The 58503-nt window shown below is 36.2% G+C and overlaps 4 protein-coding genes, 1 non-coding gene and 1 pseudogene across 5 annotated transcripts; 2 read left to right on the top strand and 4 right to left on the bottom strand.

Moving 5' to 3' along the window:
* Positions 1–14288: 14288 nt before the first annotated feature.
* Positions 14289–14395, top strand: LOC146945732 (small nucleolar RNA R71). The gene has a single exon (XR_015029519.1). It is a non-coding gene; the product is annotated as a small nucleolar RNA R71 (small nucleolar RNA).
* Positions 14396–16481: 2086 nt separating this feature from the next.
* On the top strand, positions 16482–19124 carry LOC146945731 (uncharacterized; annotated as a pseudogene).
* Positions 19125–20380: 1256 nt separating this feature from the next.
* Positions 20381–20865, bottom strand: LOC146945730 (uncharacterized). The gene is made up of 2 exons (XM_085748850.1): positions 20814–20865; positions 20381–20721 (listed from the first exon to the last, which is right to left on the bottom strand). The coding sequence occupies exons 1-2, from the start codon at positions 20860–20862 to the stop codon at positions 20381–20383; spliced, it is 390 nt and encodes a 129-aa protein (XP_085604976.1). The 5' UTR covers positions 20863–20865.
* An 8303-nt stretch (positions 20866–29168) lies between these two features.
* Positions 29169–29737, bottom strand: LOC146945729 (defensin-like protein 182). Its single transcript, XM_085748849.1, has 2 exons — positions 29633–29737; positions 29169–29538 (listed from the first exon to the last, which is right to left on the bottom strand). Exons 1-2 carry the CDS (start codon positions 29691–29693, stop codon positions 29207–29209), a joined length of 393 nt encoding a protein of 130 aa, XP_085604975.1. The 5' UTR covers positions 29694–29737; the 3' UTR covers positions 29169–29206.
* Positions 29738–36747: 7010 nt separating this feature from the next.
* Positions 36748–38118, bottom strand: LOC146945728 (uncharacterized). Its single transcript, XM_085748093.1, has 3 exons — positions 37933–38118; positions 37510–37830; positions 36748–37050 (listed from the first exon to the last, which is right to left on the bottom strand). Exons 1-3 carry the CDS (start codon positions 38116–38118, stop codon positions 36748–36750), a joined length of 810 nt encoding a protein of 269 aa, XP_085604219.1.
* Positions 38119–40178: 2060 nt separating this feature from the next.
* LOC146945727 (uncharacterized) lies at positions 40179–40664 on the bottom strand. Its single transcript, XM_085748092.1, has 2 exons — positions 40604–40664; positions 40179–40510 (listed from the first exon to the last, which is right to left on the bottom strand). The coding sequence occupies exons 1-2, from the start codon at positions 40662–40664 to the stop codon at positions 40179–40181; spliced, it is 393 nt and encodes a 130-aa protein (XP_085604218.1).
* Between the last annotated feature and the right edge of the window lie 17839 nt (positions 40665–58503).

Here is a 58503-nt window from a genome sequence, read left to right as displayed (position 1 = left end):
TAAAAGAGTTTTAGACAAATTGGAGCCCTTGTAAACATTACTATACAACAATTAACATAAACGGGAAACAAACAACCAACATATAGTTTTACAAGACGATTCCCTTTGAAATGCTGAGCCAAGGGATAGACTTTGAAATGTAAAACGACATAAACAAATGGAATTAACAACAGGAAATGGAGATCCTCAAGCATAGGAAGTAGAAGCATCATCCTCAGACTCAGACTCATAGCTGCAGTATCGTGCATAAAAGTCACGGGCCCCCTAGCCCTCTTGGAGTCTCTCATAAGCAACCTATCTTTTTCTTCAATCTCTCTCCTAGCCTTAGCTAACTCCTTCTTCAGTGTCATCACCTCATGAGTCTGCTGTTCATCTTTTCCATCCAAAGTCATAATCAAGTTCTCAGCCTCATAATATCTAGTCCTCCACTGATGCTTCTCCCGACTTTCCATAGCTAGATGCTCCTGATACATCTCTTGGGTAGGTGGGAGTAGAGGCAAAGGCATGATAGGAATAGATGCAGACACATATCTCATAGAGGGGTAAGGCATACCAATCTCCTCAGCTTGGTTTATCACCCACTGTGTATAAGCCTCATGAGCAATACCAGACCTTACACCCATATGCTTCACCTCTTTCTTCCGAAGCTTGGACCAAGCTTCCATGAAATCCTCTCTTATTCCCGTGGGTGCATTGGAGTAGTGGAAGAAGTAAGGAGATGTAGCAAGATTAATGGGCTTTTCTTTCATCGGGAAACCAAATTGTCGCAAGGCGAGCTCCGGGTTATAGTTGATTCCACCCCGGGTACCAAGAAGAGGTACATTAAGAAACTTCCCACCACCAAAGATAATTTCCTTAACTCTAGAAGCTAGAGTAAGCCAAAACACTTCATTAGGAGCGAGAGCCATAATCCTCTGTGAAATAGACCAATTCTCCGGGTTATCGTGGAAAGACTTCGGAAGGTGCGAAATAAACCACCTATAGAGGAGAGGCACACAACAAAGAATGTATCCACGCCCCTTGCCGGATCGATCATGAATAGCATGATATGTGTCAGCTAGCAAAGTAGGAACCGGATTCTTGGAGTGGAAGATCATAATAGCATTCATGTCCACGAAGTCATCAAGATTTGGAAAGAGAATAAGCCCATAGATGAGAAGTGAAAGAATAGCTTCAAGAGTGTCTTGACAAGTGGTCTTGATGTGAGCTTTCTCAAGTAGATACTTTGAAGTGAACCCTCGGATACGAGCCTTAGTGACAAGATTCTTGGAGACATCGGTGGTCTTGAGATAGAGATCTTTAGCAATAACCAATGGAGTAGGAGGATTCTCAAGTCCCGCGAAGGGTAACCCCTTAGCAATAGATAAACCTGTCAAGGAAGAATAAGCCTCTAGAGTAGGCACCAACTGAAAGTCGGGAAAAGTAAAGCACCGATACTCCCGATCATAGAATTGCACTAGAGTGTGCACAAGCTTCTCATCCACATTAGTCTGGAGAATAGTAAGTAAAGCCCCGTAACGATGTCGGAAACTAGTCGGATCCTCGATCTTGAGTGCCAAATCTCTCAAACTAGCCAAATCCACTTCCTTGAACTTGTAGGACTTAGTCTTCCCCATTCCTACAATGTTTACAAACTCAATTTGTCTAAGCCCTTCGATAACAATGCATGGAAAAAGTTTATGCATGTATGCATGTATGCATGAATGCAAGATTATGTTCAAGTTCAGAGAAAACATGGTGGGTTAAAGTTCAAAGTCGAGGAGTCATGGGTGGACACGGTGTCCGGTGAAACTAGGGCTTTAGGATAATAGTAACCGGGTTCTAAAAAGGTTCCCAAGTTGCAACCTCTCCGACGTATATCACGGTGTCACGAGACAACACTCGCTCCATGATTATCCGTAAGAAGGTCTAACTTGAGTGTAGTATCGCGTGACGACTAAAACTCGAGACAACACTCGGTTTAGCCTTCGCACTACGTCCTAGAAAATGGCCATGGATGGGTTTGGTTATCTACGGTTCATAGCGTCATAGAATAATTAGAAGTAAAGTGCCTAAACGCGACAACACGCGCCGACATCATCACCCCCAAAATGCCTCAACTATGTGGGATTGATCGCATAATCCAAAACACGAGGAAACCCCCAGAATGAATTGTCGATTATATCCCTCCTAAATCATAAGTTCACTCAGCCCGGGTGCAGGACTTTTGATATTCTCACCCCAAACGTTTGCAAGAATTTAAACATTTATTCACATAGGAAAGCAAGTAAAAGAAACAAGTAAAAAGAGCGCAAGCGTGGAAATAAAGACTAGGCGTAACTCTCGAAGTCCCCAGTGAAGTCGCCAGCTGTTTTATCTTGGTTTTTGGGTGCCAAACATTGATTACGTTTGAACCTTTTACACCGGTGATATCTCATTTTTTCTTGGGAAGGGAAAAAAGTAAGCAAAACCCTTGAGAATCGAGGTCCGGGAGTTGTTTTCGCTACGGGAAGGTGTTAGGCACCCATAACGACTATAGTATCCTATAGGAACCGTCTTTACTTTCTACGTGCGCGCTATATTTTTAAGTGCTATTTGAAAGTGATATTTAAACCTAAGAGTCTCTAAGTGAAGAATTGGAGGGAGAAGAATGCATTTGGATTTTCATTTTATTTGAATTGAAGGAATTTTGATTCCATGCCTACGTACCCGTTTAAGGGATCAAATCCACCGTAGTTCTCTTCAAAAAATGTTTTTTTTTTGTTGGTTGATTTTAAGTTTGAAAATTGGAATTTTGAAGAATGGAGATTGAGAGGCCTTAAAGGCATGAGAGTTAAGAAAAAGGTGGGGTTTGATTAGTGATTTTGGAAAAGAAAGTCAAAGTATGATTAAAATTCATTGAAATTTTGATTAAGAAAATAAAAGAGGAAATCAATGGGGTTTTGGACCCCAAGGTTTATTAAGAAAATGGTTTGGGTGATATTGTTCATATTTTTTTGGAAAATGATTTTTCTAAGTGTAAATCCTAAGCATTCATCTAAACATTCATATCCTAGCCATACATCTAAAAATATCTATGTGATGTGTGTGCATGTGTCGGTGCTTGTGTCGGTGTACATTATTAGAGTCCATTGTCCTTTACATCATTGGCCTAGATACATGCTATGGTCTTGCAAGAATTTAAAAGCATAGGAAAAAAAAATATTACAAAATTCCTAAGTTTTACATTCTAATTTTTGGTAAAACTTAAAGTGCAAGAAATAAGATGAAGGAGGAGATGAAGTATGGAATGCTTATGAATGAATGAAACATGAAATGAAATAGTTAGTGGCATAAGGAATAATAGGAATTGAAAATTATAAGCAAAAGAAATGCTAAAAAACTTGGCAAAAGTTAATGAAATTTTTAACCTAAAAGTAACTAAAATCACCTAACATTTACCATAATATCAAGACAAGTATATGACCTATAATCCTCACATCATGACAAGGTTTCAAAGGCTTTATTGTAATTAATAAGGTGAGAATTATGAGGACACATTCAAGTCAAGAATTATGATGTATCTAGGCATATTGGCACCATTTATTCACAAACATAACTTGCAAACCAAGCAATCAAACCTAATTCACACACATGCAACAAAAAACACATACAAATAGTAGCTAAAACTTCACAAAATCATATGGTATAGGTCACAAATTTTCATCAAAAAAAATGGAATTAAAATCAAGCAATTGTCAAAAAAAATTTAATACTAAATATCACAAAATAACAAGAAAATTATCACATTATCTTTTATCAATTTTTTTAATATGCGAAAATCATCACAAGAATACCACAAAATTATCAAGACATGTGTGTGAAATTTTTAAGAAGTTTTAAGAATTTTTAGACACAAAAACATAGGAAACTTCACAAATTTTAACAAATATAGTAAAGAATTAAAGAGAAAATACTACATATTTTTTAATCCAGTTTCAACACATAACATCATCACAAAAACATCAAGAAAGTGGTCAACAACTCATAGAAAATTTTTAGTAATTTTTAAAAGATTTTTAGTAAAAGCAGTGGTGTAAACAGCATTAAACAGTGGTGTAGTTAGCAAGAAAAATGCAAGGAAACCTGATCTGCGCAGAAAATAGGCCCAGGCCCAAGGGTGAATGGATCCTGGATCATCCAAACGCATCAGGGGCGTTGGATTGATCCAGATCGTACTAAACCTAAATCAAACGGTGGAAAGAGGACCAAAGGTGAACCAGAATTGAACCGGTCCGGTTCAACAGCCTTTATAAAGGCTGGAAGACCGGTCCAGCTCATTCTGCAACTCTCCTTCTCTCTCTATGTTGTTCTAGTGAGAGAAACTCTCACTTCTCTCTTTCTTTCCGTCGTCTTCTCCAACGAACACCATGGCGGAGGTGCGGTGGCTTGCCGGTGGCGCCGCCGCACCTGAACCACTTTCTGGAAATTTTTACATCAACGTGTTCGTCTGAGACTCCTCTCTATGATTTTGGAACTAGTTTTTTGAATCGAAGCTTAGGTTTGAGCATATCTACACTCGAAACCTTCGGCTTCTAGGTTTTCAAACTTTTTCAAAATTTCTTGAAACGAACCCTAAACTACTCTATTTTCAAGCTTTTTGATCTGTTTTCAAACCTTTCGAACGAACAAGTCTTAGGACTTGTTAATCCACTTTGTTTCACCGTTTATTTTCGATTGTGAACCTTCGATGAAGATTAGAACGAAAAAATGAGAAGGTTTCTTGAGTTATACCTGGATTTGAACGGAGATTCGAACAAAGATCCTCAAGAGAGCCTTTGATTCTTCTGGTGAACGCTTCGTTGTTGTTCGTCTTCCTCTTCTCTGGTTCACTTCGAACTCAATCTCTCTTCTTCTCTCTTTCACCAAATCCTTCGTGATCGCAAGGAATTCGTCCTTGCAATTGACGAATACTTGCTTGAATTGCGAAGGTGAGGGTTCGATGATGATGATTTTCACAGAAAATCACTGAGAATCCTCTACAAATTCGAACTAGGTTTCCTGAATTGAACACATTTTGCTTTGATCTTCTGAAAGTTCGTACTGATTTTTGTATGTTTTATGATGAATCTGATGGATAATTGGTATGAATTTTAGAGTTTGTGGTGGTTTATGATTCTGTTACGGTGGAGGAAGTGGTGGTGGAAGGTTTGTTACGGTTGTTAGGGTTTGGAGAAGAGAGAGAAAGTTTGTTAGACTTTCTGTGATGATGTGTCACTGAGTGAATGGTATCTTTTTTGTGCATTGATGAGTTGGCCTCTATTTATAGGCCATGTGTGATGTTCTGGACCAATGTGGGACTGCCACGTAATCTTGGACTTGTTTTGGACTGAACTTGGCTCAAGGACTTTTCTGCAATTCTGGAAGTTTAAAAGGACCAACCTGCAAAATAAAAAAACTAAATATAAAATTGGACAAAATATGGACTATTCTGCAATTGACTTAAAAAAAACTAAAAAAAAACAAAAAGTTTGACTTAAGGACTAAAATGTAAATTTGAAGATTTTGAGGACTTAAAAAAAAATTAACTAAAATTGGCTTAAAAAACGTAAATTGAAAATAACGTAAAGTGAGACGATTAAAAATGACAAAACGGACTAAAATGAACCAATTACTTAAATGAGGTACTTTAAAGTAACCTCTCTCTGTCAAAATTTCGTGTGAAATGACCAAAATGCCCCTAGGGACTAAAACGACTCAAAATGACTCAGATGCAATTTTAAAATGGATTTTTAACAGGGAATTGAAGCAAGAGCTTTATACAAGCAAATTAAAAGACTCAGGGACAAATTTTAGAATTTAAACAGAATTTTAACACATGAAAAGACTAAAATGCCCCTAAGGGCTAAACTGACTCAAAATGACTTCAAACGCAATCTTTGAAATGGATTTTGACATAGAATTGAAATAAGGACTTATTCAAACTATTTGAAAAGACTCAAACAATTTTCAAGGACTAAAATGAGTTTGGGTACAGGAAATGACTAAAATACCCTTTTTCATGAATTTTGCAAGTAATATTGAAATAAAATGCAGAGAAAGATGTAATTGATCAGAGACAGTTCAAATGACTTGGGATGCAAGAAAAGAAGAATGGAGCTAGTATTTTTAGGTCCAAAATTAGGGTATAACAATAAGTAGAGGTTTTGGTTGTCAAGCTTTCACCTGGACATGTGTCCTCAAAAGAAACTTGTAATGATATGAGCGTATTTCCAACATTGGATTCAAAATGCACGATTTAGATCATTGGTCTAGACTACTATCTTGTGGGATTTAGGTATGTCCATGATATGGGTTCCCTCTATATTAGGTCTTGATTTAACTTGGGTCCTAACTTGGATTAGGCCTTGGCCCAGTCCTAAATAGTTACTCTAAAAGCTATAAGATGAGGGAGTCAGGTTGTAGCTTGATAGAAAGTTTCATGAGTATGACTTGTGGAAGATAGGGGACATTTATCAAGCTCTAACAATTTATCTTTTCGTAGTTTGTGATTTTGACAACCCTTTGGAGATTTTCGGCTCTATGATTTGGGTGTGTTGAGGCGTGTGGTATGGGTTTGTTGAAGGCGCGAGACTCTTCCTAAGGTATTAAAAAAAACCCATTTACAACCTATTGGACTCACCATCAAGAAGCAAACCCTCATATAACACATTATAAGAGCATCTAACTGGAAAAAAAAACACCATCCTTATTTGGAATCCACCACTAAGCATCCTCATCCACCCCTCCTCTAAACCCTTGAAGAGTGACCAACAACTCATTAAGTAAGTACTCTTCCCAATTGAAAGGTAATATCCCCTAAGCAAATAACGATCCCCCCGCAGCCAAAAGGCTCCCCACTATAGCCTCTTTTTGAGTAGAAAGAGAGAAAATGAGAGGGAATGCCTCACAAATGGACGGAGTTTCCAACCCATATGTCCTTCCAAAAACTCGTAAAACGACCATTAGCATGCCTTCATTACTTCTAGGTTGGTGATGTCAGAGCATCATATGTTATTTTATGCTATGTTTTAGTTGTTTTCTGTCCATTTGCAGAAAAATAAGAGGTCATTTAGAGGAGTTTAAGGTGAGAAAAACACAAGAAGGTTGTGTTGGTTTTTTTTAATTCTGAAAATCTTTTAGGAGTTTAAACAAAAGAGAAAGAGATCAACGTAAGATAGAGAGACAACACAAACAAATTTATCATGGTTCACTCCACTATCTAATGTTAGTCCAATCCTTTTGTACTTCTATAATTTTCACTATAATCACACAAGATTATAGTTGCTACAATATGCAAGTCATAGACTTCCTTGCCTCACACAAGAGGACTTATACAGTAAGAGTTTACAAAAATCTTTGTATGTGTTTACACTTTAGAACTCGAAAAGTAGTAAACTAACTTTAAGCTTAAGAAACTTCTGACACTAAGAAATTCTAAGATATTAAGTTTGTAAGAATTTTCAAAGTGTTTGAGCACTTTTAAATTTGACAAAGTTTTGACACTTGTAAAAAATATGTAATCTCTTAATTTCTTCAAACTAGTCAGGTACTTATACAGGAGATAAAAGTGAGAGCCGTTATTTGAAGATTACTGATAGATCTCTGGCAAGTGCACCAAATACTATCGAAGTAGTAAAAATATCGTTCCCACGAGGACTGTTTTTAACTTCAATAATTCAATTTCGTTATATAATTAGGATGTATAAAATTTATTTTGTTTTGCCACTAGGCGGTAGATTTGGTTTGATTTTAATTAAATCAAGAAACAGAAAAGATTTGATTAAGAAAATAGGAGAGAAAGATGAGATCAGATCCGTCGAATCCTCTAAGTTCCCCTAATTGGTCTACTGCACCTATTTGTTATGAACCCTCTTCTAATTTACGATGATTAACAAATTAGCCCTAATCAATCCCTTGAGTTAGGACCCTCTTCTTAAACTACAGCCCCTAATTCCTTAGGTGGTCTAATAATTCTTGAAGGTTTTACCGAACGTTAACCTATTATCACTAACAAACGATTATCTATTCCTAGACTAACCCTGTTTATTAGAACAATTCAATTAGGTCTAAGTTGAAAGCCATGGTCAGTGGTCATTCGTTCTCACAAAATCAAGTTATATGTGATCAAGATATAAAAAGCATTAAGAACAATTGAATTGAATAAACTAGAGTTGAATTCATAAACAAAATAGAGTTTCACAGCAACATGTGTCAATTAGGGTTACAAAGATTCATCTCGGATCTAATCTCTAAGAGATTTAGCTACTCATAATCGAGTTTACAAATAGCATAATCAATGAAATAATTAAAACATACATGAATTGGTAAAAGGATGAAGAAATCGCCCTTCTAGCCGTCTCCGATGTCTCAAAATCGCACTTTGCTCTCCAAAATCGTAACCCCTGTTCTTCAGCTTGAGTGCAGTATTTATAGAAGTCATGGGCCTGACCCATCAAAATCGCGCCGCGCCTTGTTAATTGGCGTGCCGCGATTTCCCCTTTACAGGAAGTGTGTATTTTTGCTTCAAAAATCGCAGCACGGCTTGAAATTGGCGTGGCGCGATTTCCTTCGAACAGACTTCAAATTTTAAGCTTTTTGCACTCCAGAACAGTATAAATTGCATGAGAACTCTATCAAAATGTCACAATAAGTCCCTAATATTACGTAATGACAGAATGTCATCACAACCCCAAACTTAAACCATTCCTTGTCCTCAAGGAATTTGCTTGCAACAGTGACAAACGACAGTAAAATAACAGTTACCTGACAAAACGATAGTACCCAAAAGTTCATTCTCCTTCTAGCTAAAGATGAGCTAGTTTGACTTGTTCGCATCCACCAATTCACAACTCCTCGCATCAAATTGAAACAGGGTTCTACCAGTCGACATGCAGGTCTACATATTACCATACGCTTGAAAAGTTTCTAAATATCAATCAAAGTCAATATCATTACACACTTTTGAGGTCTTTAGGGTTATAACGGGGCTTAGGTGAAAGGTGGGATATATTTGGATAAGTAGGCTACACAAAATTTGAGTTAGGCATTCCTACGGAAGTTATAGCACAAAATTCATTCCTTCATTCACCTTGTGGAAATACAATCAATGCAAAGGTACTAGAGAATATTTTTAACATTTAGGGACAATCGAGTTTGAAGTTACTCGGATTTTAAATGTTTTGTCCCTTTTTCATCATTCAATTTCTTTTTGTTTTTTTTTTTTTTTTTGATACACCATTTTTGTGTATATTTTGCATGACAATCTCATATTTCTTTCATTTTTGTTCTCTTATTCTCTAGTACCCCCACCCCAAACTTAGTTGGTTGCAAATTCCAATAGCAACCCCAAACTTAATCTTTAGCAACATTCTACAATGCCTTAACTCAGAAATTCATTAAGGGATAAGTCCTAAAAAGTCTCTAGGCTTGTAATGTAGTTTGTCACCGAACAAAAAGTTCTAATCCTACCGGCTCACAATTGGTTAAGAAAGGATAAATTCAACAAATTAAAACAGGGTAGGCTTCAAAAAAGGCTCACAGGACCAAGCACTTTTGCCTCAGTGTGTAATTGACAAAGACCAATCAATAATAGAGAAACAATGCAAGTTCTAGAAATGCAGTTGCATGGAAAACTAATCTAAATATAAGTAAATTGAAAAACAAGATTTGGCAATGAACCTTATGGCTGAGATTTCTGGGAGTATGTGACTACCTAGCAACGCCATACACTTCGCCTTTGAATCAAGTCACCCCTCCTTTAGAACTTTTGGAATACCGTTTCATCAAACAACTGTTACTAAACTGGAATAGGTCACATGAAACAAAACAAATTCATTAATAATAAACAAGTGCAGGAGTAATTACAATAGGGAAATAAGTTCAATGGACTTCGACATTAACAAGAAAATAAAGAAAATACATCAAAAGAAAAATGACTGAAAAATAAAATACAAAGCAGAAAATGCTAATCCATCAGTAGATCAGCCCATGTCTTGATCATCATCCGAGTGTCCAGCCCCCGGTGTCCTCAATCCTTCGAAGATGCCATCCCCTTGATCTTGCTCGGTGGTGTTGAAATCATCAGTGATTTCCCTCCTCATGCGCAGCCCATACTCTTCTTGATGTGTAAAATATTGCTCCATGTGCTCACGGGAGCCTCCAAACCTCTCATAAGACCCACGAATCGGACCCATATGCAATTGAGCCTCCGCAGCAAACGCAGCTGAGAACCTAGGACGGTTCACCCACAGCTGGTCCGAAGTCTCATTCATCCAATTAGCTTGCACATGCATGAATTCCTCAAGCTTTGGATGAAGAGGAGCATAACCCCCTTGGCTACTACTCCCTCCTTGCTCCATTTGTTGTTGCCTTGCTGCTTCCCTCTCTCTCTCCTTGATGTAGCCTTCATATTTCTTGACAAACCCATCCATGACCGAGTCGGTGATCGGCTTCATATTGCTTGTGTTGAGATCACTATCATAAGCCGGCACCAACTGTTGCTCACACAACCAATTAATTAAGCTTCCATGTCCCAACTGTGTGGTGTTCCCGGTTGCTAGATCATGAAGACTATTGGCCAAGAGGCGGCCAATATCTATAGGGTGCCCCTTGATGATGGCATAGGCAGCAAGCACCCTCTTGAGAGGAATTTCAGAAGTGCAAGATGCACTCTCAAGAGTCTGGACCACATATGATACCCACGCCTTGGGTACCGGCAGCATCTCCGCATAGGTAAGCATCCGGGACTTTTTCCAAGTCGACCCAGGCCTACACATGGTGGTGATGATCTCATTAAAAGTATCCTCCGTAATAGCAAATCTCTCCCTCCTCAGTTTTTCAACCCAACACTCTTCCGGTGCTTGAACATTCAGCCATGCGTTGAGAGCATCCGGGCTGAAATCAATGTACTTTCCTCGAACAAAAGATTGAAAGGGTGTATCGGACACCCTTGCATTTGCAAAGAATTTGACGATCACCGTTTTGTTGTTTGCCTCGTCGATCATCTCATTCAATCTCGTCCACCCCCTCCTTCGTAATTCAGACTCAAAGAAAGGATATTTCACAAGCTTTGTGAAATCAAACTTCCTCTCCCCTATAACTTCGAAACTTTTCATAGATTGATGGAACTCTTGGGCTAGGTCATTGATGAAATGGATGGCGTTTTCTGGTGGTTCGGATGCGGCACGAGGACGTTTGGATTTGCTTGAGGATGGCTTGGGGTTGGTGGCTTTCTTGGAGCGGGTGTTTCTTTGGTTTGAGGCCATTTGTGAGTGAAAGGAAGATGGTGAATGGAAAATTTGTGGAGTTTTGGAAAATTGGTGAATTGTGGAGGTTTAGGTTGATGAATGGATGATGAATTTGTGGTTTGATGATGGTTAGGAAGTGAAAATTGAGATGAAGATGAAGAGAATTCGTGAATGGAAGTTTAGGGAAGTTTTGGTAGAGAAAGGTAGGAAGAATGGAATGAAAATGATGATGAACAGTTAAGATTTTATAGGGCTGTTTGGGCAAAATCGCGGCACGCCAAAATGCAAGGTGCGGCGCGATTTTGCGTTGTAACGGCTAGTAACGGCTAGTTTTGCAACGGTTGGGAGATAAACGGTTTGTAACGGCTAGTTTTTGCAACGGTTGGGAGGCTTCCAAGCAAAATCGCGCTGCGGCCAATTACAAGGCGCGGCGCGATTTCTTAAAAACAGGGAAAGTGTTATCCTGTTCTCAAAATCGCGGCACGCCAATTTGCACAGAGCGGCGCGATTTTGAGCAACAGGGAGTGTGTTTTTGCTTTCTCAGGCAAAAAAAAGTTTTTGTTTCCTTGAAAAATGCCTGAGTTCCTTTAAGTTCTGAAAATTTTTGAGGAGAGAATCATGCAAGACATCAGTACCTTGCATGATTTTCTTGGCAAGAGGTATATTTGAACAAATTTATAAAACTTTCCTGCCTTGTATTAAAAGAAAAGAAAAATATTTTTGTGTTTTTGTTTTTGAAAGCAATAAAATCATACCTGAAAATTAAATAGTGGGTTGCCTCCCACTCAGCGCTTCTTTACCGTCACTAGCTTGACTGATGACTATTTCTAAGGATCATATGATGTGGCTCCCTCTTCATTGTTTGGGAGTCCTCCTTTACGGTACCGTTTCAGCTTTTGTTCCTTACCCTTGAAAGTTCCTTGTGCACCAGACTTCTTTAGGTCTACAGCTTCATCAACAGGCTTGTTTCTTGCCAACCCTTCGTCACAGTACCTCCTAATTCTTTCCAAAGTATCAGAGAGAGTTGAATGCATACACCATCGAAAAGCAGCCAGCCCATTACGCATCCCACAGGGAATCCTTCTATAAGCCAATTTACCACCTGGACCAGTGGTAGTAGTCTTTATTTCATTTTTACCAGTTGTCAATCCCCCATACTTGTTGTCACGGATGTCTCCTAATGATTGCTGTTGCATCTGTTCTTTGCTTACTTCCAGTTGCTTAACACCCTCTATCTTTCCAAGATCTTCAATCACTTCTTGTCTATCTATAGATTCCACACTTTCCACCTCCGTAGATTGAATAGATTGAGATTCAAGTGTTTTATCTTCGACAGTTTCTTCCACAACATCAATCCGGTAACACTTGGGATTCTCATCTTGGTGTTTCATTGCCTCAAAGATATTGAAGACTACCTGCTCCTTATGGAATCTCAACATTAGCTCTCCACTCTCAACATCAATCAAAGCACGACCAGTTGCAAGGAAAGGTCTCCCTAGAATGAGTGGCATGTCTTCATCTTCAGCCATATCTAGGACCACAAAATCTGCTGGGAACACCAAGTCATTAACCTTGACTAGCACATCTTCAAGTATACCGAAAGGGTAAGAGATTGACCGATCAGCTAAAGTGATGGTCATTCTTGTTGGTTTTGGTTCCCCACATTTAAGCTTCTTCATCATTGAAAGTGGCATCAGATTTATACTTGCTCCCAAATCACATAAAGCTCTTCCAATGTCTACCGGTCCAATTGAACAAGGGATAGTAAAAGCACCAGGATCCTTCAGCTTAGGTGGCAACTTCTTTTGAAGAATAGCACTACAATTCTCAGAAAGTGCTATGTTCTCATCATCCTTAGGCTTCCTTCGTTTAGTCAACAAGTCTTTCATGAACTTAGCATACAACGGCATTTGATCAAGGGCTTCACCGAAAGGAATATTCACCTGAAGTTGTGAGAAAAGTTGCATGAACTTCTTGAATTGGCCTTCATCCTTTTCTTTCTTCTTCGAAAGGTGAGGGTATGGAAGCTTCACATATGATGGAATAACCTGTGGTTTGTCTCCATCTTTCAAAATTTGACTCTTCGACTTCCTCAAGATTGAATCTTCATCAATTAATTTCTCACTTTTTTCTCCCTCTATTTTTTTCTTCCTTTCGTTTTCAACTACTCCATTATCATTTTCTTTTTCAACTACACCCTCATCATTCTTTTCAACTACATCATTCTCCTCCACCTCAACTACTTCATCAACCTTCTTTGGAGCTTTTGGAACTAAAGGTGTCAAAACCTTTTTGCTCCTCAGTTCAATAGCATTACAAGACTCATTCTTAGGGTTATCTTTAGTGTTACCTGAGAATCCGCCTTTGTTTTGTTCAGCCAACTGCTTAGCTAATTGCCCCAGTTGAGTTTCAAGCATCTTCCTAGAAGCTTCATTGTTCTTTCTTTCAGCTTCTTGACTCTTCTTCATCTCTTCAAAGTTGCCTTGAGTCATCTTCATGAAGTTCATCATAGTTTCCTCAAGAGCTGATGGCTTCCTTTGTTGTTGTTGAGGAGGAGTTAGCATCTGAGAGTTCAAAGCATTGTTGTTTGAGTAGCTTAGATTTGGATGCTTATTAATGCCTGAATTGTAGTATTGATTCTGCCTTTGATATCCTCCCATGAAGTTAGCTTCTTCACTTGATCCTTCCGGAACACATTCACCGTTGGGATGTTCTTCACCACATAAGTCACATTTGATTGCAGCCACTTGTTGTTGCTTATGAGCCAAAGTGAAGCCTTGAAACTCCTTAGTTAGAGCTTCGATCTGTTTGTTCATTGTTGCTTGGTTGGCAAGGATAGCAGTTTGTTCACTTACCCCAAACACTCCTCTTTCTTTCTTTTTAGCTTGATCACGATACTCATTGCCAGCCATGTTTTCAATTAGAGCTTGAACTTCATGATCAGTTTTACTTTTGAGACTACCTCCCGCGGAAGCATCTAAGAACATTCGAGTGTTTGGTGTTACCCCCTCAGTGAAGATTTGGAGGTATTGCTTCTCGGTGAACTCATGATTAGGGCATCTCTTGAGAAGCAAATTGAATCGCTCCCAAGCATCATACAATGATTCACCTTCTCCTTGCTTGAAGTTAGAGATCTCCATCTTCTTGTCCCAATACTTAGACATAGGGAAGTATTTCTCCAAGAACTTCAGCTCTAACTCTTCCCATGTTTGGACAGTCCCGTTTGGAATTGTTAGCAACCAATCTTTTGCTCTTCCCGTCAAGGTGAAAGGAAATAGCCTTAGCTTCTTTTGTGCTTCAGTCACGGTGGCTGGTTGCACACAAAACTCACAGGTTTCAGCAAAACGGCTCAAGTGTTCATGAGGACTCATAGCTTCAGTCCCATCGAATTGCTTGTCCCTCAAACCATTGAGGACAGTTGTCTTGATGTCGAACGCTACGGGGTTAGCTGGTTGAAAAGTGTGGGTCAGTTGACCGCGATGAGTGGCTAACCCGTAGTCTCCAAGCTTAGGTCTTGGTGGTACAACTCCTTCTCCTTCCATAGTTGCAGATTTAGGAGAAGAGATTGTTTCAGATTCACTTGAGAGTTGCTCCGGTACTTGTTCTCGAACACCCGGTGGAACGGATTGAGCTAACCTTTGCGATCGGACAGCTTTCCGAAGTGCTCTAGCAGTTCTTTCAATCTCCGGATCGTACTCTAAGTCGTCAGAGCTCTGTTTACCTCGCATAAACAGCAAAATACCTTAGTAGCACTGCACAACGCAAAGTAATCAAGTGAATATGAAAACAGAAAAATAAAAATTAAAAACAGAAAATTAAATTGCAAAAACCCTAAACTATAACGTAATTGCCTTGTTGAAATAATTCAACAGTCCCCGGCAACGGCGCCAAAAACTTGATAGATCTCTGGCAAGTGCACCAAATACTATCGAAGTAGTAAAAATATCGTTCCCACGAGGACTGTTTTTAACTTCAATAATTCAATTTCGTTATATAATTAGGATGTATAAAATTTATTTTGTTTTGCCACTAGGCGGTAGATTTGGTTTGATTTTAATTAAATCAAGAAACAGAAAAGATTTGATTAAGAAAATAGGAGAGAAAGATGAGATCAGATCCGTCGAATCCTCTAAGTTCCCCTAATTGGTCTACTGCACCTATTTGTTATGAACCCTCTTCTAATTTACGATGATTAACAAATTAGCCCTAATCAATCCCTTGAGTTAGGACCCTCTTCTTAAACTACAGCCCCTAATTCCTTAGGTGGTCTAATAATTCTTGAAGGTTTTACCGAACGTTAACCTATTATCACTAACAAACGATTATCTATTCCTAGACTAACCCTGTTTATTAGAACAATTCAATTAGGTCTAAGTTGAAAGCCATGGTCAGTGGTCATTCGTTCTCACAAAATCAAGTTATATGTGATCAAGATATAAAAAGCATTAAGAACAATTGAATTGAATAAACTAGAGTTGAATTCATAAACAAAATAGAGTTTCACAGCAACATGTGTCAATTAGGGTTACAAAGATTCATCTCGGATCTAATCTCTAAGAGATTTAGCTACTCATAATCGAGTTTACAAATAGCATAATCAATGAAATAATTAAAACATACATGAATTGGTAAAAGGATGAAGAAATCGCCCTTCTAGCCGTCTCCGATGTCTCAAAATCGCACTTTGCTCTCCAAAATCGTAACCCCTGTTCTTCAGCTTGAGTGCAGTATTTATAGAAGTCATGGGCCTGACCCATCAAAATCGCGCCGCGCCTTGTTAATTGGCGTGCCGCGATTTCCCCTTTACAGGAAGTGTGTATTTTTGCTTCAAAAATCGCAGCACGGCTTGAAATTGGCGTGGCGCGATTTCCTTCGAACAGACTTCAAATTTTAAGCTTTTTGCACTCCAGAACAGTATAAATTGCATGAGAACTCTATCAAAATGTCACAATAAGTCCCTAATATTACGTAATGACAGAATGTCATCAATTACCAACTTATCAAAATCATCCTTGAGTAGCTTTGATTCAGATTTGAAAATTTCGCCTTAAATGGATAATGTCGTCGAATTGTACTATGAGAGTCATTTGCTTCTTAGGGATTTAAAGAACGAAGATTAATGTTTCTTAGAATGTTTTTGAAGAGAATACAAGATGTAGAAAATTCATCTCAAATATTAAGGCATTTGTAAACAAAAGAACGCTAAAAAAAGGACGAAAAGTGCATAATTCCCCCATGAGGAGCTCTCAAATGTGCCCTTGTGCATTGGAAAAGCAACACTCCGCTTTGGGGCTGTGTAATGCACCCATGCGCATTGCACCATGTGCCATGCGTTGTTGCTACAGGAAGAAACCACAGTTTGCTTGTTTTTTAAGCTTGATTGGTGGAAAAGCCCAAAAATCATATCTTAACCTAGAAGCAAACAAGCCTATAAATAAAGACTCTTGCACACACTTTATTCATTCAGAAAGTTGGCGGTACAAGGCAACAGTCAGGCATCCAGATCTTCAAGGTAAGGCTTTCTCCTCTTCTTGTTGTATATGGCATGTTCTTCAGTTTCGTAATGATCTCGGTTACCACGAGTAACTGAATTTCTCTTGATTAGGGTTCCATGATGAGCCTCTACTTATTTGTTGGAATGAATTATTAAAGTTTTTATTCAGTTTATCATTCAATTGAATGAGTTAATTTGTATATGTTCCATTCCTAATGCTTTTTAACTAGCGATTGACCTAATCCATATGTTAAGATATATGACTGACTATCATGTCGGTTCCCGAACAATAACGTAGTAAATTTCTTATTTCTAAATTAATCTATTTTACTTGAATATGAGTGTGATTGTTAGGGTTGTGGTTCATCTTTATGAGAAGTTGCAAGTATATCCCTTATCGAGACACAAATACTCGAACTTCCCACAATTACATCACTAGGTCATATCAGAACTTTAGTTTATCAAGGAAAACTCATGAATAATAATAATAAATCAAGTTAATTCAAACAAATAAAGTAGAAGGGATTCAAGAATACCCTAATCACCATTAATAATATGAATCAAACAACCTAATATCGCATTCTGCAAGACAATTTAAACCTTGCAAACCCATAAACACTTTAATTGCTTTTATAAACAGCTAAAATTAGTTGTTTCGATTTGGTGCATTTGTCACTTCGTTCCATCAAGTTTTTGGTGTCGTTCTCTGGGATTATTGATATTTCTGGGATTATTGATATTTCGACAAGACAATCCACATAATTTATTATCTAAATATTTAGTTTTTTATTTTCTGTTTTACTTTATCTTCTTTTTTTAGTATCAGTATTAGTTACTAGATTTTAGGGTTAATCCATATTTTCTAGTAAGGATTATTTTTTGGATTAGTATAGTTTTATTTTCTTTTTATTTAGGGATGTTTCTTTTTTCTATTTATTAGGTGAGATTTGTTTTATTTTTAATTAGATTAGGTTAGTGTTTCTATTCTTAATTTATTTTCAAGAATTACACAAATATATAGTTTGTTTTTATTGTTTCTGGTTTATAGGAGGAGTATCTTTTAGTTAGATTATATTTCGTCTGTTTTAATAATTGGTTTTAGTGTGTTTTATTTACTTTTCTGCAAGCTATAGTCTAATCTTCTTTCGTATGCTCTTATTATAATCCTTCTGAATTGTTTTATGCATGGTGCAGATTTTGATACCTTTCTGTTCAGCTCCAACATCGATAAAATCGAAAGAGCAGTCTTGAAATCTATCCGTGAAGCAAGAGAAGTACAAATAGAAACAACTGTTCCACTACCTGAATTCAGTTATTTCTCATACGACGAGGAGATGGGATACGTGGAATACATCACACATGGAGATTACGGGAGACCTGAGAACCCCGACGAAGTTTCCTAGGAGTTCCAACCGGCGAAACCCGTTCTCTCTGACATCAAAACCATTGTTCTTGCCACTCTCAGGGAGAACCAATTGTCAGGTAAGGAATCAGAAGACCGTAATGCTCATATGACACACTTTTTAGAAGTATGAAGGGACGGATACACATATAGACTATGTGTGGCTAAAGCCACACATGCAATTTTCCTGTTATTTTTTTAACAAATAAAACACATGTTAAAAATAAGATCTTTTGAATGCTTTGTCACTTGTCAATGATACCAAAAACAATTACAGGAAATAAGGAATGAGCGATGGGAAGAACTTATATAAAGTTATTAAAATGTGCAATCAATATGATATTGATGTGCCTGATAGGGATACACCGTATGCACAAAGGAAGAAACCTAGACAACACTCTTCAACTTTTAGTGTTTCTAACTTGCATCATTGAATGATTGTTTGTTTAGTGTTTTAGATTTACAGTTGTGAGAGCTCAATGCTAGGTTTGGTGAAGAGAATGTTGAACTTTTACAACGTGTTTCATGTTTGAGTCCCGCAAAGTCATTTGCAACTTTTGATGTGAACAAATTCTTGATGATGACTGAGTTTTATCCAAATGATTTTATAGATGTGCCGGAAGTGGCGTTACGCCATCAAATTAAGAATTATGTTATAAATGTTCAATCTGACCCAAAATTTGCTACGTTGAAAGGATTTTCAGATTTGTGTGCTATACTCATGAAATCAAATAAGTGCAGCACATTTGCTATGATTTATAAGCTTTTGAATTTGGCTTTGCTCTTGCCGGTAGCAACTGCAAGTGTTGAACGTGTTTTTTCAGCTATGAAAGTTGTGAAGAGTCCAATATGTAACAAAATGGATGATCAATGCCTAAATGAACGTCTTGTAACAAAATGGGTCAACGAGCTTCCATGTGGCTCCATAGCTACTTGGGATCGATTGAAGAGGACGTTTTTTAGTCACTTTTCCCAACAATAAAATTACTTGGAGAAGAGGAACATATTTATAGTTTCAACGAGTAAACAATGAAAGCTTGTACAATGCATGGGAAAGATGCACGATGCTACTCAAACGAATCTCATTCATTTCCCCGATCATTCTTTGCATTTTACCTCTTTGTGTAGATGTTCTAAGAAAATAAGGTCTTTGATGCATATTGTTTTGTTAGCTACACTTTAGGTGATTTGGCGTGAGAGAAATTAACGCTTTTATCGGCAAAAAGCAAAAAAAAAAAAAAAAAAACTGGCTTTATTGATATTAACCATTGGTGGGTTAACCCTTTACTATATATCGGATATCTATCATGTGTTGCTTTTTTCGTGTTAGTGTTTCTCGAGTATTACAATATACATTTAATTCTGAGTTATTCTCATGCACTTCTTGTGCTGAGGAGAGCCTTTTGACTGGTAAATATATATGTTCATTTTGACTTGTTAAAATAATTTTTTTTTTAAGGGAAAAAAAGGAAAAAAAAACAATTTTATGAACAACATTATTACTCGTTATTATTAATTATTATTATTGTTTTGGACTAGCCAAAAGCCAAGCCCACCACAAATTAGGTCCAATTACTTAGAGTCCCAACAAGAGAAAACCTACCCTCAGGTATCAGATCCTCTTCTCCTGGATGAAGACACATAACAACTTCCCGCCATTACTACATAACGGCCTCCTCGATCCTATATAATGGGCCACATGCTCTCTATAAGTCACCTCACTCTTACTCATATACTAAGTTGGGTGTTGAAACACCTGCAAGTACAACACCCCACATTCTCCTCAACGGGGTTGCAACCACAACATCCTCGGAGCACCACGACCAATGATCGGAGCATCTCTTCTTCGGTCCACCACCATTGTGAGTATCTTTACCATCTTTGGGTAAAATCTTTTGTTTATTATGAACAATTACTATCATCGTTATTTATTATTCATTACATAATTTCATTTGTAATAAAATGATGTGTTTAAAGGTGAATAAAATCATAAGAATACATTTGACATGGGAATACATATTATTTAGGGTCATGTTAACTTGTGTCCTTTGAAGGGCACATGTTAAACATTCCATTAATGGTAAGAATTTATTGAAAAAAATTAATATTCCACATTTTAAGCAATAAATTAACACAATTTCTAAGAATAATTTCTATCAGCGGGATTCTTAACATGTACCCTTAGGGCACAAGTTAGAATTTCCTTAATTATTGTATTTATTTCAATCAAGAATAAACTCAACGCCTTCTATAGGTACAAGAGCAATAGTCAAGACCATAGTCTTGCACACAATCCCCAACACCCGACTTAGGATATTTGCTTTCACACCTTTTATAACAACAATCATTCCTACAATCCTTAGTGCATAGTCCCATCCCGATATCGCATTGATTAACTCCAAATTGTCCTGTTACTGGATGTTCATAAGTACAAGTGCATAAGTTGTAGAAGTCACAATTCGATCCTATAGGTTTAGCGCCTCTTCCAAAGGCTTCACATTGCGATGGACAGTGTACATGTTCATCAGCACAATTAGCCACAATGTTTGTGCAAACACCTTCAACCTCTATTAATTGCACTGTTCTCAGACAAAATAAAAAAAAAATGAAACAGAAATTAGTGAAAGATTTATTATTTAAAAAAGCATGGTGAAAATGGTAGACTTATTACCTGCAACAACTAAAGCCAATATGGCAAAGAAACCGAAATATTTTGACATTTGGTTTGCTGTTAAGAAATGATCTTTGCAAGTTTATTTTGATTTGTTACTCCATTTTTTTTTTTGTTAAGGATGTTACTCCAATGTTAAATCTGTGTATTTATAAGTCATTGAAATTAGGTTTTTTTGACAAAAAGATATTTGTTTTTTGACCAAATCAAAAAGTTTTTTGTCTTTTGACTAAACCAATAATTGTTTTGGTAAAAAAATAATATTCCCTCCGTCCAAAAATAGAAGTAAAATTTGGTCAACTAAAGTTAATGTATTTGACTCAAAATTTGCTTACATTTTGGGACGGAGAGAGTACTCCCTCCGTCCCATATTAAATGACATGGTTGACTCTGTCATAGTCACCAATGCATATCTTTTTATCATTAATATTTTTAATTATTTATTAAAAAAAATTATGAAAATTTAATATTTTGTAAATATTCATCGAAACGATTCCAAAAACATTTTATATAATATTATTTATCTTTGTATATTAATAGAAAAATAGGGTCAAAGTGTGTCACGTGAATGATACACATTTTCAAATAGGTCATCTAATATAAGACAGAAATAATAATAGTTATTATGTGTATGTCATTGGGATAAAATTAAATATATTTTTATGAACAAATAAAAATACAGAAGAGGAATTTACATACATATAAGCAGTGACGGAGCCACATATATCACTTTGTGGGCTTCTGCCCCCACTAAGTTTTCATAGCATCATGGATTCATGCATATTACATTACATATATACACTAATACAAATATTATTTACTTTTTATTTGTTTATTTATTATATTTACTCAATAAAAAAATTATCAACCTTCTATGTAGAGACTTATTTTTATCCTTTTGGATTGATTTTGGTTGTTGAATTTATTTTAGGATTTGTTTTATGAGTGGGATATTTTAACTCCAAGAGTAAGTGTGTTAACTTACTTTAAATCATGACCTTTAATTTCAATATTGATTAATGGCTTAGATTAAGTGATATGGTAGGCTTTAAGTTCATTCTCTATTGGAGTCAACACTCATCACCACAAAATAAAAAAATAATTAATGTCTTTTAATTGATTGATTTTTTTTATTCTTTCACTTTTTTTTTTTATTCTTCTCCCTTCACTTTTTTTTTTCTCACACCAAAAAAAAATTGCACATGGCCACAAATTGCGTATACCATTACGATGTTGGAATTTATTTATTTGTTCACACTTCACAGTATGCCATATGAAGGAGTAGTTATGTTACATTGATCATTTGCTATGATCTCAACACGATCATGTTGCCAAGCACCAACACATGAATAAGTTGTTCCCAAATCCATTCCAATTGCAGATCCTTCACCTTTTCCAGCCATAATGTAACATCCCGCCTGTCAGTATCCGAACTGTATCAGTCGATCGTCCCAGAGAACTTATTTGGAAGAAAGTTTAATGGAGAATATTCATTACGTAATATCAGCTTATTACAGGTTAAGTATCAGAGGCGTATATAACACGCTTAAGTCAAGGGCAGTTTGGTAATTGCACGAGAGGAAGATATTTATTTGGTGGAGGACCAAAAATATCTCATTTCCTCTTCTCTATTCTCTCTCCTAAGATGTTGGCAAGGCTTTTCTCTTCCTTCCCTCTTCTCCATCGGTTCCCTCTCTTCTCTCCCTACCACACCATGTTATCAAATCTTCTCCCCCATGGATCAAACATCATAGTTTCCTTCTCCTCCTCTCTCAAGAACAACAAGAAGCTTTGGATTGATATCTCTATTTCCTCACATAGAGATTCCTTTGAGACTAGGGTTTTGGTTAGAAAGCTTTGGGTTGGAGTAAAGGTGATCAAGCAAAGATCAAGATGCTATGGATTGCAAGAAAATAATAAGATTGGTTTGGTTTGAACAAAGAAAGCAAAAAGGGGCAAAAAGCTAGGGTTTGGTCATGTGAAGTGAAGATGATGCTTGAAGCTTGGTAATCATGTGTGAATCATGTTAGGTGAGTTCCTTAGATAGCTTTCCTACCTTGAGTTTATGTTATTGACTTGTAAGATAAGAAATGAAGTTTTTAGGGTTTGCATATAGTATGTAAGCACCCCTTTTCATGTTATGCTTGCTATACTTGCCAATGCTTGCCATTTAAATGTTTCATAAGTTTCCTATGACCTCTAGAATCATACTATGCATAAAGATATTTGGTTTTGAGGCTTTTGGGTCAAGAACACCTATTATGCAGGGCTGGACTGTCACAGCTCGCCTCGCGAGCAAGTGAGCTCGCCATGGCGAGCAGGACAGCCGAACCAGGGGTACTGCTCGCCCCTAGCTCGCCTCGCGAGCAAGACAGTGCTTACGGCATTGTTTTCTCGTCTCAGGTCTTGTTGACGTCCTATAAACCGGTGTTACCCGAGCAGTCTTTTATGAAATGAACCCCTCAAACCAAGATTTTATTGGCTAATTTTAAGTAAAGATTTCTTGAGAAGGAGCAAGTATTTGGCATAATTAGCAAAGCATGGCAATGAAAGAATAGTAAGATAAGAGCGGGTAGCAAGTCAACCATTAAGAAAGGGAAGAACTAGAGCCTCGGTATAGTTACCGAGAACTAGTATAGTTAGAAAGAATAGAATGTTATGCATTAGTAATATGCTTGATAAGACGCGAGGTAATGTGAGTATTATCTTCGCATAGAAGCAAGTGCCATACGAGTATGGCAAGACGTGAATCGATTTCATATCCATTCACAAGTTAAGTAAAGCAAGCATATAAGTTTACCTCTAGTGAGATCGTTTAAGGATCCGAGGTATAAGAGATAGTATGTATAGATTTAATCTTCATACATGCATAAGACTAAGACTTTTAAGAAAGAAAGAGTGTCATGTCTCTTGATATCCAATTTGGATACAAGGGGTTCCCCAAGGGGAATGGTTAAGCCGCAAGGGAGCCGCATTTCACTAAGTTAAGGTGTCGTGTCTTTTGTATACCTTCCAAGGTTGGGTACAAAAGGTTCTCCAAGGGGAACGGGGTAAGCCGTAAGGGACCCGCACTTTCACTAAGGGAGTCCGGTGCGCTCTTGCTAAGCATTTCACCGGTAGTAAGGGATTATCTTCCGAGGTTACTCCACTCGGGACTAATCCGTAAAAAGAACCAAGTTGATGATTGTTTGTTACACGCTAACATAATCAATAAAGCTGACTATGCATATTCATCATTCATTTATATGTTATGTCATAGAGCCTTGGCATAGACTGTCAAGAACTAGAAAGAATATAGAAGTAGAAAGTCAAGAGCTAGCAAGCTAGAAAAAGTCACTTTTGTGGCAAGACTAAGGATGTTTATTAGATACAACTTATTCAAGTAAGCAAAGTAACCAAGTTAAGAGAGTTATACCGATGACGATCTTAGGTTTCCCTTAATCGTCCGGTTTAGAGTCGTGTCATGACTTTAGCAAGCAAAGGCCTTGGTGCGTAGATCGTATCTTGGCATTGCGGTTTTAGTTTCCCCCTTAACCGCCATGACACGTATAAGAAGAGAAGCCTATAACAAGTAAGATAAGCCTATGACGGGTCTAGCATGCACTACCGTCTAGGGAAGCAAGACTCCACACACGTATAATCAACCGCCAGGTTGTATTGTAGACACGTGGCGACTATAGGTTTTTCCCCAGAGGTTGCCTATAGCCTAGGGTTAGGTGGAACTCACTGAGACATTATGTCTCATCCCAATCCTTATATGTTTCAGATATCAGGATGATTTGCAAGCTAGTAGCCGAATGGATGTTGCGACAAGTGTTGGTTCGTACCTTTGGCTGGATGATGTGGATCTTCAAGGATGTATACGTTATGTAATAGGAAAGTTAAGTTGCAATCTTATTGTACGAACACATTTGTTGTATAAGATATTCATTCGAAGTTTTTTTTATTGTTGTAAAATTTAATGTATCCAGTACTAAAGATAACGCACGTGCTAGACTTTCTAGATACGTCTAGTATGGGTGTTACACATAATGTTTCAACAAATTTTCCTTCCCAATGAAAAAATTAGGGTTTGAATGGGTGTCGCGTCATTTTTCGGAGATCAAGGCTATTTGATTAGCGTTTGACTCACTTTTTATTTCACGACTTTGAAAAAATTTATTTAAATTGGGAGTCCGGGGGTTGGTTACATAAAGGGAAGGTGTTAGCACCCTTTATGTCCGTAGTACTCTACGGGAACCTTTTAGTTTTATTTAAATAATGTGCTATAACTTGCTTATTTTTTGAAGAAAAAAGAATTTGAAATGATTAATAAAGGAGGACCTAATTATCTACATTTTATTGATTTGAAAGGACGAGTGTCCTCTGCCTACGTACCCGTGAGGGATCAAAATCACGTAGTTCGTGGTAGAAATTGACGTTTGATGGGTTGAGTGTTTTTTAATGTTTTGAAAAAGGTTTTAAAGTAAAAAGCCAAGTGGCAAAATGGAATTGGTTCGTAATTTTTAATATTAAAGAAAAATGGACTCATGATGAAATTAAATTGATTAATGTTTGATTAAGAAAATAAAATGAAAAAGACGGTCACTTGATTTAAGATCAAGGTTTATTTAAGAAAAATATTTTTGTGATTTTTGAACTATTTGCATGTTTTTGTTGTTTTTGAAATGATTGGAAAGAAATTAAACTAACGGAGCAGAAAAATAAAAGCGTAAGGACCTTATGGGAGCGTTGGACCACCACAAGGACCTTTTACCTAAACTACCAAGTATAAAGGGTAAACATACACCCACTCACGCACACATGCACCTAAAGCTATTACATAAAACCTATTATACATTCTAGGGTCTGCAATAATAAATAAAAAAAAAATTACATTAAAGCCTATTTTTACATTCTAAGTTTCATGCATAAAATAAATTAAATTACATTAAAGCCTAATTACATTCTAATAAATAAAAGAAACTAAATTAAAATGTGCAATGCTAAAACTAAACTAAAAAAAATGCATGAATTATTTGCATCTAAACCTAATATGCAATCTAAATTGTACGTAATGGATAATGAATGATATAAAATAAAATATACACAAATAAATAAATAAATGAATAGTGCATATGCAACCTAACTTAAGAAATTAAAATTTAAAATGCATGAATAAGAATAAAAATGATGCGAAAAAGGGGGTACGTGAAGCAGGTGAGGCGTGTGGAAATGAAACAAGCAAACTAGGCCTAAGGGACAGCAGATACGTGTTGGGCTTCTAGAGGAACCATTTTTTTGGGTTTAAAAGCGGGTCGGATTTAAGGAACCGACCGGTTGGGGAGAGCATATATGGGTTATATTAACCCATTTCTCATTCATTTTTACAGAGAGCTTCTCTCTCTACCCTCTATCTTCTCCCTCGTTCTCTCTCTCTCTAAGCTCTCTTCATCTATCTTCTTCTTCTAACAGATCAGTCTCTTCCCTCTCTTAAAGTTGTGTGTTCTCTTCCTCACCTTGTGTTCTTTCTTAAAACCAAAATCCCCAAATACAAACTCTCCTTACCCTCGTTATTTCTTTTTAAATCCAAAATCCCAAGTACAAATCCTTAGGTTCTATGTCTAAAAAAGAAACATAAACTAAACAAATAGAAACGCTACCTTTGATTTCTGGTTCAGACTTGATATTGTGATTTGAGGGATGAGCGATTCGGTTTTGTTTGAGATGGCCAATTCTGGTGTGTTGCCCTCGCGTGTGTGCCTGTCTGTTCTGTTTGTGAGACGTGTATGCCTCTGCTGTTTTGGTGCGGTTGCGGATTTCGTCTGGTTTGCGTCTGGCCTCGTGTTGATGCTGGTGTTTGGACGGATCGATGATGATGATGGTTTGTGATGCTTGCGGTTTGGTGATGGATTCGAAGCTATATTGATTGGTATGGGTCGACGTCGGTTGTGGGTTTGCGTGGATTGGTGTTGGATCGGTCGTTTTGAAATTGAAGGTTGGTATGAGTTGGTTTACGTGAGTGTTATGTTTCGGATTTGGAGGAACTGGCCGATGGGTTTGGGTGGTGATGATGATTTCGTTTTTGATTCCCTTGTAGTCTTGATTTTGCAGGTCAATTGGTTTTTGTGTATGTTGATGGTTTCTGTAATTGTAGGCTTTGAGTGATGATTATTGTGACATTATGCGTCTGCTGCCTTGATGAATTTTGGGCTGAGAATGTCGTTGTGATGGATTGGTTTTTCCTATGAAATTTTCGGCCCCCCTCTCTGTGTTGTGATGCCGATTCCTTTATAGTGCTGGATTTAGGTTTAAGATTTGTTGAAAGTAGCACAAAAATTGTGGCTTGAGGAGAAGAAAATGCAAAGTTGTTGCTGGATTCATGAGCGCGTAAACAGGATTGGGATGAAGAAGGAATGCAACGCGTACTGGATGGAGAATACTTGGGTAACGCGTTTGGGATTTGCTTGCAGATGAATTTGGAAAGGAATTGGGACTGATTCACGCAGGCTGTGTTGTTTGGCCTGTATTTGGACTTTTTGGACTTTAACAAATAACAATAATAAAGATAATTGAAGTGAAAAATAATAATAATAAAAAAAATGCAGACTTACCTTTCGGACTTATCTAAGAAGAAGTAATTAAATTAATAAAGACTAAAAAGAATTAAAGATTAAAATTAAATCATTTTAAAAAAAATAAAAGATGGAAATTTAAGCTAAAAAATAACATAAAAATAAAAATAAAAAGTTATGAGAAAAGAGGGTCTGACTCGGAACCGAAAATGAGGTATTTTAAAATACCTTCCTGTCGAATTTTTTCCACCGAAAAGTCAAAGACTTAATTAGGGTCAAAGGGCGCGTGTCGGTGTATGAATGTAGGATCCTTAGGTCAAAAATTGGGGTATGACAATGGGGAATAGAGAAAACTAGGGTTTAGTTTATAGCGTAGTGTAGAAAATGAATTGAAGCAGTTTTTTTTTTTTTTTGAAACTGAATGAGTTGAAGAGAGAAGTCATATGTTTTATTTTCTTGCAAGTTCTGCTGTTGTGGCCATATGCAATTTTCTTTAGCGTGAGGAAAAAAGAAGGGAGAATAATAAAAAAAACAATCAATCAATTAAAAAACATTAATTGTTTTGTTATTTTGTGGTGATGAGGGTTGACTGAGAATTAAATTAAAGGCTACCATATCAATGAATCTAAAGGTCATGATTTGGAGTAAGTTAACACACTTTGGAGTCAAAATATTCCCCTCTTATTTTATATTATAGTTTTGTTTTATGTTGACCGATTTTCCTTATAGTATAATATGATGTTAAGTTCGACAATTTGTTAATTACTTTGTTTTTAGTTTTTACCACGAAATTATTCAATGCCTAATCTTTTATATTTTGTTTATGATAAAAACAACATTGTTTTTTTGTAACAATTAAGTTGTAAAAAAATACATTAAAATAGTTGTTTTTTCTCTCTACAAAACAAAGTTTTTTTTGGCGGGCCGACCCGCCAACTCGTTTGTTCGCCATTAAACGGGGGTGGAGTGCAATTTTAGACTCGATCACGTAATTTAACTTGGCTCATCTCATCCCGTTTTAAGCAGGCTTAAATGGAACGGGGCTAAACAGGACAGGTTAACCCGCTTTGCCATCCCTATGAATAGAATATAGGGTTAATTATGTTTCTAGTCCCTATAAAATAGCGACCTTGTAAGTTTAGTCCTTACTTAATTTTAATAGCATTTTTAGTCCCTATAAAAAAAAAATTACTTATAATTTTAGTCCCTGCTAAAACAAAGTTTGATTAATTATCCTTAAACTCTTAAATTTTTGAACGATTTTTTTGAGACAAGATTAGAACACTATGAAAGGTTCGTTTACTAAAATTTAGAATTTTCAGACATGAAATGAATTAAATATGAATTTTTTAAAACGACAAAAGTTAAAGATAAAAAATAATAAAATCTGGATGTAGAAATCAAATTTTGCGATAATTTTTTGCGGAGGAACTTTTAGTAATGTTCTAAACATGTCTGCAAAAAATTGTTCAAAAATTTAAGAGTTTAAGCATAAATTAAACAAATTTGAATTGAGTAGGGACTAATACTCAGGGCAAAAAAACAAAATTAGGGACTAAAAATGCTATTAAAATTAAGTAAGGACTAAACTTACAAGGTCGCTATTTTATAGGGACTATAAACATAATTAACCCTAGAATATATACATAATATATAAAGTTTGATCCACTATTTAATTATGATATACCATAATTACAAGAAACTAATTATTACAAAATATTCTATTCGGTTGGTCAACTATTCTATCAATTAATTGATGAATAAAATCATGAAGAGAATACATTTGAAATAGCTAGGAATATATCATATAGACTTATTGTATTTCCTTTAAGATCAAACTCAACGAGTATAGGAACAAAGGCAAAGAATCATATCAAAGGCATCAACACAGTTCCCAGCACCAGTTTTACTATATCTACTAACACACCTTTTGTTGCAACAATCATCTTGACAGTCACGAGTGCAAATTCCCATCCCAATAATACAATTACCAGGTGGTGTTAATCCTGGTGGTGGCTGATCAAAAGTACAAGTGCATAAGTTGTAGTATGAACATGATGATCCTAAAACACGAACGCCTCTTGCAAAGGAATTACAGTGTTCAGAACAATCTTCTTTTGCACAACTACCAACAATTTTTGTGCATTCACCTTCTACCTGTATTAATTTCCCTGTGCTCGGACAAAAGTTAAATGAAAAAAAATTAGAGATTTATCATTTACTATAATTTAACAACTATACGATAATGGTGGAGAAGACTATTACCTGCAACAACTAAAATCAAGATGGCAAAGAAATAGAAAGATGTTGACATTTGGTTCGTCATTATACAATTCAAATATATTTTGGTTTGTTATTCCAATATTTAGTGTCTATTTATGAATTATTGAGATTAGGATAGGCATGGACAATTAAATAATCTTTTACGTACGGCAAATATTTTATTTATTACGTGCATTGACTCTCCTGACTATCTTTCTTTCTAAAGCTTGTCTGATCAAACTATATATGTTAACCTAATTCTTAACCTAATATTTTCCCTCCAATATTCAAGCATTAATTTCTAGCATATCCTAATCGGAAGTTCATTTGAAATTTATGTGATAATGGTGGAGAAGACTATTACCTGCAACAACTAAAGCCAAAAATGCAAAGAAACCGAAAGATTTTGACATTTGGTTTGCTGTTAAGAGATGATCTTTGCAAGTTAATTTTGATTTGTTGCTCCAATGTTTTTTTTTTTTTAAGGATGTTACTCCAATGTTAAATCTGTGTATTTATAAGTGATTGAAATTTGGTTTTTTTTTTTTTTTTTACCAAAAGCTGTTTGTTTTTTTACCAAACCAAAAACTTTTTTGTCTTTTGACTAAACCAATAACTGTTTTGGTATAAAAATAATACTCCATCCATCCCAAATTATAATTAAAATTTGGTCAACAATAGTTAATGTATTTTCCTTCAAAAAAAAGTTAATGTATTTAGTTCAAAATTTGTATCTAATACATCAACTTATATTGACTAATTTTTGCTTACCTAATACTCCCTCCGTCCCACATTAAATGATACGGGTGACTCTATTATATTCACCAATGCATATTTTTTTTATCTTTAATTATCTATTAAAATAATTATGAAAATTTAATATTTTGTAAATATTCATCGAAACGAATCCAAAAACATTTTAAATGATATTATTTATCTTTGTACATTACTCCCTCCTTCCCAAATTGTATGACGTTTTAGGCATTTCACACATATTAAGAAATGCATTCAATATTGTGTGGAAAAAAGATATTATGAGTTGTTTTACAAAATTGTCCTTAATAAATAATATGGGAAAGATAAATGAAAGAATTGAAAGAAGAAAGAGTAATAAATAACTAAGGTTATAATAGGAAAAGTAACATTAATGTTTCATTGGTATTGTAAAGCGACATATAATTTGGAACAAATTTTTTTCCCTAAAGCGACATACAATTTGGGACGGAAGGATTAATAGAAAAATATGGTCAAAGCGTGTCAGGTCAATAGTACACATTTTCAAATAGGCCATCTAATATAAAACGGAAGGAGTAATAGTTATTATGTGTATGTCATTGGATAAAATTAAATATATTTTTATGAACAAATAAAAATATAGAAGAGGAATTACATGGTACATATAAGCAGTGGCGGAGCCACATATATCACTTTGTGGGCTTCTGCCCCCACTAAGTTTTCGAAAATTGCTTTTGTGACATTGATAACTTCACAATGACACAAGAAAATTATCCAAAAGCCTCCAGCGGTAGTTAATTACTGTTGAGCAAGCCAGCAACAGTTAACTACCGCTGGTTCCAGCGGTAGTTAACTGTTGTTGTGTTCGTAACATATTCAAGACAGAACTTAGCTTCCAGCCACTCTATCATCACCATCTCTCTCTAAAAATTCAAAATTTTCACTCTCTCTCTCTCTCTCTCTCTCTCTCTCTAAAAAAACTCTACCAAATCATCCAAAAAAAATTCCACTAAATAACAAGTAATTTATCACTTATGCTATTGTGATAAATTTTAGTTAGTACATATGTTTATATGTTTATAATTTTTGTTGTAGTTTAAATTTTGAATTTTTATTTTTAATATAGTTATGTTGTAGATCTGAAATGATATTAACATATATTATGAATACCTGTTATAATGGAGTTATATTGCTTAAATTTATATTTTTTTCGAATTTTAGAAAAATTTTAGGGTTTGATTTATTTATTTTTAATATAGTTATGTTGTAGATCTGAAATGCTATTAACATATATTATGAATACCTGTTATAATGGAGTTATATTGTTTAAATTTATATTTTTTTTCGAATTTATAAATTTTTTAGTCTTTGTTTAGGATTTTTAGGGTTTATGTCAAATTTTCACTACAAGTGTTTGAATGAGTTTTTCATTGATTGTTTTTAATTTCTTATTGTGTAGATTAGAAACAATGGCCTGGTGGATCGACGTTCATGCACAATTCAACGGCGGAGAACCTCTGAGGTTGAAGGTTCGGTGCCTTGGTGTAACGTTAAGAAGTCTCAAGGATGAACTGAATGAATTCAACCAAGGAGTCAACCCCGGGGACACAAGGAGGGTGGAATACGTTCGGTATAAACGTTCAACGCTCGACGAGGGGAAAGTATCATTTACTTTGGTGGAGTTAAAGAACGACGAAAACTTGACGAGCATGTTTTGGGAGCACAACATGTTCCAGTGGATCGATATGCGTGTAACGTTGCTAAGATCAACTGAAGATATCATCAAGAGTCTGATTCCGCCAGAAGATCGTGATTAGGTAGGGAATGCACCTTCCAACTACAACAATTGTCTTCCTTTAAACGGGGTAATTCAAACTTGCCAAACGGCGGGACTCCAAGATTCGACATTCTCATTGTTCCTTCAAAAGATTAAATTCTTGTTAGGCTGGTCTAAATGAAGGTATTGAAATGTCAAGGAATGGACCTCATTCTTTTGACACTTCAATACCGTCATTTAAACAAACCTAACAAGAATTTAATCTTTTTAATGGAACAATGGGAACGCCGGTCGAAGGTTGTAGTCTATTGTTTGACAAGTTTGAATTTGCCCCATTTAAAGGTAAGACAATTTTTGTAGTTGGAATGCACATTCCAACTACAACAATTGTCTTACCCTGAAATGGAAATTCAATCTGGTTAAACGCAAGGACTCAAACATTTGCCCGGCATGCCCATTAGTCCTTTCAAAAGATTAAATTCTTGTTAGACTAGTTTAGATGAAGGTATTGAAGTGTCAAGGAATGGACTTCATTATTTTGACACTTGAAAATCATCATCTAATCCAAACTAACAATAATTTAATCTTTTGAATGGAACAACGGGAATGTCGGACGAATGTTTGAGTCCTGGTGTTTAGCCAGTTTGAATTTACCATTTCAGAGGTAAGATAATTGTTGTAGTTTGAAGGTGCAACCTGAATGTAATGTAATGTAATGACAGGACATATTTGACATACATGTCGTTTATGTAATGTAATGTAACTTTTATTCGAATTTATTCAATATGAAACTTTATTCGAATTCACGCTGAGTTTAATTAGGCCTTTTTTCAATTTTTTTTAATAGGTAACTTTATTCGAATTTATTCAATACGCAAGTTTGAATTTACCCCATTCAAAGGTAAGATAATTGTTGTAGTTGGAAGGTGCATTCCCAAATGTAATGTGATAACATATATAATGTAATGGAACAATAATTATCTTATTTATTCACTACTCGAATTTATTTATTCATTACACAATTTTAATTATTTGAATTCATGTTAGATTTAATTAGTTTTTATTCGAATACACAATTATTCAAAACGGGACTTTAATTGAAATTATTCAAAACGCGATTTTTATTCAAAAGCACCATAATGTCAAGGAAAATGTAGCAAAATGTAGCAATGGAGTTTTGGAAACTCCTATGTCTGTTCTGTTCTTATAACAGAACGCAGCGGCAGTTAACTACTGTCGGCTTTCTCAATGGTAATTAACTACCGATGGGGGCTGTATGGTAATTTACTTGTGTCATTGTGAAGTTATCATTGTCGGAAAAGCAATTTTCTAAGTTTTCCATAGCATCATGGATTCATGCATATTACATTACATATATACACACTAATATACATATTATTTACTTATTTATTTGTTTATTTATTATATTTACTAAAGAAATTTTTTTATCAACCTTCTGTACAGAGACTTATTTTTATCCTTTTGAATTGATTTTGGTTGTTGAATTTATTTTAGGATTTGTTTAATGAGGGGGGTATTTTGACTCAAAGAGTAAGTGTGTTAACTTACTCCAAATCATGACCTTTAATTTCAATATTTGATTAATGGCTTATATTAAGTGATATAGTAGGCTTTAAGTTCATTCTCTCTATTGGAGTCAACACTTGCAACACTCCGATTTTTAATATTATTTTATTACTACACTTATTAGATAATATTAGTTTATTATTATTAGCAGTAGTGTTGATTGTTTGACATTATTTTTTTATTTTTTATTTGAATTAAATCTGTTTTAACATGTTTGGGTGAGGTTGTTTAGTTAATTGGGATAGAGACAATGAATTAATAAGGGTAGCATATATAAACTAGAGCTTTAATTAATGGTAGTAGTTTAATTAACAAAAGAGCGAGAGAAAATAATATTTAGAAAGAAAATAGAGTTTTTTTAGAGAGAATAAGAAATTAGAGTGCGAACGAGGGGATTAGTAAAATTGGGTAGAAAAGAGGTGTAGTTAGTAAGATGAGTAGTGCTTTAATGATTTAAGTAGAGGAGAGTGTGAATTGCAAGACGGTGTAGTTACAGAAATAATAGTAACACATTCAAGAGGTGCAGATAGTAATTTGAAAAGAGTAGTAACAAACCTAGAGGATATAGTAATCTAAAAACATTGGTAACAAACTCAATTAGAGTTTATAAATAGAGAAGACAATTAGAGAAGAAGGGTTACTGAGGAAGAGAGAAACAAAGCGGCAAAAGAAAAACTAGGGTTATGGAGAAAAGAGACAAAGAGGAATAGCGAGAAGAACCTAGAGAGAGATTTCACGGTAGGAAATCAATTTCGCAAAACTAGATGTAAGGGGGGAGTCTCTATTCACCGTAAGGTTTGTATAATCATATGTGTAGTGAAGGGTTTTGTTTTCCATTGTTTTTCATGATCATTGATGATTACATGTTAAATTCATGTTCTATAATACACTGCTATGACTCTGAGTATATGATTATCTCTAAATCCATGATTTTGATGTTCTAAATTTATGATGTTGTGAATTGAGTGTTGTTATTATTTTCTTAATTGCCGCATATTGCCAGTGAACCTTAGAAATTTTTATACGGGAGCATATTTGATATTAGTTTTCTTTCTGCTGTTGATGTTTATATTCCCCTTCTTCCTGCGTGTTTAGAATCTTGTGTTTCTTCTCTAGCATTAGTCAATTGAAAGCGGAATCCGTACAAAATCATTTGCTTTAGGAAGTTTCTTTTCTTTCTTTATTCTTTTCCACTTAAGTCCTAAAAATAAATAAAAAAGACATAACCTTAGGAATAATAATTAGAAGAAAAATAGAGTCCCATTATTGCAGTTGCTTAATAATGTGGTTAGAATAATAATAGTCATGGGATGCAGCTTACATAAACTATATTGAACCATGTCTAGTGCCATTTAGCTCATAATGTTGCTACTTTAATTCATTTGCCGTTCAATTCCAACTCTTTCCTTATTTTCACTATACCTTGCTATTTTAGTTCACATTGCCTTCATGCTTGTTTTGATTAATATATGATGATGAATTTTTTATGATATTTAATGATGTATTATTTTAAGAGGTGTAATTAAAAATATTATTTGATGATATGTTTTTTTTAAGGATGTGTAATTGATCGTTATTTAACGATGTGTATTTAATTACGTTTAATTGATGTGTGATTTAGCGATGCGAATCAAATGTATTATTTAAAAATGTCTGATTTAAAGATGTGATATTTGAAGATGTGTGATTCAAAGATGTGTTATATAAAGATGTGTTATTTGAAGATGTGTTATATAAAGATGTGATATTTGTCGATGATGCTATTTAAAGATGTGTATTTGTCGAGTCATCTAAAGATGTGCATTTGACGAATCATTACTTGGCCTTCATGCATTCATGGTCAGTCCGATTTAAAGATGTGATTTAAAGATGGGGGATAAATCAGTAACATAACTCTGATATCCAAAACCAGTACCACATGCATATAAAAGATTATGCATCTCTTGTGTTTGATATATTCTCACCCTCTAATGGCGGGTTGGGCGCCTGCACCCTTGTGGTGTAGATTTGCAGGAAGAAGATCTTAGTAGCAGTGAGTCTCGGAGGATGGCTTTGGGGCATTCTCCTTTTTGTCTATCGATTTTTGGGAGTTTTATTGAGTCGAAGCTCTGATTAGTAACACTAGGGACCGGGGATTCTTTTTATTTTAGACTCTATTTTATAATTCTTTTGAATTTAGTTTTGTTGTTGAAATTGTGATGCGACATGTACTTTAAAGTTTTTGAAAAATATTCCATTGCGATGTTCTTAATTTGAATTTTTTTTAGAAGATGTGTGACACCCTTGTGTGTTTCTTTATTTTAAATGTGTTTTTATTATAAAAATAAAATGTGGGAATTAGGGTGTTACAACACTCATCACCACAAAATAAAAAAAATAATTAATTTCTTTTAATTGATTGATTTTTTTTTATTCTTCTCCCTTCACTTTTTTTTCACACGATAAAAAAAAAATTGCATATGGCCACAAATTGTTTATACCATTACGACGTTGGAATTTATTTATTTGTTCACACAGTATGCCATATGAAGGAGTAGTTCTTTTTTTTTAACAAACTAAAATAATATATGATATTAACAACGGTGATTTACCTCGCACAAGGCGTGCAAAAGGCAAACCACCCAACATTATTTACAGAAACAAGGTGCAAAACAAGCACCACCAAAACAACAAAACAAAGACAAATAAATTACAAGTGGACGCCCATACAAAGAAGGGGATGATTCCACCAGTCATGATAACTGTAGTTAAATAATCTCTGTTTTGATTTCAATCATAAGAAAGAGTTTAGTTTAACCTTTGCCATTAAGGTGGAAGTATCAGAAGTCACATTTTGGAAAACACGGTCATTCCTTTCCTTCCAAAGGACCCAAAGAGAGGCAAACCAAATGATTCTGAAATACACAAGAGTTGATCTAGGCAACCCCGCCATATTAGTAAACTCAATGAAATGTTGACGAAGATCACCTGAGGAAACCGAAGAAATACCCAACCAGAGCAAACATGAGATCAAAGAGAGCTAAATGTCACAAGCTAAAAACAAATGTGTTGTTGTTTCCAAGTTCCCACATCCTGACACACAAACCGCGTCGTCCTGATGAAGAACATGCCTTCTCATCAAATTGACCTTGGTGGGAAGTCTGTCGCAGAGAAGGCGCCACATGAACAAAGACACCTTAGACGGAATATGCTGATGCCAAATGTCATCGACTAGAGACCTGTCCACCAACTCATCGGAATTAGTGATAAAGTGATACAATCTCCGAACCGAATAACCATTAGGAGGATCTAACAACCACCGCCAGGCATCATTGACATTATCCTGAAAAACAATGTTATGTAACAACACAGAACACTCCCTTACACTCTCCTTCTCCCAAGCCAGTAAATGATGACGCCACACGCTCTCCCACCCACCTGCCGCCCCCAACACTCTCACCATCTCCTCCACCAAACACTCCTTATTAACAGACAACGCAAAGAGTAGGGGACATTTTAAATTCAACGGTACTTCCCCCACACAAATATCATGCCAAAATAAAGTACGCTTTCCGTCTCCAATCACCCTCCTAGTGTTATTGTCAAACAAACTCCCTACACCCTCACCAATCCCTTCTCTAATCCTACTCAGAGACCTCTACCAAGCCAAACATTGCCAACCACCCTCTTTCAACCGCCCCCTCCTCACCATACCGAGCTTTCAAGACTCGATACCACAGACCCTCTTTATCAACCAACATCTTCCAGCACCACTTATCCAACAAAGATAAATTAAAGGCACCTGTCCTCCTAACCCCCAACCTTCCCATGCAATTTTTCTATTATCCTCAACCCCCTTAAGGTCCGAAATATCCTCAAACAAAAGCAGCACTGCTCGCATAGTACGCACATTCTGCCAACTCTTTTCACCAATAATAAGAGTGTCATCTGCAAACTGTAAGTGTGTCAGATTGACTTCACCGAATTGTCCAATTTCATACCCTCTGAACATCTGCGCCCCCACCACAGCATTCATTAGCACAATAAATCCTTCGGCCGCCAATAAAAATAGGAAAGGCGACAGAGGGTCACCCTGACGAAGACCCCGCTTAATGGGAAAATCCTATGTTGGACAACCATTCACAAGAACTGACGCATTGGCTATACCAACACATTCAAAACTCCATTTCCGCCAGATAGTTGGGAAATTTATATTGGCCATAACCGAGTCCAGATACCGTAAGTCAGCAGAGTCACACGCTTTTTTGAAGTCCACTTTAAGCAAGAGCAGCATCTTATTACATTGATCATTTGCTATGATCTCAACACGATCATGTTGCCAAACACCAACACATGAATAAGTTGTTCCCAAATTCATTCCAATTGCAGATCCTTCACCTTTTCCTGCCATAATCTTTCAACAAATTTTCCTTCCCAATGAAAAAATTAGGGTTTGAATGGGGAATAGAGAAAACTAGGGTTTAGTTTATAACGTAGTAGAAAATGAATTGAAGCATATTTTTTTTTCTTTTCTTTGAAACTGAATGAGTTGAAGAGAGAAGTCATGTGTTTTATTTTCTTGCAAGTTCTGCTGTTGTGGCCATATGCAATTTTCTTTAGCGTGAGAAACAAAAGGGAGAATAATAAAAAAAAACAATCAATCAATTAAAAGACATTAATTATTTTGTTATTTTGTTGTGTTGAGGGTTGACTCTAATAGAGAATTAAATCAAAGGATACCATATCAATTAATCTAAGCTATTAATCAATATTGGAATTAAAGGTCATGATTTGGAGTAAGTTAACACACTTACTCTTGCAGTCAAAATATCCCCCTCCCTAGGCATAGGCCAGGAGTGCAACGGCCTAGGGCCCATGCCGGTAGGGGGCCCTAAATTTTTTTTTATAGGTGGGGGTGTATATAGTAGGAATTGAATTTTTGGGGGTTTGTATAGTAAAATATACCAACAGGCCCGAAAATTGTCACGAAAAAAGATGGGCTAAAATCTGTTATTGTTTTGGCCTTTTTTTTATACAATTTACTATATATACCCCATATAAAACAAAACTTTCTATATACACCCTCCCAAAAAAAATTGGGCCCTTTGTTTCTAATAATGTGCCAAGAAATTATTTTTATATTTTTTGGTGCTCTTTATTCCTAATAATGTGTCTTACTAATATTCAAAATATTTGTGATGTTTATTATCCAAAAAATTGGGAGAATCTTCATAACAAAACAAATTATATTTTAGTTGAAAATAGGTCCACTAGAGAAACTAATCTTAATATTGCCTTTAAAGTATCAAAAATAAATTAATTATACCAATATAGTAATATAAACTTGGTACTTGTAGCATATAAAAAGAGGAATGATTTACTTATAGCATAGAAATGAGTTCTTGTATCTTAGATTACTCTAAAAAGTTTAACATTGATTTTTTTATCAAGTATTATTGTTGTTTTGCGTTTTAAATTGGTGAATTTTGTATCCAAATGTCTAAAATTTAATTAATTACATGTTGATATACTTTTATTTTTTTGGTGTTACTATGATTATATGTCAAAATTTCAGTGTCTACTATTCAGGTGTTAAAATTTCAGTCTACTTTGCAGGAGTTATTGTTCTCTAATTCTATGATATTTTGTTTAGTTTTAGTTTATATGGAGTATTTGATTTATTTGAAGATGTTGCCTAAAAAAACTTTTATCTTGTAGTGAAAAGCGAAGAAAAAAAAAAATGAAGCGCTAGTAAAATCATAACAAGAAACTAAAAAAGTTTATGATGTATTATGTAAGGGGCCATTTTTTCAAAAAATGCCTAAGGCCCCAAAAACACTAGGAACGGCCCTGTGTTTTATATTATAGATTTGTTTTATGTTGGCCGATTTTCCTTATTTTTCTATTAAGTATGATGTTAAGTTCGACAATTTGTTAATTACTTTGTTTTTAGTTTTTACCACAAAATTATTCAATGCCTATTCTTTTATATTTTGTTTATGACAAAAACAACATTGTTTTTTGGAACAATTAAGTTGTAAAAAAAATACATTAAAAAAGTTGTTTTTTTCTCTTTTTACAAAACAAAGTTTTTTGTTGGCAGGCCGACCCGCCAACTCGTTTGTCCGCAACTAAACGGAGTGGAGTGTAATTTTAGACTCGATCACCTAATTTAACTCAGCTAGTCTCATCCCCTTTTATGCAGGCTTAGACGGAACGAGGCTAAACAGGATGGGTCGACCCGCTTTGCCATCCCTATGAATAGAATGTATACATAATGTATAAAGTTTGATAAACTATTTAATTATGATATACCATAATTACAAGAAACTAATTATTACAAAATATTCTATTCGGTTGGTCAACTATTCTATCAATTAATTGATGAATAAAATCATGAAGAGAATACATTTGAAATAGCTAGAAATAATAATATATCATATACTTATTGTATTTCCTTTAAGATCAAATTCAACGATTATAGGAACAAAGGCAAAGACTCATATCAAGGGCATCAACACACTTCCCAACACCCGTTTTACTATATCTACTAACACACCTTTTGTTGCAACAATCATCTTGACAGTCACCAGTGCAAATTCCCATCCCAATACCACAGTTACCAGGTGGTGTCCATCCTGGTGGTGGCTGATCAAAAGTACAAGTGCATAAGTTGAAGTATGAACATGATGATCCTAAAACACGAACGCCTCTTGCAAAGGAATTACAGTGTTCAGAACAATCTTGTCTTGCACAGCTACCAACAATTTTTGTGCATTCACCTTCTACCTGTATTAATTGCCCTGTGCTCGGACAAAATTAAAATGAAAAACAAAATTATAGATTTATCATTTATAATTTAACAACTATATGATAATGATGGAGAAGACTATTACCCGCAACACCTAAAACAAGGATGGCAAAGAAACAAAAAGATGTTGACATTTGGTTTGTCATTATACAATTCAAAAATATTTTGGTTTGTTATTCCAATATTGAGTGTCTATTTATGAATTAATTATTGAGATTAGGATAGGCATGAACAATTAAATAATCTTTTATTTAATGATTCGCAATAAATAAAGTCAAAAGAAATTCATCAAACATGGACACATTATTATTATTATTATTTCAAAACAAGATAAAAAAAAATAAGAAAGCAAACAAACAAGTCAAAAGAAATTCATCAAACATGGACAAATTATTATTATTATTTCAAAACAAGATAAAAAAAAAAAATAAGAAAGCAAACAAACAAGAAAATTAAGAATGGCAATTGGAACCAAGTATAATGGGAACCCGCAAAAATACCTACGATAGACGGGTAAATACCTACATTGTGGGTATGGGTCTGGACTCGGGTAATTACCTGCAAATTTGAATGGGTATGGGCGCGGGTACGAGCACTCTAGTACCTACCCCGCCGCATGCCCAAACATTATATAGACTATATCAATAATTTTATTTAATATTAAAGTTAGTTAATTAATCTCAAGTCTTTGTTATTTATTGTAATATGCACTTGTATTTTATATTTTATATGGTTTTTATTTGGCTAAATAATATCATGTGTAATATTTTATATGTTGATTTAAAATATTTCAAATCATATTTTAATTATGTTGTGATATTTTTGTTATTTGTTATCTTTTTGTTGTAAAAGTGCGGGTAATGGACACAGGTATGAGCTCTTAATTACCCATAGGGTATGGAGACGGACACCAAACTTCTTGTCCAGAGGGTATGGGCTCGTGTATGAAGATATTTTAAAAATATGTGCATGGGGATGAGCACTATAGTACTCTGCTCAAAAGGTATCCATTGACATCCCTAAAATATACCCCGTGCTTAAACATGACATTATCCTCAATCTTATTAGGCTATTCAACAAGTGTGTAATTGCATAAGTAATAAAATGATAAGTATATAATCTCCAGTTGTTTCTACTCATAAATTAATCAATACTTAATTAAAAAGTAAATTGGTGGGATTTCAAGAGTTGATTTAAAAAAAATTAAACGGACACTTGAATCAGAAAGATAATAGATTATTAGGATTTCTTGAATCCCCTCTATGTTCTTGTTTAATATTATTAGTTCCTAAATATTACTAATTTGATATACATGTTCATCTTAGTTTAACACAAAAAAATATACAAAAAGAAAAATTATATACTCAAGGTCCTGTTTATCTAAAATAGAACAATCTTAATGTCTTAGGCAAAACCAGTTTCATCAAAAACCTGATTGACCATCTATCTATCTATATATATTCCATCTATCTATCTATCTATATATCTTTAAATTCTAAACTTGATTTATTCTTGTGCAACAATTATGCAGATTTGACATATCTCCATATTCTCTATTGCATTGAAACCTTGCTATTGTCCCTCTCTTAAAACCTCTCCACCTTTCCACAATAAATTTAATAAGGTCTAATGATGGAAATCCTAAAACAAAAACAAAAAACCGATGCATTAAATATGTCAAAGAAACTCCAAATTCTTTTTCATTAACCTTTTTTTGTTATGAAAATATAAGACGTAGATATAGATAAAGAAGTTCACTTTTTATTCCACCTTCCGGGGAGAAGATCCTCTCCAGTCACTGCACCGTCCAGTGGAATCCAGTCCACTCATCTTTGGTTATTAATTGCATATTTAATAATTGAAAAGAAAAGGAACGGCAGAGATTAACACTGGACACCCTCCATTAAAAATCTCATTGGAGAGAATCCTGGTCCCCACCTTCCGTTTGCACCTAACATTTTAATTGGAGCACCTTTTCAATTCACATATTTATTTAACCAATTGAAAATCAAATATTGTGATCACATTTTCTCTCATCTCAATCACATGTTGTTGTGGTAACACTTAGCTTTGTATCAACGAAGAACTCAACAAGCACATAAACATAAATGAAGTCATTTGTATTGTCTTATCATAGCTTTATGTCCATGAGGTTGTTATACCCTAATTTTGGACCTAAAAATACTAACTCAATTCTTCTTTTCTTGCATTTCAAGTCATTTGAACTGTCTCTGATCAATTACATCTTTCTCTGCATTTTATTTCAATATTATTTGCAAAATTCACATAGAAGGGTATTTTAGTCATTTCATATGTTAAAATTTCTTTCAGTCTTTTAAAAATTTTTTGAGTCCTTTCAAATAGTTTGATTAAGTCTTCATTTCAATTCTATGTCAAAACCCATTTCAAAACTTGCATTTGAAGTCATTTTGAGTCGGTTTAGCCCCTAGGGGCATTTTAGTCTTTTCAAGTGTTAAAGCTCTGTCTAATCTCTTAAAGTTGTCTCTGAGTCTTTTAATTTTTGCTTGTATAAGTTCTTGCTTTAATTCCCTGTTAAAAATCCATTTCAAAATTTGCATCTGAGTCATTTTTAGTCGTTTTAGCCCCAGGGGCATTTTGGTCATTTCACATGAAATTTCGGCAGAGAGAGGTTACTTTAAAGTACCTCATTTAAGCCATTGGTTCGTTTTAGTCCGTTTTGTCAATTTTAATCGTTTCACTTTACGTTATTTCCAAATTACGTTTTTTACCAATTTTATTATTAATTACTTTTTAGTCCTTTGTGTCATTTTGCATTTCAGTCCCTAATTTTTAATAATTGCAGTTCAGTCCAAAAGTTAGTTACAGTCCAGTGCCATGTGTCAACAGTCCATTGGTCCAGGTCCATACATGTGTCAGCCTATAAAAGGCCAACTCATCATTCAGATCCAGTCATTGTTGTACAACTCATCACAAACACTATTACTCTTTCTCTTTCCACCTTTCACAGATCAAAAACCGAAAATCAACAACAAAATCTCAAGAACATTCATAACCGAATCATCATCACCAAACCCTAACCCATCAATTTTCCAGGATCATCGCAAATCAAAGCCAAATTCGTTTGAATTGATCACTGATTTCTCAGTAATCAAGCAAGTTCATCCGAATTCAACACAAACTTCCATCAATTCCAAAGAAACAAACGCAAATTCGAGTCTGTTACGAACTCAAATCAGCTTCCAAAGAACACAAAAAGCCAGCAATACGAAGAGGAAAGGATACAAAAGCCAGAAAGACGAAAGGAAAGAACACGAAGGTTAGAAAGCACGAACAAGGGAGGTATTGATTCATACTTCACGAAGATTCGAAGAATCTCTGAAGCTTCTTCCCAAATTCGTCTCAAATTTCCAAGCCGAACTCACAGGTAGGCTCGTTCGCCTTCTTTCTTTGCTCAAATACAAGTTTTGGTCCGATTAGATCCTGGTAGATCTAGGGTTATAGAGGCTTGATATACGAAATTGGAGGCTAGATTTGGAACGAGGAAGACGAGGAGAACGTTTTGGCATAAAAAGATTTTCAAAAAGCCTAAAAAATAGCTCCGGTACGGTGGCGCCGCCGGCGAACCACCGCACCGGAGCAAACTCCGGTCATCTTCCCCATTCGATCACTTGCAGAGCTTCTCTCTCTAAAAGTGACCTAGAGAGAGAAGCGTATGTGTGTTATGTGTGCCTCTCTCTGAAATTTGCTTTTATACCATGCCTGTGCATCACACGCGCGCGCGTCCCTGGATCCACACCGTGTTCTCTTATGTTTTGACCGTCGGATGTGCTGTTGCGCCACATGTACGTTGGTGATTTGTTGTGTCCATGTTCCAGTTGTGATCTGCTAGGTTCCTCTACGTTTAGTCCGTTGGATCTAGGGTTTGCTAGATCTGGATCAATCCAATGGCCCCTGAGGCATCTGGATGATCCAGATCCAGTATTAGTGTTGGGCTTGGGCCTAATGTTGCTAGTAATTTCGTTTTCCTTCATTTTTTGGCTATTTTTACACTGTGTGTTGATGTTTACACCCCCTGCCTTGCCTAATATTCTCATAAAAATTCCATAAATTCTTCCATATGTTTTTTTTTTGATAATTTTTTAACCTTTTTGTGATACTTTTATGTGTTAAATCTTGATAAAAAGATGTGTAGCATTTTTTTAATTTGTTTACTATTTTTGTTAAGATTTGTGATTTTCTTGTACTTTTTAGTCCAAAAATTCTTTACAAAATTCTAAAAAAATTCATATAGGCTTCTTGATAGTTTTGTAGTATTTTGTGATAATTTTTACATATTAAAAATTGTTAAAAGATAATGTGGTGGTTTTCTTACTATTTTGTGATGTTTTGTGCCAAAAATTGATGAAAATTTGCTTGATTCTAATTCCAATTTCTTGATGAATATTTGTGACCTATACCACTTGATTTTATGAAGTTTTAGCTACTGTTTGTATGTGTTTCTTACTGCATATGGATATGTGTAATTAGTTTCTTGTGTTACAAGTCATGTAAATGTGTGTGAGTGAAAATAAAGTGCTAAAATGGACCTAAAAATGTGCCATAATCCTTGACTTGAATATGCCCTATAATTCTCACACCCATAATACAATGAAGTCTTTGAACATAATAAGAGAATTATAGGTCATGTGCATATTGGGAAGTTATGGTAAACTTTTAGTATATTTTAACACTTTATTCTTGTTGATTTTACCACTTTTGTTTAACACTTTCTTGCCTTATTTCTTTATCCTATTGCATCTTGTGATACTAACCCTTTCATTTCATATTTCATACATCCCATAAGCATTTCAATCTTCATCTCACATTCTTGGTTTTTATCTTCCTACACTTTAAAATTCATGCAAAGCTTAGAATGTAAAGACTTAGGAATTTTGTAATATTTTACTTTATGCCTTTAAATTTCTTGCAAGACCATAGATGTATCTAGGGCATGATGTAAAGGACAATGGACTCTAATAATGTACACCGACACAAGCACCGACACATGCACACACATCACATAGATATTTTTAGATGTATGCTTAGGTTATGCATGTTTAGATGTGTGTTTAGGATTGTATGTTTAGATGAATGCTTAGGCTTTACATTTAGAAAAAATCAATTTTTCAAAAAAATATAAACAACATCACTCAAATATCTTTCTTAATAAACCTTGGGATCAAAATCCCATTGAATTTTCCTTTTATTTTCTTAATCAAACTTTACTGAATCTTAACCATACTTAGACCACATTTTGCAAAGTAACTAATTCCACCTCACCTTTTTCTAATCTCATGCCCTTGAGGCCTCTCTCTTATTCTTCAAAATCCAATTTTCAAACTTAAAATCAACCAACAAAAACAAAAACATTTTTGGAAGAGAACTACGGTGGATTTGATCCCTTAAACGGGTACGTAGGCAAGGAACAAAATTCCTTCAATTCAAATAAAATAAAAATTCAAACACATTCTTCTCCCTCCAATTCTTCACTTAGAATACTCTTAGGCTTAAATACCATTTTTCAAATAGCATTTAAAAATAAAGCGCGCGTGTAGAAAATAAAGACGGTTCCTATAGGATACTATAGTCGTTATGGGTGCCTAACACCTTCCCGTAGCAAAAACAACTCCCGGACCTCGATTCTCAAGGGTTTTGCTTACTTTTTCCCTTCCCAAGAAAAAATAAGATATCACCGGTTAAAAAGGTTCAAACGTAATCAATGTTTGACACCCGAAAACCAAGATCAAACAGCTGGCGACTCCGCTGGGGGGAATCGAGAGTTACGCCTAGTCTTTATTTCCATGCTTGCGCTCTTTTTACTTGTTTCTTTTACTTGCTTTCCTATGTGAATAAATGTTTAAATTCTTGCAAACGTGTGGGGTGAGAATATCAAAAGTCCTGCACCCGGGCTGAGTGAACTTAGGATTTAGGGGGGATATAATCGACAATTCATTCTGGGGGTTGCCTCGTGTTTTGGATTATGCGATCAATCCCACATAGCTGAGGCATTTTGGGGGTGATGTTGTCGGCGCGTGTTGTCGCGTTTAGGCACTTTACTTCTAATTGTTCTATGACGCTATGAACCGTAGATAACCAAACCCATCCATGGCCAATTTCTAGGATGTAGTGCGGAGGCTAAACCGAGTGTTGTCTCGAGTTTTAGTCGTCACGCGATACTACACTCAAGTTAGACCTTCCACGGATAATCATGGAGCGAGTGTTGTCTCGTGGCACCATGATATACGTCGGAGAGGTTGCGACTTGGGAACCTTTTTAGAACCCGGTTACTATTATCCTAAAGCCCTAGTTTCACCGGACACCGTGTCCACCCATGACTCCTTGACTTTGAATTTCAACCCACCATGTTTTCTCTGTACTTGAACATAATCATGCATTCATGCATACATGCATACATGCATAAACTTTTTCCATGCATTTATCGGAGGACTTAGACAAGTCATCTTTTGGACATCACGGATGTGAACACCAAGTGATACCATCTCAACTAAACTTCTAGTTTTGCTCAAAGATCTTCAAATAAAACCGTGTTTCTCCGTGATGTTCACAACCACTTTGACAAGTCCTCTAACAAAAAAAGAGTCTTTTCGCATTTGCATATCATGCATCATACGCATCATTCATCGGTCACAAATGGCTTCCCGTGCTCATTGTCTCCTGGTTCTTCTGCCGCAGTCTGAAAGGTAGCTCGTGCTAGCAAGATTCACCAACCAGATAGAGTTTATCAGACAAGATTGTACAAGAGAAGAAACATGGCTAACCTTGAGGAAGAGAATGCCAGCCCCTCGGGCCAGCCCATTGAAGAGTCTAATCTGGACGAGATTTTGAGGCTCATCAAAAAGAGCGATTATAAGATTGTAGACCAGCTGCTGCAAACTCCGTCAAAGATATCCATTTTGTCTCTGCTCCTAAGCTCATAAGCTCACAGGAAAGTGTTGATGAAAGTACTGGAACAAGCTTATGTTGATCATGAAGTCTCTGTGGATCAGTTTGATGGAATAGTGGGTAACATTACTGCTTGCTATAACTTGGGGTTTGGTGACGATGAACTTCGCGAAGCAGGGAAGCACCACAACTTGGCTCTGCATATCTCAGTACACTGCAAGTCTGACATGATATCCAATGTGTTGGTGGACACTGGATCATCCTTAAATGTAATGCCTGAGTCTACACTAAGACAGCTGAGTCATCATGGAATTTCTCTGAGGGGAAGTAGCTATTTGGTTAAGGCTTTTGACGGATCTCGCAAAGATGTTCTTGGGGAAGTAGACTTGCCAATTACCATTGGTCCTGAGACATTTCAGATCACTTTCCAGGTCATGGACATCAATGCTTCTTACAGTTGTCTCCTCGGAAGACCGTAGATTCACGACGCTGGAGCAGTCACTTCTACTCTGCACCAAAAGCTCAAGTTTGTGAAGAACGGTAAGATTGTCACTGTGCATGGTGAAGAAGCATATCTGGTTAGCCAAGTGTCATCTTTCTCTTGTGTTGAAGCAGGGTCCGCTGAAGGGACGTCATTTCAAGGCTTGACTGTTGAAGATACGGAGCCCCGAAGAGCTGGTGCTAGTATGGCTTCATTGAAAGACGCCCAGAAAGCTGTTCGAGAAGGACGGGCTGCCGGCTGGGGCAAAGTGATTCAGATTTTGGAAAACAAGCGTAAAGAGGGCCTTGGATTCTCCCCAACCTCTGGTGTTTCAACGAGAACTTTCTATAGTGCTGGGTTTATCAATGATATTGCTGAAGACGCTGCTGAAAGTAGTTATGTGCCTACATTTGTTATACCAGGAGGCACTATGAGAAATTGGGAGGCCATTGATATTCCTTTAGTCATGCATGCTTCCATGTAATGTGTCTTGTTGCTCATGTTTTCTTCGTTTTCAAAATAACAATCCTTTCGCTCTGCCCAAGGCGAAAGTGATATCATTGTAAGGGCGTGTTTGTTTCGGCATTGCCGTTATCAATAAAAAGTTGTCGTCTTTTTCACGACTCTTTGTTTTTTTACTCTTTTAGTGCCTTTTCCTTGGAAATAATGGTAATTCCAGAAAAAACCAAAACATCTGTTATTTTCTTATTAATTTCAAAAATCTGCATAAAAAAAACATTTTTTCTAAAATCATCCCAATCATATTATGCAGATTGAACCACAATAAACCCGTTGAACACAGTGACCCTATGGTTCCTCCAAACTTTGAATTCCCTGTATATGAAGCTGAAGATGAGGAGGATGATGAAGAGATACCGTATGAGATCACTCGACTGCTTGAGCAAGAAAGAAGAGCCATTCAGCCTCACCAGGAAGAGATTGAGCTCATCAACCTGGGTACTGAAGAGAACAAGCGAGAGATCAAGATCGGTGCAGCACTTGAGCCAGAAGTGAAAAGGAAGATCACTCAGCTTCTCCATGATTATCCAGATGTCTTTGCATGGTTCTATGAAGATATGCCGGGTCTAGATCCCAAGATTGTGGAACATCGGATACCGACAAGACCTGAATGTCCTCCTGTCAAACAGAAATTGAGAAGGTCTCGTCCAGACATGGCTCTTAAAATCAAGGCTGAAGTACAAAAGCAAATTGATGCAGGTTTCCTCATGACAGCTGAATATCCCGAGTGGATTGCCAACATTGTACCAGTACCAAAGAAAGATGGGAAAGTCCGAATGTGTGTTGATTACAGAGATTTGAACAAAGCCAGTCCAAAAGATAACTTCCCATTGCCTCATATTGATGTGCTTGTTGACAGTACTGCTCAATCTAAAGTGTTCTCCTTTATGGATGGTTTCTCTTGCTATAACCAGATACGGATGTCACCTGAAGATAGAGAAAAGACGTCCTTCATCACTCCGTGGGGAACGTTCTGTTATAAAGTGATGCTGTTTGGCCTGATAAATGCTGGTGCTACCTATCAAAGGGGTATGACCACCCTGTTTCATGATATGATTCACAAAGAGATTGAAGTATACGTTGATGATATGATTGTGAAGTCAAGTGATGAAGAGCAGCATGTCGAGTATTTGAAAAAGATGTTTGAAAGACTGAGAAAGTACAAGCTGCGGTTGAATCCTAACAAGTGTACATTCGGTGTACGATCTGGAAAGTTGCTAGGCTTCATTGTCAGCCAAAGAGGCATTGAAGTTGACCCTGACAAAGTCCGAGCCATCAGAGAGATGCCGGCCCCTCAAACTGAGAAGCAAGTCAGAGGTTTCCTCGGGCGTCTGAATTATATTTCAAGATTCATATCTCACATGACTACTACCTGTGGACCAATTTTCAAATTACTCAGAAAGAATCATCCTGTTGTATGGAACAATGAATGTCAGGAAGCTTTTGATAGCATTAAAGAATACCTGTTGGAACCACCTATCCTTGTCCCACCAGTGGAAGGAAGGCCTTTGATTATGTATCTGTTAGTGTTAGATGATTCTGTGGGTTGTGTTCTCGGTCAACAAGACGAGACTGGAAAGAAAGAACATGCCATCTACTATCTGAGCAAGAAATTCACCGATTGTGAGACTCGGTACACAATGCTTGAAAAGACTTGTTGTGCTTTAGCCTGGGCTGCCAAACGCCTACGTCATTATATGGTGAATCATACAACTTGGTTGATATCCCGAATGGATCCAATCAAGTACATCTTTGAGAAGCCTGCTGTTACTGGGAAGATCGCACGTTGGCAAATGTTGTTGTCTGAATATGATATTGTGTACAAAGCTCAGAAAGCAATCAAAGGAAGTGTCCTTGCTGAACATCTTGCTTGTCAACCTCTTGATGATTACCAGCCAATTAAGTTTGATTTCCCTGATGAAGAGATTATGTATCTGAAAGCAAAAGACTGTGAAGAACCACTGATCAATGAGGGGCCGGATCCCAATAGCAAATGGGGATTGGTGTTTGATGGTGCTGTTAATGCTTATGGTAAAGGAATTGGAGCCATCATTGTAACTCCGCAGGGACACCACATTCCTTTCACTGCTCGAATAACTTTTGAGTGCACAAACAATATAGCTGAATATGAGGCATGTATCTTGGGCATTGAAGAAGCCCTTGATCTGAGGATTAAGCACCTTGATATCTATGGAGATTCTGCACTTGTTATTAATCAGATAAAGGGTGAATGGGAGACTCATCATGAGAAGCTGATCCCATACCGTGACTATGCAAGACGTCTGTTGACATACTTTACCAAGGTCGAGCTGCACCATATCCCTCGGGATGAAAATCAGATGGCTGATGCTCTCGCTACTTTGTCCTCCATGTTTCGTGTGAACCATTGGAATGACGTGCCTGTAATCAAAGTACAGCGTCTTGACAGACCCGCTCATGTGTTTACTATTGAAAATATGCCAGATCAGGCTGATGAAGATGTGAATGACAAAAAGCCTTGGTATTACAACATCAAACGATTCTTGCAGAATCATGAATATCCACCTGGTGCTTCCAACAGGGATAAAAAGACATTGAGAAGGTGGGCTAGTAAATTCCTTCTGGACGGAGAAATCCTATACAAGAGGAAATATGACATGGTCTTGTTGAGATGTGTTGACAAACATGAGGCTGAGAAATTGATGCATGATGTACATGACGGTACCTTTGGGACCCATGCTTTGGGCCACGCCATGTCTAGGAAATTGTTAAGAGCCGGCTATTACTGGATAACCATGGAGCGTGACTGCCACAAACATGCTAAGAGATGCCACAAGTGTCAAATTTATGCTGACAAGATTCATGTGCCTCCACACGCTCTCAATGTTATGTCCTCCCCATGGCCTTTCTCTATGTGGGGCATTGACATGATCGGAAGAATTGAACCAAAAGCTTCCAACGGACATCGTTTCATTCTAGTGGCAATTGACTATTTCACCAAGTGGGTTGAGGCTGCTTCCTATGCAAATGTGACCAAGCAAGTGGTTGTCAAGTTTATCAAGAATAACATCATCTGTCGATATAGTGTTCCCAACAAAATCATCACTGACAATGGCTCCAATCTGAACAATAGCATGATGCAAGCCTTATGTGAAGAATTCAAAATCGAACATCACAACTCTTCTCCTTATAGACCTCAGATGAATGGTGCAGTTGAGGCCGCTAACAAGAACATCAAGAAGATTGTTCAGAAGATGGTCACTACTTACAAAGACTGGCATGAGATGCTACTGTTTGCCTTGCATGGTTACCGTACTACAGTGCGTAGTTCAACCGGGGCAACTCCTTTCTCTCTTGTGTATGGCATGGAAGCAGTTCTCCCTCTGGAAGTGGAGATTCCATCTCTTCGAGTGATCATGGAAGCAAAATTAACCGAGGCTGATTGGTGTCAAAGTCGGTATGATCAATTGAATCTGATTGAAGAGAAACGTATGGATGCTATGGCTCACGGACAGTTGTATCAAGTGCGAATGAAGAATGCTTTTGACAAGAAAGTTCGACCTCGAGAATTCAAGGAAGGCGAACTTGTATTGAAAAGAAGGATAAGTCAGCAACCCGACCCAAGGGGCAAGTGGACACCTAACTATGAAGGTCCTTATGTTGTCAAGAAGGCCTTCTCTGGTGGTGCTTTGATTCTTACATACATGGATGGTGTTGAACTCCCAAATCCTGTTAATGCCGATATAGTCAAGAAATACTTTGTCTAGAAAGAAAAGAACAGCGTGGTAGGTCGAAAACCCGAAAGGGCGGCCTAGGCAAAAATGCGCTTCCCGGTGGATCGAAAACCCGAAAGGGCGATCCAGGCAAAAGTTAGGGACAAAAAAAAAATGAATATGAAAGAGCTCGCTGAGATTGTACGCAACTCAGGCAAGAATGAGCGCCTCGATGAGCCGAAAACCCGAAAGGGCGGTTCATGCAAAAATGAGGTTGACAATAAAGACAAGTAACTATATCTGGCAAATCACCATCACCCCTTGGGGCACCTGCAACTGTCAATGATCATCTTCATCAGAAGCTCCTGTACTTGTGAATTCAAAATTTCTATGAAATATAGCGGTCATCGTGTTCAATGTATCACCAACCAATAAAATTACCATTTTCCAAGCTTTGTAAATCCGTGAAGTCATGCCTTTGGCTGACTCTCACTCTTCTACATCAATTTGAGCCTGTGCTATTTGTTTGAAACTCTATTTTTCTTTCTACTTTCAACGCTACATATAAAATACTTTCTTTCCATTTGATAATGTTAATGTCTAAAACAAACATTTTTGAAAATTAAAAAACTTTCTTCCTGTCTATTTTGAAAGCAAACCTGAGCAATAGGATACATTTCAATGAAACATGCATGAATAAATGAATGTCAATGTCTATTTCAATACATGTTACAAGCAGGTTACTCCCCAGGATGATCTGTGGTCAATGGCAAGAATGAAAAAACAGAATGAAAATGAAAATGAAAAAAAAATACAAATGAAGAGCTCGCTAAGTTGAAAACCCGAAAGGGCAGCTTAGGCAAAAATGAGCACCCCGCTGATTGACAACCTATGAAGGCAATTCAGGCAAAAATGGGGCAATGAAAAGAATTTACTCCCCGGTGAATCGAAAACCCGAAAGGGCGGTTCAGGCAAAAATGGGATTGAAAAATGAAAGAATGAAAAATAAAATATTGAAAAGCATTGACCACAGATGCGAACATCCAATGTTTACCCAGCACTGACACGCCTAGCAACGGCGACCTTAGGCATGGCAATGGGGCGGGGTGGGGACGGGTTTTACCTTCCCCATCCCCATACCCTATTCTCATATATTTACCCGTTACCCTACCCATACCCAACAGGGATGAGAAATCGAACCCCATCCCCGTCCCCAACGGGTTCGGGGATCCCATCCCCATCCCCGTACCCGCAGTGAAATATTTTTTAATAAAAAAAGATTTTTTTTCCAATCCCAATGGCAATTTTGTAAAGCATTATGTTCCCTTTAACATTTCCTTAACATAATGATTTGGTTGCTCCTTTAAAAATCAAAGGCAGTTTTTATAACATGGGAATTATTAAACCAAATAACATAACATGATCTAGGATTGTGTTTCTATTTATATAAAAAGGGGTAAAAAAAATAATTTTTTACATTTGGGACGGGTATGGGTATGGGTTCGGGGTGGGTACATAAAACCCCGTTACCCGTCCCATACCCGTGTTTTGAGATCGGGGAAAACCCAAACCCATACCCAAACCCAGTCAAAGCGGGGAAAACCCGTCAAATCGGGGTGGGTTTAGGCGGGTACCGATGGGGACGGGTATTGTTGCCATGTCTAGGCGACCTGTATCCAAGAATCTCCCAAAGGTCCCTCCTCTACAAGTTTATATTCCCTCAGCCATGGTTTCGATACGTCTCTCAACGACGGTCTCTCCAAAGAGGTTTTCCCCTGTGAATATGTTGCAGCACGAGCCACTACGTGCCCAATCTTCCAATGTTTTGTCTGCCTCTGTGAAACTTTCTTGTCAAATTACAAGCCAATCATGCATTTCAAGCATTCATACATGCATAATCATGCATTTTATGTGCTCATACATTCAATAATCTTGTTATACCATACATACATGTTGCATTTCCAATTTCAATTTTCAATCTAAATCAATTTCCATTTTCAATCCAGTTCAATTTCCACTTCAAATTCAACCCAATTTTAACTTCCAACTCAACTCAATCTTCAATCTTAAGGTCAGTTCAATTCAATTTCAAATGTCAAATTCAACTCACTTCCAATTTCAATCTTCAATCTCAATTTCAGTATTCAACTCAATTCCAATTTCAATTGTCAAACTCAATCCAATTTCAACCTTCAATCCAATTTCAATTGTCAAATTCAATCCAATTTCAACCTTCAATCCAATTTCAAATGTCAAGTTCAATTCAATCTCAATCTTCAATTCAATCTCAATCTTCAATCCAATCTCAATGTCAATTTCAACTCTCCAAATCCAATGTCTATGTCTATGTCTCTAATCAACCTCAACCTCTCTCAATGTCAACTTTCAATTCAATTCGAATCAATGTCAATTCACTCTCAATTTGCTTTTGGACCAACAAGAATGGTCATGTCTATCTTTAAATCAAGTCAATGACAATTTACCCTCAATTGGTATCTTGTTAAATCAGACTTCCAATTTGTATCTTGTTACTGTTCAAGTGGCTAGTTCGATCCAAAGAACAACTTGTACCTGCTTATATACCTATACTCCCGGTCAAACGACAAGTTCGATCCAAAGAACAGTTTGTACCCAGCTTATGCTTTGTTATCAGTCAAACGACAAGTTCGATCCAAAGAACAGTTTGCACCTACTTATATGATGTGGCGGTGATCCAGTGGCAAGTTCGATCCAAAGAACAGTTTGTATCTACCCTTTTGTCTATATCTCCAGCCAAACAGCCAGTTCGATCCAAAGAACAGTTTGTACCTGTCTACCTGTTTGTATCTTCAATCAAGTGTCAAGTTCGATCCAAAGAACAGCTTGTATCTGCCTATATGTCTATGTTTCCAGTCAAGTGCCAAGTTCGATCCCAAGAACAGCTTGCACCTATCTTTTGCTTTGTATTCCTTGGTCAAGTGGCTAGTTCGATCCAAAGAACAGCTTGTACCCTATTTTCTATCCCCTGGTTTGTCTACCTTGTCAATGACCACCTGGATCCCCAGTGATATGACATGTTCTATAGACTCCAGTCGTTTGTCTTGTATTCATACTCAAAGTATTGCATGGCATTCATATTTTTGAAAATCTGAAAACGTATTTTTATGTCCAAAAGCAGTGCAAATGTTAATATTTAAGTATCTTCGTCCCGTCAACTCTAAGACTTCGTCTCTTGACTCTCCGGACAAAGAAACTTAAATAGGGGCAGCTGTTATACCCTAATTTTGGACCTAAAAATACTAACTCAATTCTTCTTTTCTTGCATTTCAAGTCATTTGAACTGTCTCTGATCAATTACATCTTTCTCTGCATTTTATTTCAATATTATTTGCATAATTCACATAGAAGGGTATTTTTGTCATTTCATATGTTAAAATTTCTTTCAGTCTTTTAAAATTTTTTTGAGTCCTTTCAAATAGTTTGATTAAGTCTTCATTTCAATTCTATGTCAAAACCCATTTCAAAACTTGCATTTGAAGTCATTTTGAGTCGGTTTAGCCCCTAGGGGCATTTTAGTCTTTTCAAGTGTTAAAGCTCTGTCTAATCTCTTAAAGTTGTCTCTGAGTCTTTTAATTTTTGCTTGTATAAGTTCTTGCTTTAATTCCCTGTTAAAAATCCATTTCAAAATTTGCATCTGAGTCATTTTTAGTCGTTTTAGCTCTAGGGGCATTTTGGTCATTTCACATGAAATTTCGGCAGAGAGAGGTTACTTTAAAGTACCTCATTTAAGCCATTGGTTCGTTTTAGTCCGTTTTGTCAATTTTAATCGTTTCACTTTACGTTATTTCCAAATTACGTTTTTTACCAATTTTATTATTAATTACTTTTTAGTCCTTTGTGTCATTTTGCATTTCAGTCCCTAATTTTTAATAATTGCAGTTCAGTCCAAAAGTTAGTTACAGTCCAGTGCCATGTGTCAACAGTCCATTGGTCCAGGTCCATACATGTGTCAGCCTATAAAAGGCCAACTCATCATTCAGATCCAGTCATTGTTGTACAACTCATCACAAACACTATTACTCTTTCTCTTTCCACCTTTCACAGATCAAAAACCGAAAATCAACAACAAAATCTCAAGAACATTCATAACCGAATCATCATCACCAAACCCTAACCCATCAATTTTCCAGGATCATCGCAAATCAAAGCCAAATTCGTTCGAATTGATCAATGATTTCTCAGTAATCAAGCAAGTTCATCCGAATTCAACACAAACTTCCATCAATTCCAAAGAAACAAACGCAAATTCGAGTCTGTTACGAACTCAAATCAGCTTCCAAAGAACACAAAAAGCTAGCAATACGAAGAGGAAAGGATACAAAAGCCAGAAAGACGAAAGGAAAGAACACGAAGGTTAGAAAGCACGAACAAGGGAGGTATTGATTCATACTTCACGAAGATTCGAAGAATCTCTGAAGCTTCTTCCCAAATTCGTCTCAAATTTCCAAGCCGAACTCACAGGTAGGCTCGTTCGCCTTCTTTCTTTGTTCAAATACAAGTTTTGGTCCGATTAGATCCTGGTAGATCTAGGGTTAAAGAGGCTTGATATACGAAAATGGAGGCTAGATTTGGAACGAGGAAGACGAGGAGAACGTTTTGGCATAAAAAGATTTTCAAAAAGCCTAAAAAATAGCTCCGGTACGGTGGCGCCGCCGGCGAACCACCGCACCGGAGCAAACTCCGGTCATCTTCCCCATTCGATCACTTGCAGAGCTTCTCTCTCTAAAAGTGACCTAGAGAGAGAAGCGTATGTGTGTTATGTGTGCCTCTCTCTGAAATTTGCTTTTATACCATGCCTGTGCATCACACGCGCGCGCGTCCCTGGATCCACACCGTGTTCTCTTATGTTTTGACCGTCGGATGTGCTGTTGCGCCACATGTACGTTGGTGATTTGTTGTGTCCATGTGCCAGTTGTGATCTGCTAGGTTCCTCTACGTTTAGTCCGTTGGATCTAGGGTTTGCTAGATCTGGATCAATCCAATGGCCCCTGAGGCATCTGGATGATCCAGATCCAGTATTAGTGTTGGGCTTGGGCCTAATGTTGCTGGTAATTTCGTTTTCCTTCATTTTTTGGCTATTTTTACACTGTGTGTTGATGTTTACACCCCCTGCCTTGGCTAAAATTCTCATAAAAATTCCATAAATTCTTCCATATGTTTTTTTTTGATAATTTTTTAACCTTTTTGTGATACTTTTATGTGTTAAATCTTGATAAAAAGATGTGTAGCATTTTTTTAATTTGTTTACTATTTTTGTTAAGATTTGTGATTTTCTTGTACTTTTTAGTCCAAAAATTCTTTACAAAATTCTAAAAAAATTCATATAGGCTTCTTGATAGTTTTGTAGTATTTTGTGATAATTTTTACATATTAAAAATTGGTAAAAGATAATGTGGTGGTTTTCTTACTATTTTGTGATGTTTTGTGCCAAAAATTGATGAAAATTTGCTTGATTCTAATTCCAATTTCTTGATGAATATTTGTGACCTATACCACTTGATTTTATGAAGTTTTAGCTACTGTTTGTGTGTGTTTCGTACTGCATATGGATATGTGTAATTAGTTTCTTGTGTTACAAGTCATGTAAATGTGTGAGTGAAAATAAAGTGCTAAAATGGACCTAAAAATGTGCCATAATCCTTGACTTGAATATGCCCTATAATTCTCACACCCATAATACAATGAAGTCTTTGAACATAATAAGAGAATTATAGGTCATGTGCATATTGGGAAGTTATGGTAAACTTTTAGTATATTTTAACACTTTATTCTTGTTGATTTTACCACTTCTGTTTAACACTTTCTTGCCTTATTTCTTTATCCTATTGCATCTTGTGATACTAACCCTTTCATTTCATATTTCATAAATCCCATAAGCATTTCAATCTTCATCTCACATTCTTGGTTTTTATCTTCCTACACTTTAAAATTCATGCAAAGCTTAGAATGCAAAGACTTAGGAATTTTGTAATATTTTACTTTATGCCTTTAAATTTCTTGCAAGACCATAGAATGTATCTAGGGCATGATGTAAAGGACAATGGACTCTAATAATGTACACCGACACAAGCACCGACACATGCACACACATCACATAGATATTTTTAGATGTATGCTTAGGTTATGCATGTTTAGATGTATGTTTAGGATTGTATGTTTAGATGAATGCTTAGGCTTTACATTTAGAAAAAATCAATTTTTCAAAAAAATATAAACAACATCACTCAAATATCTTTCTTAATAAACCTTGGGATCAAAATCCCATTGAATTTTCCTTTTATTTTCTTAATCAAACTTTACTGAATCTTAACCATACTTAGACCACATTTT

This window comes from Medicago sativa, chromosome 2 (genome assembly GCF_051527215.1).
Source record: "Medicago sativa cultivar Bolivia chromosome 2, Bolivia_mono, whole genome shotgun sequence".
Lineage (NCBI taxonomy): Eukaryota > Viridiplantae > Streptophyta > Magnoliopsida > Fabales > Fabaceae > Medicago > Medicago sativa.
The sequence above is the reverse complement of the archived record's forward strand: the minus strand, read 5'-3'. Positions and strand labels throughout refer to the sequence as shown.

Bases quoted from the DNA above. Each gene is read 5' to 3' on its own strand.
- LOC146945730 (XM_085748850.1), bottom strand. From the start codon at position 20,862: ATGTCAAAATATTTCGGTTTCTTTGCCATATTGGCTTTAGTTGTTGCA. The intron at 20,722-20,813 runs GTAATAAGTCTA...GTCTGAGAACAG, and splicing joins ATTGGCTTTAGTTGTTGCAG to TGCAATTAATAGAGGTTGAA.
- LOC146945729 (XM_085748849.1), bottom strand. From the start codon at position 29,693: ATGACGAACCAAATGTCAACATCTTTCTATTTCTTTGCCATCTTGATT. The intron at 29,539-29,632 runs GTAATAGTCTTC...GTCCGAGCACAG, and splicing joins CTTGATTTTAGTTGTTGCAG to GGAAATTAATACAGGTAGAA.
- LOC146945728 (XM_085748093.1), bottom strand. From the start codon at position 38,118: ATGGCAGGAAAAGGTGAAGGATCTGCAATTGGAATGAATTTGGGAACA. The intron at 37,831-37,932 runs GTTATGGCCAAT...TGTCCAACATAG, and splicing joins ACTTACGGTATCTGGACTCG to GATTTTCCCATTAAGCGGGG. The intron at 37,051-37,509 runs GTGCCTTTAATT...ATTGTTTTTCAG, and splicing joins GTTGGGGGTTAGGAGGACAG to GATAATGTCAATGATGCCTG.
- LOC146945727 (XM_085748092.1), bottom strand. From the start codon at position 40,664: ATGACAAACCAAATGTCAACATCTTTTTGTTTCTTTGCCATCCTTGTT. The intron at 40,511-40,603 runs GTAATAGTCTTC...GTCCGAGCACAG, and splicing joins CCTTGTTTTAGGTGTTGCGG to GGCAATTAATACAGGTAGAA.